This window comes from Pseudopipra pipra, chromosome 6 (genome assembly GCF_036250125.1).
Source record: "Pseudopipra pipra isolate bDixPip1 chromosome 6, bDixPip1.hap1, whole genome shotgun sequence".
In the NCBI taxonomy this organism is placed as follows: Eukaryota; Metazoa; Chordata; class Aves; order Passeriformes; family Pipridae; genus Pseudopipra; species Pseudopipra pipra.
Window position 1 is genome coordinate 48807725 of NC_087554.1, and position 60948 is coordinate 48868672.

Consider the following 60948-nt stretch of genomic DNA (forward strand, 5'->3'; position numbering starts at 1 on the left):
GCTCTCAGCCCTTGTCTTCTCTGTGTCCATCCCAGGCTGCCATTGCAACCACTCATCCTCACTAGTTCCTGGTGCTCTGCAGCTCCTCATGCTCCTCATGCAGCCTCCATGCAGGGCACCCCTGATACTAAGACCAAGCTAATAAACTGGACTGGTTTTGGCTGGCTCTGCCAAACCACAGTGCTCTCAGCTCCAGAAATCCAGGGCTGAGATACTTGAGCAGACCCTTGCAGGGCCAATAGAAGAGAATTTATTAGTCTGGGCTACGCTTCACCTCTCATATTCCCCAGCGAGGCCTGTCTCATCTGTTTTGAACCGCTGCACAGCAAACTTTTTCACTTGTTGCTGAGGCTGTTTATGCTATTGGATTACAACGTGCCAGTGTTTTTCTTGGTGAAACAGGAGTAGCCAGAAGTAGCTACAAGCAAGAGTGCATTTTATCATCTCTGGGCCTCAAATCTTTAGGAACTAGACCTGAAACAATAAAACCCCTATGATAAATACTGACACAATGTTCTTGAGTAATTACTTAAATCTGCAAATGCTTTCAAATAATTTAAGACCCTTTTTCTTCACTTTGTGCAAATATTCCAGTGAACCAAGTTTTCAGGAGGTATGCTGATGGAGGCTGCAGCTTTGCATGACTCCAACCCGAATTCTCCCTCTGATCCTTTGCATCAGAAACCTGATCCCACCACTTGTGCACACTTACTGAATCATGCCAACTTCCATGTTAAAAATCAAGAGGTTCAGAGGCTGAATCAATGTTTGCACATTGATTCAGAGGACACTGAAAGCTTTCAAACGCAAAAGTGGAAAACATAATTGCATAGTAGTTCTTGCCTAGTTTATGAAGGCTTACATGAAATTAAGCAGTTGGTGATTGCAAACGCCCAGCTCTTCTGAGAATCCTTCAGAGCAAGCAAGCATCTAACACTACTGCTTATGAAATATTTTAGTTTCAGAAACTAATATCAAGTGATATACTTATGATGAGAGTTAAAATCCAGTATATATTGCAATAGCCAAGTGATTAGGTCAGCTGTCAGGACCCAAAAGCCAGGGTGTTATCAAGATAAGTCTTTGCCTATGTCTCATAGCCAAACTCCATGTGTAGCCGCTCAATTAAGTTTTCTACAGCAGAGGCTTTGTGAGAAAAAAAAGGATTTTTCCACTTAGATTTCAGTGAAATAGCAGAGTACTTTTCAGCTGAAGTCTTTAAGCGGTTAATACACCTTCATTACAAACAACTTCTGCAGCCAAAGGATTTTACTACTATTAAAGTTTTTGCAGCAGAAATCTTTATCCCTTGAGGTTTTGCTGGGAGAAACATGAAACTGTTTCCTCATCCTCCCTGTCCTACTCTCAGCTGGAGCCTGTTTTTTTCCATTCCCTTCATAACCTTTGGGTTTAGCTGACACCTTCCCTCCTCTGCCACAGATGCTGGGTGGGGTTCACACACTTCATTATAGAAAGCTGCTATAATTCAGTTCATGACTATTTATTTTCTCCTTTTATCAAATGAATGTTTAACATCACACTTTCTTGACATAATCTGTTATAATTCTGTCCACCGTCTGAGACTGCAGCTAGTTGCCTCTTCCCACAGAACTGCAGGAGGAGAGCTTTATTGCACAATGTCCAGCACTGTTTGAAAATGTTGCTACAATGCCTAGAGGAGCAATTGTATGGAGATACTTTGCTGTTCAAATTAGACCTTCTCTTTATCTCATTCAGATTTGATGTAGTGTGAATTTGAAAACAGATTTGCTGGCTTGTTATGTCTTGCCATATGCTCTTAAGTAGATTTTCTCTGTACACACACGTTGTTAATACATTCTGATAATAAATCCAAGGAGGGCTCATCCTTCATTCACCAGAACACTTTGGTCCTGTCTCTCCACAACCAGCCCCACATCTGTTTGAGCTGCGCAGTTGCTTCTAAGCTACATAGTGGTTTTCAACCTCGTAAATGCCTGCCAGCCCAAAACTAACGGAAGACAAGGAGAGGGTCCAGGGTGGCACTGAGGCACAAGGGTGCTGTTCTGGGCAGGCCATCGGCTTCAGCCTGGAGTGACGAACAGGAGGGACTGTGGGTGCATATTCTGTTTCATCCTCAGGAGGCATTTCTTGCTGCTGCTAGTGTCTAGGAATCCAAGATGATGAATCCAATAAATTCAGGAGGAATTATAAACCTTTAGGTACTGTTGACAAAAGGATGAAACAGAGCCAAGGCATGCTGTCCAGTGTTTTCCAATTGCATCCTTTTCTCACCTGGCTTCATTAAGAGCCAGATGCTGTTAATCCAGCGCAGGTTTGGGAAGACATTGTCACATCTGCTGGAAAAAGGTAAGGTTAAATGTTATCAACATGTTGACACCTTCAGATATTTTCTAGAGCCCTTATACCTGCAAGATTGTGAGTACATGGTGCTACCTCAGCTTTAAAATGAGCTTACTCCATGCAAAAGTCAGTTGGCATATCAAATGTGTCATTTGGATCCAAACAATTCCAGTAGTTTCCTCTTTGTTCCGGTGCTGTAAGCAGTATGTATTTAGTGTTTGTCTGGATCCATACAGTCTGCAGTTTGAAAATTGCATTTTCAGGGTAAAGGATAAGAGAAAGGTAAAACTTTATCTGTTGCTGATTTCAAGAAAGATTCGAAAGATGAGTTTTCTTTAGAGTTCCTGTCTACCTTTCAGTGTAATAGTTGGACTCAGTTCAATAACAATGTTTCAAGTTGTTCCCAAACCTTCATTGTTAGGGGAAAAAAAACCACAACAAAACAGGAAAGACCTGTTTCAGGAAAGGCTGTTGCATCACTGAAAAAGGGCCCATGGAGCACCTGACTCTGAAATGTTCTTATTTATTATAAATAATTTCCATGGCGTCACATTAACAAACATAAAAGGTCACGAACTCCTGTATTTGAAGCAAATGTGTTTGACATCTGGGATCTGGCAAAAGTTCCTCCTGTGGGATAGATTGTTTGCGCAGAGCTTTATTGAAGAATAATATTAAGAAGGAATTACGAAATATTAGTGTAACCCAGTAAGAAATTATTATATTTTACAAGCTAGAGACATAATAGATCTCACAGAATTATTTCAGTTCATCTGATTCAAAAGCACATCAAGGAATGCTGTGACCAGCTAGCAATGAAAATCTGTGGGGTTTAAGCACTGCAGTTAGAAATGGGCTGGAAGGAGAGGTCCAAATACAGGCAATGGCTTAAACATAGGTCTGTATTTTCGCTACGCCCCCGCTCTATGAAGTGAGTGAGGAGGGAATTGGCAGGGAACATTGGTAGTTGGGAAAGCCGAGAGTTGAGTGGGAAGCCAGGCCACCCCTGTGCACCCCCAGCCAAGGAGCTGGGCCCCAGCTCCATCAGACACCTTCATGGGGCTGGGAATGGGCTGGGGCCAGGCAGGACACCAGGGCTGTGGGGAGCTGGAGACTGACACTCCTACGGTTCATCCTTTCTCCTCACTTACGCAAGTGAAAACCTCATAGGCGCAGCCATTTCCCTACCTGGGGGATTCTCTCTGAGTGGTTTGTGAAGTCCAGTCTCCCCAGGATATGCTCTTCCACCAGACTGGGATGGTGCCACCTCCTGGGGTGCCTGTGGGATGTCTCCTCAAACACCATTACAGTCTCACTTGCCTGTGACACTGCCCAGAAATGCCTCTTTCGGTGTGGAAGAGGGGATGAGAGGAAGCTCTCCATGTCCTCCCAGTCTCCTCAGGGCCTGGGTACTTGCCTGTGCAAGAAAAGGGCAGAGCAGGTAACCAACTCATGGACAGGACATGTTCAAACACCTGCCTGGCCCCTTTCCTCCCCTCTCTTTTTTGGGACCACAGGACCAGGTACTGCTGCCCTGCCCTGGGTTTTCACACCATCTTCTCTCTGGAGTCTGCTCAGGGCCTCAGAGCTGGCCTGTCTCCTGAAAGCAGACACAGGCCTGCTCGAGAATGAGCAGATGTTCCTCTCCCTGGGAAGCAGGGGCCAGCCAGGTGTCACCCGTCCACAGAGCAAGGTCAGCACACAAAAGGTCCTTCCTGAAAGGAACTGAGTCAAGAAACAGGGCCAACTTTTAAAGCAAAAATAATTTATTGTTTCCAGTTGTAAAAATTCTTTCTTCCTGTCTTCTATTTTCAGGTAAAGCAAACTTCATTTACCTTGCTGAAAGGGGGTGGTGGCAAAAAGCCATTCCAAAAATCACTGCACTTTAAAGCTGGCTGGACCAATGGAGGTGAAGGAGCTGGGAAGAAGATCCATGGAGGCCAGTGACTGATCGCCCAGAGAAGCTGGAATCCTGGGTTCAAAAGGAGAACACACACTGACCTCCAAGCCAGAGCTTTGAGCACATCCCTCAAGGAAAGGCAAGGTACTTAAAGCCATTTAAGAAATGACATAACTAGAAACAGAGGTTACTAGCCCACTCTACTCTAATTTTAACACTTTAACCCAGCTGCAGATTGTTTTGATGTTCCCAGACAAACATGCCAGTATACAGCACTCTTAAGATACATGAAATGAAATAAAGGAAAGCCAACCTGCTGCCCACCCTCCCGGCCTTCACTGTGCAGACCTGCCAGCAGCACTGGCTGCTCCTCATCCTTGCACCCAGAATCACTGGGAGGTAAATGTGCTGTAGCCACGACCCTTGCCGATATCACTAGGCATTTTAGGGCAGAAATAAAGATGCAGTCTCACCCCAAAGCAGAGGCTTATGCATATTTAACTCATGTTTGGTTATACACAAAAATATTCAGATGGGAGAGAACATAAAGCCCTTCAGACACTGCTCTGCCAAACAGACTGAAGTGGGTTACATCTTGGTACAACTCAATCGTACAACCAAGTTGATGGGTGCAGGTGTCACAAATCAGTGTTTTACCAGGAAGTTTAACAGCTGCAAACTGCAGGTTATTTATTCTCCACAGTATTTTCTTGAGAGATTATTTCCAAGAATCCTGAGTCAGCACTAATAACTGTAGGTACAAATATTTATTTGCAGGACGCAGTATCTTTGCTGTGTTATTTGCCTGTACTCCCCAAGCCAAGAAGTTTATGGATGTATGACTAAGGCTGGCCTTCCATGGTGAGCAAATACCCACTTGCCTCAAGTATTTTCAGTTGTCACTATTGCTTTACCTCTTAGCTCCATAAAAACTAGATCACATGGTAGTAAGGAATTCAAGAGTGAAGGGTTAATCATGTCACTGTCGCTCGGAAATTAACTTCACATTAAACCCACATGCATTTGTATCAAAGTGACATAATGAAAAATGTGGTGGGAGATGGATGATGCAGTCATTCAAGCAAGCAAGGATTTATTAAATTAGTTCTTCAAGATCTTAGAAAACCTAACTGAACATTTCTCAGTCAAAGCTGTGGCTCTTCTCTCTCTTAAACTGATGTGGTGATGCCATGATTTTCATTAGCAAGCGGATGGAGAATGTGTTCCAGTACTGGATTTTAGGTAGCCTTGATGATAATTTTGGAATGGTATGGTGACTGAACTGGGCAAGAGCCTAAGAAAGGAAAATAAAAGAGGCTAAAAAGAGAAAAGTTGGGAATGCAGAAGTGCTGTTAAAGATCAGTAATGGGCTGCCATTCAGGGCAGTCCTTACAAACAGTCGCACAGACTATGAACATTGTTGTGAAAGAGCTGAGGTCACATTTGTCGTCCTAATGAGTTACTGGTGTGTGAAAGTGTTCACCTGTATGAAACGGGGAACTGCTGTCTGGCTTCCTGGAACAAACACGTAGGGCTCATTTTTTCCATCCCTTATTTCTCTATGTGCAGGCTGACATCAAGGACAGTTTAACAACATTCAGCAGCACCCACAGGCCTGAGGAGGAAGCAGTGCCACCAAAAACAGAGAGGGAGGAGAAATCAGGAGTTCTGGTACACAGAATACAGCCCATGGAACTTCTCAAGGAAATATGATTCATAGCTTATCCTTAAGGAAGTGCCACAGGAGGTTAAATCGCTGCGAGGTATCAGTTTTACAGCCCAGCCAAACCCCATCTCTCCAGCAGTGCAGTGTCCTTTACCAGCTGGCTGGACAGAAGAGAAAGTACAATGTACTTCAGCTTTGTCCAGTCTTGTGAGTCTTCTTCAGAGACACCGTGGCCTTATCCACAGAGCTCTTGAGGAAGGGAGAGTCCCTTGGCTGGGAGGATGCTGTCAGAGCAGATTGGTCCTGCATTGTGAAAAGAGCAGTAAAAGTGGAGGGAGTCACACTATTCAGTCCCATGTGCAACCCCATCTAAGACAAACATGGCAGCATGAATAATAAACCTAAAAAGCAGACTGTTAGGAGATAAAGAAGGATAAAGTGGCTCAGGTCTGGAATCTCAGATTAGGCTACTTGAGCTGTATGCCAACAGCAAAGTCAGAGCAACTTTGTTTCCTAAAGTGTCCGTTCTCTACCACATTGAGTGAAAAGCCCAGCCCTTCAGTACCTTCACTGATCAGGTCACTTCTACCAGGGCTCCTCAGTCTGCACTGTAGAACCAGAAGTCTTTAATCATGGGTCACACACCTACTTTCTCATTTTCTTTGAGCAGTTCTAGAGAGTTGTTTTCTTCTCCTGAAATTTTGCAGCTCAGCATTCCTGCACTTGGCCTCTCCTCTTTCAGTTTGCATGTGTGCCCGTTTCAGTGTCATTTTTTTTGAGCATGTGATTCAGAATTAATGTGTTTGCAGTGTAGTGAAGGGAAATGACGTGTCCTCGTGATACTGTAAATGAGCAGCAGCAGTTTCTCTGAGTTCTTATCAGCTTTCTGAGTGGCTTTTAAATCATCACAAGGCCAGTCAATGGCATATTACCTCCCTCACTTCTGCAGAGAGTTGTTTGAGCCATAGGAATGTGAGAGAGCAACAGTGTGACTTAAGTTCATTCACTTTCTTCGATGCAAACCAGAACCAGTATTGGCTGTCCTTGCAATTTGATGAAATAAGAACATGCCATGTGCAAAACACAAACCCAACCAACAAATGCTCAAACCCCATTAAGCGTGGGTCATTAAGTATGGTGTGGGTGGAAAAGTCTTTCTTTTACTAAAGTCACAAGATGTGTAGTACAGGTGGGAGTGAGAACTAGCCACTAGTTAATAATTTATATATGAGGAAACCAGTTCAGTCTAAATTATCTTATATGGAGACAGATTTATTCTGCCAAATGTAAGCCAAATTCTGGCCATGGCCTCATGATCACCATACCAACTCCTGCTTTTACAGGCTCCAAAGACCCAGGACAACTGGAAAAAGAGAGTGGCACCATGTCAGGCTGGGAGGAGAGCTCATCTCCTGGGATCCTCCAGGAACACTTCCAAGGCTGCAGCATGTAGCCTTTACACCCTCCCATACACCCTCCAAATGTATGCTGGATAAAGCATAGCTGGTGGATGGGGGAACCTGGGCAAGGTAGCCATCCTCACCATCAGAAGCTGTGACCTGCTCCAACCTTCAGTGCATTGCAGGAGAAAGAATTGCCTCAGCTATGTCAAATTCCTGGTACAGATAAAGTAGTATCACACACAAAATGTTAATTTGAGCCTTATCACACATAAACCCACCAGGAAATGAAGGTAAAATACACACACGTACCTCCAAGTATGGGCAACTGTACAACATAAAAACTGTGAAAGAAAATTAGCTTCTTGAGAATTAATTGTATTTTGCTTTGAAATTTTCTCTTCTACAGTCTGTATCTTACTAGAATTTATGACCAATAGATGTACCAGTATCACTGATCCTCATTCAACTTGCTTTGCAAAGAGGTTACATAATTCTGGCATGAATATTTGCAATGATCCTATATGAACACCACTAAACCTGGCAATGATAAAAATAAGCTAGAATTCAATTATAAATTTTGTTAGCAACATATTTATTTTTAAAAAAGCTTTAAAATAATCCCTACTGGCATATTCAATGTTCACCAGCTGTAAAACAGTGCAACAATTAAAAGCTCATTTTCTGCTACAAATGAAGTAATGGTTATAGGTTAAAGGGGCAGATGAGGGACATTGAAACCATCCATTTTAAGTTACAGTAAAAACAGTACTCTTCCGAAAAAAAACCCCAGAGGATTACAAAATATAACATGTTTATTAATCCAGACAGCCTGCAAGTAAGAGTTAGGGAAATGACTGTTTAAGCAGAAACAGAAGTTCTGTGGAGCATCCTTTGAGCTGGGCAGTGAGTCCTCCTCCTTGCACCTGTACTGGCTGCAAGATAAAGTATTGGTATAACAACAATTATACCTGTGATACTAAATGTTCTATACCTAAAATTGTATTTATAGGTTTCTGGGTCCAGTGCATCTCATTAGGTAACGGACTGACCAGGGCATAATTTTTTTGAAAACTAATGCTGCATTCAAACACATGAATGCCCTCCTATTTTTATTGAAGTGACTGTTAGCATTTCTTAAGCAAAGCTGAACTACTTCATACAGCAAGAGAGATTTGTCTCAGAGATCCTGCACATGAGAGCATTCCTTAGTATTTTACATTATCTTGGTGTGTCCTCCCCTTGCCCCTGGCCGTGCCTGCCTCTTTCTTGGCTGGACCATCAAACAGCCATTGTGTCTGTATCATAATAAGGATCAACCCTTGATCCTGCTTTGGGAGACAGTGATGCTGGAGGTCAAGGAGTGAATTTTCCCTTTTCCAGATGTTGTGTGGAATGTCTTAATTTCAGAGCTATTAATAGGCTACATAGACACTTTTCTTTCTAAGGAGATTATCTCCTTTTTAATATTTTGTGTTTCTGGTTGATTATTTTTGCCCATGGCAATGATATCATAACCAAAGCATTGAAGGTTAACTAATCAGCAAGCTCTTTTTTATTACCTTTCTGGTTCAGTTGTGGTTTTATTGCTCTATAATTCTCTCTTTACATCCATGGGTATGACTTTACACTGCTGTGAACTGAATGCTGTCACACCATCGTCAACTCACACCAAATCAGACTGGGCAATTCTAAGTGAGCACAACCCTGGGGAATGGCAGAGGGATACACTAAAGCTTGCTGCAGGTATTACGTGTGTGGTAGGCAACAGCTTGGTCCTTTTAATTTTGGTTATTTTAAATGTTCCATAGATGTATAAACAGAGTGAGAAATGTCTCTATGGACTTTGTGCCTTCCTCACTGACCTGGGGTGCAGACTTGGGCTAATAGGTATTTCTGGTCACTGCAGGAGCTCAGAGATCTCTGTTGAGCAGCTGCTGTTGTTTTGGAAGAAGTCAATTTTTCTGTCCTTCTGCCTCTTTGCATTTCACGTAATCTACAAAATAAGTTTACTGACCAAAATGTTTCTTAAAACCAGGAATTTCTCATGAGTACTGGAGAACTCTGGTCCTGGATTTTCAAATTGTGTTTGCATTATATGTAGGCAGCCAAGAAACACCACATTTTGAGAATTTTTGGCAAACCTAACCTTTGTAGCTATGATTTCACATGTTGGTTGCAGAACATTTGCACCAAGTTGTGGATGAACCATCTCCAGACTAAGGTCTCAGTCTTGGCAAACACATGCATGTGCATTATGCAGAATACTGCAGAATTCCAAGGAAGCTGACATAATCCCCGATAGGTTACAGAGAGGAAAAATTTCTATGAATGATGCATGAGCTGTGACTACATGGGTGTAGCTTCATGTTTTAACAAAAAATGAAGTGAAGTGCCTGGGTTGGCCTTTGAAGAACGGGAGTGAGAAATCATTCATGAAAACACATCAGTGAATGTCTTGAAATACCGGAGGAAATGTTGAAGTGTAAAAGGTTATCTCAGGAAATCTCAAAGTACCCAAAGATAGTGCCCAAAGAGAAAGAGATACTGCAAGCATACTACTGTTTATTTACTGGAAACAATCTTTCAGCTCTACTGTAAAAATAATACATATCTGCTTACATTTATACCACTGACACTGAGATTTGACACTTAAAATAAAGCTGGCCTAAATCCAGACCTGATGTGAGGTGTTTAGCGATCACTGACTTCAGCATAGTGACGATCACATTGAATTCTCTCTAACTGGGGCCAAATACTGTTTTTGGAAATTGGAAAAGCCTCATCCAAGTTGTATAAAGCCTAAGGATGTATTGCATAAGCATGTCCTTATCAGACTTCTCTCTTAAAAAGCCTTGAGACTATCAAGCCAACATGATACAAATGCAATTTTGGGATAAAAGTGATTAATCAGGACCTAAAAGAACATCTCTCACTTTCAAAACTGAGGAGTTGTGGGGATTTTTAAATCCTATTCATGAAGCCAGGCTCTGCCAGCAGACTGGGCAATCCCTTCAACCATTCACACCCAATACTTTGCTGTAAGGATGCCTACCAATATGGCAGTGCCTGCATCTCCAGTGAAACACATGAAGAGCTTGTACAGGTGGTGAGTGCAGAAGAACCTGACTGGGAAATAATGGATCTGTCTTGGCTGTGAGAAAAGCAACTGGGGTCAGTCAGACCCTAGGAAAGACAGATAGCCTACAATTGATTTCCAAAAAGCAAACTGAAAAATGTTTAGCAGAAGTGGAGCCAGAGAAGTGGAGCTTACTCAGCATGTGGTTGCAGTGCATGACCATAATAAGCTCATTTGTCCAGGACAAACCCCAGAGGGAAAATGAGTGACTTCTGGGTACAGGGAAGGGAATTGAAAGAGGCTGAATATTTCAGGAGTTCTTGGTTGCTGAAGTGTTTTCTAAAGATCCCTTTATTACTCAGATACATTCCTGAATTCCTACATTGAGGTTATTGCATCATTATTTACTTACTGGTGTAAAAGTGTATCTGCCTTGTACCCAAACTCTCCCTCATGTGCTTCACCAGTATTAGTTGAATTACACAGGAGGATCAGTTTGGCCAATGCAAACCACTAGAGGGATCTCAGAAGACAGAGCTAAGAATGGGAATAGGTGAGATTTACACATCCAGTGTGCACACTTACAAACATCAGTTGTAGTCTGCACTGAAACAGGTGAGGAAAGAGGCTGGGGCAGTGTCACAGACATCCCCACACAAATAACTCTGGACCATTACACTCCATATGACACTGACCCTTCAGCACGTCACATTTCTGAAGCTTTCTGCAGAATCTCCAAAAGTCTAGTTATGACCATCAGCCTCAGGCCTCATGCATGGCACTTGCTTTGGGGTTGAGATATTCAAAATTGGTTCAAAGACTTAAACCAACAAAATGTGATGGGTGTAAATCACTTGTCTGCACTCATGTCAGCTAAGAAACAGAATTTGCTTGTGCCATATTGTCTTACAGCTTCCAAATGCAGAGCCACACTACCACTTCTGCAGCTTCTGTAAATTCTCCTTGTATACAGATACATGTGCAGTGCTTTACACAACACACATTGAAGAGTCTAAGGACCCTTGTTATCTTTGCACTGAAGAGTATCAGTCATGCAAATTAACACCAGCTGAGGGGTTTGTCCATCCAGAATGGAGATTTATTTTAACAACAATTCCTGTCAGGCTTGAATAACATTAAGGCATACTTTTATTCCTTCTCTCTCTTTTTTTTTTTAAATTAACATCTTTGTGCTACAATATTTCCATTATGTTCTACTACAGCTACATGCTACGGAAGATATTCAGTAGCATATTCTGTGAATAAGCCAGACTGGAGAACTTGCATGACCACAAACTGTACTGATTATATTGCTCTGCTGGCTCTAGACAGAGAAAAATTAATGTGTTAAGTTTTGCTAATGCTGACACCATGTTTATGAGACAAAAAAAGTTGACTCTTCTAAAAGCTAAGTCAAAAAAAGGTAAATATGAGTACAGGCCCCCAACTGAAAAGGAAAGAACTCTGTGTGAATGGCCCTGGACACTACACTCAGTGGGTGGTGGGTGACCAGTCCTCAAAGAAGCTTAGTTATTTTCAACAAAGGTGTTGTAGTCAGAGAATCACCAGTTGAAAAGCGATTCTGTGGGATCCAGCAATCTCTTAGGTGAAATAATGTTTTGTTGTCTGTGTCAAAAAAGTCAATCCCCTAAAAATATCTCAAAGCTAAATAAGCCAGATGATAGGATCCATTCAGCTCTATAACAATGGATCATTCATCTCTTGCCATTTTTCTCCCTCTGGCACCTAACCCAACTAGCATGAATCACTTGGTTCATTTGTCAGAATAGTTTCTCCTTCTGTGATCATGGTGATCTATATCAAAGATTACTGCAATGACTGCTTTATTTTGCCTTTATTTCCAGTATTGCACTGACATTAGGTGCTGTACAAACACACAGTGAGGGGCAGTCTTCCTCATGAGGACCTACATTTAAACAGACATGACAGCTGACAGGCCGGAGAGGCAAAGAGCTGTCCCTTCCCTGCTTGGCCAGGGAGAGCAGAGCCAGAGAGAAGCCACACATACCCAGACCAGGGTCTGTGACCTCATCTGTGCGGCCAGAATACTGTCTTTTAACCATATGGTAAAAATCCTTGTGCTGGAAGACCCTCTTTAGTGGGTTAGAATAAAGAATCATTTTCTGAGCAGACCTGGAATTTTGTCTGCTTTTAGGGAGTCCTGGCCTCAAAGGGCGATGGTCTATTGGAAACAGACCCCTGACTAGGAAATGGAGAGTTTAGATGTTGTAAACTGCTACTAATTTATTATTTTGAGATTGGCATATATTTTGGCAAAATTTAAGTTGGCTGGAGTGATAGTGAGTGATGAAAGATGTTATGTCAGTTGAGAAGTGGCTGAATTCCTTTGTTTCCAGACTTTCCACCTTTTTTTTTAAGGCACAGACTGTTTATATAGAAAGTATAATATTGTTTTATGGGTATTTGCTGGATCCTGCTAAAACCAAGGATTCAAGCTTTACTCTTTTAACAGTGTTTTGTTATGGAATTCCTCTGGGTTTTGATGTTTCTAAATTAGGGTTAAATCAGGTTGGTATGTGGGGGCCATGGGAGAACAGACCAGAAGTGAGAAACTGTCTGATGTCTAACAGGGTGTGCTTCCTCTCCAGGAGGTGATGTGATGATAGGAAGAAAAGGCCTTCTCAACTGGACATGAAGAAGCCATAACATAGAGGCACAAAGGGGGGCAAAAAGGGGCTTTTAAGCACTAGGAAAATGTAAGAGTTTGACATCTTCAATGCAAGGTCCTGCCTGCCCCTTGTCTGCTCTCTGGTCCACCAGAGCCTGCATGTTTCCCATGTTTTACTTCCATCACCTGGGACACATGAGCACTTTTAGACCAATGGTTATAAACTAGCATTCCTCCTTCCTGATCATCTCTATTTTTCCCGCCAAGACTGTGGTATTTGATGAGACATGATACACTCAGGAAACAAATTCTTGTTTGTACTATTTCTCTGCCCATTTCCTTTGCATTCATCTCCTCCAAGTCAGCTACTCACAAAACTCATTGGCTTCCTGCCCTCAGCTTGGCCCACTAAACCCTGGAGTCAGACTCCAGCCTTTTTGTTTTTACAATAAAGGACAGCCTTGTACAGAGCTCTGAGCTGCAGCATCCTGGGATGTCGTAGCAGCACAGAGAAAACCTTTAAACCATTAAGAATCAGAAGCTGCTCAACTCAGCATTTTCTTGCTGAGAGCATCAGGGCTTCCTTCAAGCTGAGTACAAGGAAAAAGATGGGACTCTACTACAGCTAGGGAAAAACAATTCCAGACTAACTCACAAAGCTTTCTAGGAACAAAAGGCCATTTTTTGATTATGTCATGCAGTCTGTGTTGTGATAACTTTCCAAGTCTGTATTCTCCCATTTAATACTCCACTTTAATGAAGACAACATAAAGCTGCTACTCTGCTCCTGCCTCCTTGCATTATAATCTTCATAAACTCCTCCCAAGTAGCACTGAGCACTTCCAGTCCTCAAAAAGACAAAGCAAATGTTATCTTTCCGGCCCTAGCAATGCTGGAGAGCAAATAAGCCAGTAAGAAAAAATGAAGCAAAAGAGCTGTGTTAGGCAAATTTAAGAACAAGGCATAGGGATCCTCATCCCGACTAAAATAAAAGACCAAAGTGCCAATGGCTTCAACAAGCATTATACCTTCAAACTATACAATTTTCAATTTTTTTTTCAAACTACTAAACATATATAGAGATTTGGCTTAGCACTGAGAGGCCTCAGCTGGAATACTTTTAACAGTTTTGGGCACTGTGCTTCAAGAAAGATGTGAACCAACTGGAGAGAATCCAAATGAGAGCAAAAAGAATGATCAAAGGTCCAGAAAATGTGATGTATGAGGAAAGACCAAAAGAATTGGGTTTGTTTAGACTAGAGAAGAACAATCTGAGGGGAGACATGACAACAGTCTTCAGACACGTTAAAGACTGCTGCAAAGGGGAAGATAAACTGTTCTCTATTTCTAATGGAAGTAGACTAAAAAGCAACAGATTACAGTACTGGAGATTCAGATTGGACTTTAGGAGAAATTTTATATTGGTTACAGCAGTTATACCTGAGAAAACAATGCCTATGCAAACTGTGGGATCCCATTGTTTGAGATGGGGGTATTGCTGCTTTGTGGTAGAAGCATGAATGATAAAGGTCCTAGTCCTTTTCAGCTTGTTTCCCCCAATGTTAGGAATGTAGGAGAGACAGTGCAGGTGAAAAGAACAATTCATTTTTTCTGAAGGAATTTGGACACCTCTGACCTGAGTACTCTTTGAACAGGAGATTAGTTGCAGCCGTAACTACAGAGATGGTATTACTACCTTGTAACCATTAGAAACTGTTTGCAACTGTCACACTTAGGGAAAAATAAAATTCTGATTATCTGCTCCAAAGTCCCTACTTATTCTGGAAATTATTCTGGCAGTGGAAGCCTGTGTCAAAGATCTTGAGTACAAATAAGTATACAATCCTAAATGTTGTGAAACACACCATCCAGTGATAGATTTCTCTAAGCTCTGTTATATAGAAAGATTTAATATAGGAAGGAACCCAAACATGTGACACTTTGTAAGAAAGTAAAAGATTACATAGTACAACATGTATTTTGGAATGAATTTACAATGAATTTTAACTATAAAATAGAATCAAAGAAAAAACAGGTGAAACTAAGACAAATGCAGGGTGAATTGAGACAAAGGGCCTGACTGATAATTCCAGAGATAATTGGGAATGCAAGTTAGGACTTCGGAGATCCCTTGTTTTGATAGGTGGGGATTTTGTTTCTGTTTCTGCTTGTTTGTCTGTTTTCCGTTTATAATGAAAAAAAATTAAAAAAAATGCAAGATTGCAAAAGCCAGCTTTTTCCTCAGTTTCTTTGGTGCTTTTTGCCAAGCAGCCTTGGAGCTACAAAGGTTCACAGTCTTTCACATAGACTTATGCCCTAGAAGTGTTTACAGCGAAAAGAAGAGTCCTTAAAATACATGACCACATAGAGAATCACATGGGATCTGCTGAAAATACATCTTCAGATGTCTGCATCCTGGTAGGGACTGTGCATGAAGAGGCCTCCCTGCTCAGACAGGCATAGGTCACCGGGTCTGTAGAGATAGTGATTTGGTTTGGAGCTGCTATATGTACTGGCTTTTGAGGAGAGAGTTCTGCAGAGGAGGAACTGTCTCTTTTGGTTTAATGTTTCCAGGGCACAAACTCAAGGTTTAGAAGGAGTACTGTGATACGAATATCCTCAGCCGGATGACAGAGCTTCCTCTGAAGTTGATGACAGTGTTAACAGTGATCATTTCCAAGTCCAACTCAACAGTACGGGGCCCCTTCACAGGGCGGGTCATCACCAGAGTAGCACTGATCGGTCCCGTTTGCTGTGCACAAAACAAGAGAAAGCAGGTGAGATTGCCAAAGCCAGCTCTTGAAAACTACTCTCTCACTATGGTCTTCAAGCAGCCAAAATAGATGTTTTCTGTTGCATTGTTTGCACTGCTGCAACTGATAGGACAGAGCTTTATTTCAGCATTTGGCTCCTTTTCAGGGTTTTATATGAACTATCACCTTCTACAGTTTGTAAAGCCTTTAAGAGCCCTGCACATAAAAAGAGCTATTGAACATAGACACTTGCTATTGCCCAAATGGAAAAAGATGAAAACGTGGATTTAGGGTATAAACAAGTAGTGTCACCTTTTTGTTTGTTTGTCTGTTTTTGTGAGATACTCTTTAGTTTGATGTAAAAGACAGTGTTACTGTGAAGCAGCGAACACTGAGAAGGGGTTATGTTAACAGAGCTTGGAGAACAGACATTCCCATGTGAACAGGGTCCAGGCTTGTGGGACATTGTGTATATTAATGGCACAAACCTCACACTCCAAAGAGAGCTTTGAATATGTGATGGCACTTCAGAAAACCAGTCCTTTATTAAATGGAAGCAGACCTTTGCAATGTCTGGCCAGAAAAGTGGATTACATGCATTTAAAAATCAGAACTGCTGACACTAAAATCAGAAACCTTGAAACTGGGTGTTTGTGTTACCTTTGATAAGAGCAGGCCAACATAGCCATCAGGAGGTGCTGGGTGGGCTGCCCAGTGCTGGGCCTGGGCCTGGTGCCTCAGTGTCCCTCCCACCCAGCTCTGCTTGCCCACCACCCAGGGAATGGCTGTGGGGTAACTCAGAACCAGCAAGCTTGGGCAATGGTGATGGGCTCTGGGGCCTCAGTGCCTGGTGGATTGGCCAGGATGAGGGGAAAATGTCAGTGGAACCAGTAATGACTTTACAACAGGAAAGCTCTTGTGAGATATAATGATTGTAACAGGACCATTTGTCAATTCGTGGGTTTGAAGCCTTTTCCTTTTCTGACAGTGGGAATCTGAGGCTCTTGTGAGAAATGTGTCCTGGAATCTATCCCACTACCGGTGTCCATGAGAGAGGGGAACTGTCAGTAGCCACTGAATGTGACTTTATGCGAATATCAGAGCCAGGTTTTGCCTACAGCTGAAAATTACCCTCCTCAGTGTCACCACCCCTCATGGAGGTGCCCCATTCTGTGCAGACACTCCCATCACCCCTGCATGTCAGTGGCATGGTAAGGATGACTGGAGAAAAGAGAGGTCTTCTGAGAAAAACTCAAATTAAAAAAACACAGGTAGTTATGTTTTCTCTAACAGGAAAATGTTCTCAGTGAAAAAAATGGATAGCAAATGAAAGCAAGGAACACAGAAAGTCAATTCCTGGCATAAAGGGGTGGGGTTTTTGCTTACTTTTGTGTTTTTCACAAGTTTCGATTTCCAATGAATAAAATAGACAAGAAACATTGAATCTTTTGGTGACAATTACTGATTGTCCATCAAATAAAAAACAGTTTGGCACAATAATTTCTCTTGAGCATGGGAGACCTGAGCTATTCTTAGGCATGGGTACAGCCCTGGGCTTTCCTAAACCTACTGTCTCATAGGATAAGTGTGTTTGCTTTGGGTAGGTTACTTTCCTGAGAGATCCAACAGTTCCTACAGATCAGCACACTGGTCTGCACGTCTGTATGTAAAAATGCCTCATAGTGAAGGTTTAAATGATATTGATTAAAAGATGACTTCTGCTATCAGGCCATTCAGCTAATGAGAAGATATTTCATATTTTCCCTCAATGAGTGCTAGACTTACCCGCATGTAGAATTCTCTGCCCTCATTCCCTGATTTGATTTGGAAGATGTAATAGGCTCCAGGATAGCGAGTTGTTGCTTGCATCTGAAAAATGTCCGAAGGCACAGACCTCCCAGACACCATGTCCATCACTCTGTACAGGATGGTGAACGGCTGATCTCTGCAACCAGGGTTTTCAGCTGGACACATGCAGCGGCTAATTGTCAGAGATAGAATTTTCATTAGGGGTTACAAATGTCTGTAATATTTGATTCTTTACATGCAAATACAGATGCATAAATAAATAAACAAAGAATATTGTTGACCAGCTAAAAGAATCAATGAAACTTGTAATAAACTTTCTCACTTTTAATATTCTCTTTGTTGCTATTCTGGCCTACTTATATCACTGCTTCCTTTTTCTTGTCTTCTAGGCCAAAATACCTTCACATTCTTTGTCTCCTTAGATCACTCAAAAATGTGTACTTTCTGTGGAGCAGCTCTGCAGGTATAGAATACTCGGTACATGTTTGTTCTGATAGTAATTTAAACTGAACTGTCCCCAAAATAATGTTAATTAATGGATCATTTTGCTGATAGTGCTACGTAAATGTAGTGCTATTTGTTTAGAAATATTTTATATACTACATGAGAACATACAGTGAGACATCTTGGATCCAAACAAAGCTATAACATCAAATGTAGAGCTCTAAGGAAGAAGAGGATAATGAGCCAAGTGTATGACACTTCCACCAACAGCCTAAAATTGGTTGTGACTCAGGGAATTCTTGAAGCAAAGATGTCTTCTTTGTATTCATCAGCTCTTAATACATTTCTTATCTATCAGCTTTTCGAGCTTTCCCTTACACACACATAAATGTCTGGCATCCAAAGCCCCCTGCAGTGAGGAGCTTCCACAGTCCCCTTCATCTTTCTCTGCATGGTGCCTTTTCTGGCTTTATCTTATACTCCCAGCTCTTCTGTTTGAAAGGAGTGCAGCCAGTCAATCCCTGCTCATCCTTTTCATACAATTCAGGACTTCATATTTGATCCTCTTCATAGCTGAAGTGTCCTAACTTAGTCATTTCTCAAAAAGAAGCTATTCCATACTTTTGATCATCCTCATTGCTCCTTATGAACCTTTGTCCAGTTATATTTCTATTGAGAGGAGGGGAAGGAACTGCACAAAGATGTGGTACATAATAGCATATGCCCCAAGGATATTCTCTACCTACCAACACCTCAAATTCAGGTTGCTTTTCTGACCTCTGGTGAGTACTGCAGATCATGGAACTAGAATAACCCTCAAATGTCCGTTTGGATGGATTATGATCAGATCAGTGCTCTTTATTGAATTTGTGAATTTGGGATTGTCTTTTTATTTTACATTCATCTACACTGAATTTCATCTGCCACTTTTATTGTAGTCATTGAGGCTTATTTTGCAATTTTTTTCTACTCACTCTTTTATCTACTGTCCTCAGATACCGTTGCTGACTTTGACCATCTCATGGTTTATTCTTTTTCCCAGGTTGCTTTTGATGGGCCATCTAGGTCCAGCTTAGACCTCTGAAGCAGAACTTCAATGTGCAATTTGACAATTTAATACTGTCCTCTATTTATTTTTTATCTTTCAGTCTCTTATTCTTCTGTTCCAGGGACTACTCTCTGTTACTTATGGCTGCTTAATTTCCATAATAACTATGTAAGAGTCTTTTCAGAAGCCTGTGGAAACCCAAACAGGCTGCATCAGTCCATGTGCCCTAGCCACATGCTGCTGATTTCTTCAGGGAACTTTAATAAAGTTGTGAGGCAGGATGTTTCTTTATAAAAGCTATGTTGGGGAATTTACTGGACAAGGGTCTTTTTGACTGTTTTTTCTATAAACCTCCACTACTGACACCAATTTCAGACAATTTATCTGGCATGGCCCCCATCAAGAGGCTTCTGGCATTGCAAACACCCAGTTCCTTCCACAGAAAACACAGATGCAAGGAATTCACTTGGCTTTTATCCTGACCACTTCTAGACATATGCCACAAATTAAATACAGTCCCATCTAGACACGAGCCAAAGCCACCAAACACAAAGCTCATAGATCAAGAGTTCTGCAAGCTGCTCTGAGAGGACTCTATAGTTGGGCTCTAGGGAATTTAGATACAGAGGCTTCAGATATTTCAAATTCCAGTCTAAGACTCTACCACCTCTGCGAGTGGGTAAACCTGGAACTGGACAAACACTATGTGTCCACTCTTCAGCAGGTCTAGTTCAGAAAGCAATATTTATGAATAAATTATAATGGAAAGAAGCTAATTCTTCCTCTCTCACCTTTCTGTGAAATACATTTGACTACCAAGCGATCCCAGGTAACTGGGTTTAGTGCAAACACTATGGATGAAATAATAAGGACTGCAATATAGAGAGATCCATCTGGGACTGAAATATTTTGAACCCCAGGCAAATACTTTCAAAAATGTAGAAGAAACAGGCAATTTTTCAAAATGAGGGATTTATTTTTTACTTGCTCAAATAATTCCCAGTTGAGACAGTAACAGTGCTAACAGCCCCATCCAGACATATCCAATTTCTAGACAAGGGAGATCAGTCTGTGAACTATTTGGAACTTTTGACCTTTAGCAATAGGAAACTACTTGTATCCTGCTATAATGATCATCTACTGTTTTAAAGTACTTCCCAAGCATAAGCTAGTTACCATTTACAGGAAATACTCATACTGATAAACAGACTGCATTTGAGCATATGTGAAGTTGGTTAGTAATGTAAGTAAATGTCTCTTATTACATCACAAACCTTGCTGTTTTCTCTACTAACCCATAACTTTTTTTCCAGTTAACTTCCCACACATCTGAGCGTGATATCATATCGTATCCCACCTGGTGACTTGGTAAGGAATTGCAATTTATTATTTTTATAAAGCTTACCGGTGGTGAATGCAGCAACAGCATGTATGTACAGCTCTCTAGACAGACTTCACGGCTGTGTCGTAATATTACATCTCATTTGGTTTATTCTAGATATGATTCTCACAGAGAGAAGTTGCTTTTGTGGCTGTGGGTATGTTACTCACTTCTCACTAATCTGGAGATAAGGCTCCTCACATCGTACTGGGTCTAAACATTTATATTCTCCTGGGATATTGAAACACGTTTGCTGCGCAGTGCAGGTGAAGTTTCTGTTTTCACATTCATTGATATCTAAAACACAAGGAGCAAGAGAAAGGCTAAAGCAGGGAAATATGTACAAGACATCACTCCAACAAACCCGTTTCCATCTTAAGGAATTGCCCCAAAATTAATAAAACCCTTGCACCATGAGAAGTGGCCTTTTTATAATTGTCTCCTCTTTAAAGATCAGTTTTTACCCCATTCATTTCTGCTTATTGGAGTGTTTCCATATGCCAAGTGCTGCAAAAAAAATGGAAAGAAGTTGGCTGCTCAAGCTTTCTGACCTTAGAGAATGGGAAAAAGAGACGTGCAGCAAAGGAGAGAGCATTTGAGGTCTTTCCTGTGTAGCTGTTTCCTAGTCAATAAAGTCTTACTTAAAACAACACACCAGTTCACCTCATTCACGTGATGACATTCTTGCCAGATTTACATAATTGGCCCTTAGGAGTATTTGTCTGCACAATGCCAAGACCAAGCATCTCAGTTCTTGAAAATCTCTTTCTAGACATGGGATCTATTTTCTAGTCCCCTCAGGTTTCAAACAGTACAGGAATGTTCTTACCTTGGCAGCTTCTACTATCGTCAAGCAAGTTATAGCCCGAAGGACAGATACAGTAGTAAGAACCAGGTCCGTTCACACATTCATGCTGGCAGAGGAACTCTGAGAAGCTGCATTCGTCCATGTCTGCAGTGGTAAAACAAAATTTAGTGTCTTTGGCTTTACTGTCAAAAGAGAGTCCCACAGGCAGGTGGCCATCTAGGCTACCCGCCCATCACCCCAGCTGGCACCCTCCAGCTCCCTAGAGCTCTGAAATAACCTGACAAAATGCTGTACAACAAGTTTTTGCTTAAACAGTTTTTCCTAGGAAAACCAAAGCTGCTGCTGAACACAATGCATGGCTTTTATTTATTTATTTTTCTTTTCTAATACCTGTCACCAGCTGGCCATGTTTTCAGTTCTGTTTTACGTCAGAGATAGAGATACTCCAACAACAAAGCTGCAACTGCAATTTGAAAGGAAAGACTTGGCAGTAGTTTTCTTCTCTTTTTTTTCCCCTTTTATTGGAGAGCAAGCTTCCCTTTCCCAGGGCCACATGGGTCCCAGCAGAACTCCTGCAGCCAGCCCCGTCTGTTTTATGTTTCTTAGCCTCTAGTCAGTTGCTTCCAAGTCATTCCAGCAAGACTTCAGAGCTCCTCCCAGCCTGGGTCAGACCTACTGGAAGGCCCAGCCATCTCCCCGAGACCCAGGAAACTAAGCAGTCTTTCAAAACTGATTGAAAGCAGAAACTGTGCTCTTTTCCCCTTGCAGTCGTGAATTGACCAGTCATTGTGTTCTGCAGAACTGTGCTCAGGTGAGAAAGACAAACTTCAGAGCCACACGTGGAGGCACGGCTGACTGAGGAGAAAACACATGCGAAGGTGCTAGACTGAGGGAGGCTGCCATTAATCATTTCCTTATTTCCCTGTTCAGGGGAAGAAAGAAACAAAGGCCAGAGCCCCAGCCAGGAACTCCCAAGTTCTTATTCCCAGCTCTGACATGTGGACTCTTCAAGGCGAATCACTTTTACTCTTCAGACTGAATTTCCCTTTCTTCTAAATTGGGCTCAGTCCATTTATCCACTTCTGGTGGGTTGTGCAGAGGGATTGGAAAGTATTTGAAGTTCAAATATGTTAAAGTAGCTTTATGGCTGAAATCACATTATCAAAAGGGAGATAAAAGGAACCCTACACATACATAGTCCTTTTATTGTGCAGGTTTCCCCAGTGAGTTTATTGAAATAAATACCTTCCTGACAAAATATGGACTGAAGGCTGACTTCATAAAGTGACTGAGATATCACTCACCCCCTGAAGGCATCCTAGCCCAGACCTCAAGCACATTGGATTTGTATGACCAGTGCCCAGCTGCTGTCAAGTGCTGAGGGGCTTAGAGCCCCAAGGGTCCTGCATTTCTGCTGCTGAGCCCACAGTGTTCCTAAACAATTTTGGCATTCTGCTGACTACATGGAAACAAAAAGATAGTAGGCATTTCAGAGCACATCTAATGTACTTGGAAGACCTCTGTGATTAGAAAATAATGATGTCAGGAAACCAGGTTGAAATCTCTGCCTCTCTCCTTGAACTGGAGCAGGGATGACTCCCATCTTCAAGGTAAGTTGGCTGCTAGGCCATGGACTAATCCAGCTCCTGTTGAAGTACATCTGAGTCCAGTCTCATGAGTGTTCTCCTAACCAGGCATTCCCTTTGCAAGCCTCAGAGGTGTCTAGCGATTATTTGTGAAGTGAAGGAAGCTCATCCAGAGAAATTTGACCTGCTTTGACAAACATTTTCTTGCATAGGATTGTCAGAAAAAGATTTTCTGCTCTAAATCTGGGTGGTGGAGAGTCCCTTTTGCTGGCTTAACTCTCAGACATAGATGAGGCTCAAGCACCACTTTACACGGCGTTGGAATAAACTTATCTGGTTTAGGCCCCCAAGTAGCTCAGGAGATGAGCACATAAAAAGGTGCAGGAGACCAACTTAGAAGAAGAAATTCCTTTAGAAAGCAGAAAACTTAGGTTAGGTCTTGCAGTCTAAATGTTAAATGCATAAGACCCTTTAAAGATTTAACCTTTGCTCTTTCCCTTATAATAGTTTTGCAAGGGAAAACATCTTGGGAAACTAATCTATACATACACTGCATCTCACACATCTTCTGTCTCTGAAACATCATGTTACACCTGTTCACTGTAACTTAAAATATAAGTATTTTCCAGTGCATTTTTCTTTCCAAGAAATATTTTATCAGGTTGTGGGAACATTAGGCAAAGAAATAAGTTTTACCTTCAATTAAAATAATAAAATAAAAACAAAACAAGAGAGGAAAACGTACAGTGATGTAAGCACAATTCTGCTATGTGCTGAACAGATCAGCAATAGCTGTACTAAGAAACCATATATTGTTTCTGAAGTGTAGCCAGAGCCATACAGGGGAAACTGGGAAAGGTTTCAGGCAGAAGTGAGCAGCCGTAGGAGTGAGAGGAATACATACATTCAACAGACAAATGGAAAAATGCTTTATATAACGTATTTCATTAATCATGGAAGAATGTTCTAGGACTATATCTACTTTCTCTAATAAAGCTTCCTGTTTAGCATTACAAAGTGCTTTCTTATGTTTTGCTGTTACCTTGGAGCTTTTGAATGTTTAGCTTATTTCTTTAAAACCATTTGCAGCCCTCCTCCACTGAGCTTTTCTGGGTATTTGCTGTGTGCTTTAGCTGGAAAGAAGATCATATGAGTTGTAGCTACCCTGCTGCTAACAATGGATGAAGGCAAAAAACTTCTTAAAAAGTATGTACAAAGTAATACCTTGGAAAAAGTAAACTTAATACAATTAAAGAAACCAAAATGATGAATAAAGACAGTTACCACTGCAGTTAACTCCGTCAGCTTCCAGTTCATAGCCAGGTTCACAGCGGCAGAGGAAAGAGCCATAGGTATTGACACAGGTCTGAGTGCAAGGGTTTTCAGTCGTACATTCGTTCACATCTGTGGGAAACCAATGCCAAATGCATCACTGATTCTCCCCAGACTCTATTTTCAATTTTTTACTGTAAAGCATCTCAAAGAGATTAGCTGTGCAGTCAGAATGCTTTGTTCTGAGAAAACATAACCAAGTCCGTGTTGTTTATTGGGATTCAGGCTGATGCTTGGGAATAGCATGTTGGAAACACAATGAAGCATTTTGGGAATGTCTTCAACCAAAAAAATAACACAGAAGATGGAGATGAAATATTTATTACAATTGTTTCTGGTTTTATCCTACAATTTTAAAACCATTGAACCCATACTGTCATAACAGACCTGAGAAGAAATGCTCAGTGTTTCCTGAGGAAGATAATGCAATGAGGAAGCACCCTCACGGAAACCTTGGGCTAAGGCAAAAGCAATTTTTTTTCCTTTTAGGACAGTAGCAGCTTCTGGCCATCATTAGGACAGACCTTTTCCTGCAGCATATGGGAAGATGCTCCGTCCTTCACTAAGAAGTGGCTCTGTGAAGAGTTTGAGTTGACTTTGATTGAGGTAGCACATCACAGCAAAAGGTGGTCTAATTGCTCAGGACCCCAGTCTGGAACCTGGGAGACTCTAACCTAATTTACTCATCTGACAAAGTTTTCCTGTCTCAGGTGGGTCACACAGGCTCAGATTTTAATAGTAAATTCAGTGCCTAAACTCTTGGCAATTTCAGTGATTTGAGTGAATTGAGGCTTGGGCCTCTGTGCATATTTCTCAAGATACACCCATCATGTTGCACCTGTACCCCTTCAAGGTACAGTGAAATTACAGAATATCTGTCTGACAAACCTATGAACATTTTCAAAAGCAACACTGGGAACATTACTTGTGTTCTTAAAACGAAGCAAATTTTAAGGATGTTGCTGGGCTGGGACCAAAGCCTTCAGTCATGGTTTACCATACACATACCTTGGCACGATCTTCCGTCATCATTAAGGGTGAAGCCTGGGTTGCAGGTGCAGGAGTAGGAGCCGGGCACGTTGGCACACAGCTGCTGGCAGTAGCCGTAGCGACATTCATCTATATCTATAGAGGGGAAGAATGAGAAGTAGAGTGGTCTGCATTTTCACATGCAGATACAAAGCAGTAAAAACACTGAGTTACCAGTACCAATAACACAGAAACAACCCAGTATACTGGTTATGGATGTAAGAGTCAAACTTCCAGGCGTTCAGATACAGAGCTATATTAAGATACATTTCCAGCCAGTAGAATATATAATATATTTTTATCCACATCTGACATCTATCAGTATGCCTGATGAATTGATAGTCATTGCTGTAATCTTCAGCTTAATGTGAATCAGGAAGCCCAGTCCATTCCTTTAAGCAGCTACCTCAAAGTATACCTGATACACAGCCCACCAGCACAAGCACAGCCAACATTGCTGAGAAATTTTGCCAGAATCAAGATAAAAACCTTTTTTGCTCCACATATACCAAAGCTACTCACTAGAAAAGCAGTGCCTCACTAGAAAAGCAGTGCTTGTTACTAAAGGCTTTTTTTTTAGTGAGGATATTCTTTTTCCCCCCAATAGTCACATTCACATTTTATATGAATTTTTAACTGACAAATTATAGACTGTGTAAACAGTTAATTTAATGCCAAAATAGCAGCTTGGGCTGAATTGCAGCATTAGCAATGCATGCAACTCACTGTTACAAGCACAGGAAAATGCTGTAAGACATGTTAGATGGTAAGTGTTAGAATTTTGCCCCGTGACTAAGAACTAAAATGAAACACCTGGAGTAGTTGTCCTTTCCAAGGTTTACATTTTCTTTAGTATCAACTGGTGTTTGACTTATGGAGATTTTTTTTTTTAATGGCTACTCTCAAAGCTTTGAAGCCAAGTTTGTGCAGTAGAAACCCCAGTGCATTATCTCCAGTCAGTTAGCAACATAACCTAAAGGCCAGGTGAGTGATGGTGAGTACACCAGCAGTAGGCTTGGCCCAAATCCTGCAAAAAGGGACATGTCTTTTAAATAAATTAATACCTCATTTCACTGACACAATGCATTACTTTAGGTACATGCTTTGTCTTTTGCAGGACTGTTATCTCAAGAGTGCTACATTTTGGAGATAATGACTTTTACTGGGCTTCATCTTGTGGATGTATCATGTGGATATGGTTGTACTGGCTCATCTTTGTAAACTTTACAGGGATAATTGCAACAGATAGAAGTGTAGGGTTCTGTAATTGTGGTTTACTAACAGTGCACCAAAAAAACCTGTCTCTAAAACCCAACTCAGACCTCTGATTGCAGTATATTTTCTTTTACTGCTTTATGCTAGCAAAGCAAAAATCACTTCTCCAAAGCCAGTGGAAAGTATTGAAAACTGAGATTTTTTACACTTAGAGAAAAATATAGCAACTCTAAACACAATTTGCTTTTCACTGTTTGCATTGCCTTGTAATAATCCACCCCATGATTGCTCAATTGGGCAATACTGGGATGTTATTGCCTATTTTAAATAGCATAACAGATACTCAAATCAATTCAGCAATGCAATCATTTCAGTTCTCTGGTATATCCATCAAGCAGTAGCATGTCTTAGATCCATGCCCAAATCCTGAATGCCACACAAAACCTTGTCATTTGGCCTGTAACTGGGAGAAGTAACTGGGTAACAGAACAGGTGATGCAGAGCAGAATCCCCCTCTCTGCTCTCCTTCATCCTCTCCCATCACATATGGCTGTACAACCTCCAGCACAAGCTTTTTTTTTTCCCCAAGAGAAGTTGATTTATCAGAGATTAAGGAGCAGGGGCCTTGGAGACTTCATACTCCAGGGGAACTACAAGACAGCACTCCCCTGAAATAGCTATGGCTGCACAGATCCCAGCTTGGACAGGGCTCAGCTCTGTCCCTGCCAGGTGAATTACATAGCAGCTGTTTGCAGTAGTTAGGAAAGCAGTCATGACTGAGTCCTTCACCGAATTGGTACTTAGGAGGAGAAAGCCAGAAAATAACTGGAGATGGCCCAGGTATGCATGGGCAGGAAAAGCCCATTCTCCTTCCAGTGGAGGTGGTGTGATGGGACAGTTCAGCTCTGCAGAGCTGGCAGCAAACAGCCTGCCAGCTGAAAAACTAATAATGAGGGGAAAACTAATAATAAGTAAACTTTTCTTAGAAAAAGTTGTATCCTAATTCCCAGGTCTTATCCGTTTACCTAAAATTAACATCTACGTCATCATCCCCCAGGCATTTCAAGTGAGGGGAATGGGCTGGCAGAGAGGGGAGATGGAAGGTTTTCTCGTGCTGTTTGTTGAGCATTGTTTTTTTCAATAGGACTGAGATAAAAGAATGAACAAGACATTGCTGCAAGGAAAATAATAAAACTGAAATAAAACTTCTTGGAAGCTACTGAAACAGCAGCCAGTTCAGAGGTAATTTTTTTCAGACCCCCAAGCAAAAGAATTGGTTGACTCTAGGGATTTACTCTCAGTTCTATTTCTTGGTATCAAATACAAATCCCTTCGGGTCCCCACTGCCACAGTGAGGAAAGGACAGGTCTGTTTAGGAAAAATATTTTTGTAAACGTGCTTGTGATTGATCTTACATGAAAGGGAATCCTTCAGACTGGGAATATGAAAATCCCACCTATTACATGGATGCTAATCATATGGCATTTACATCTACATTTTTGTTCTGAGAGGTAGTCTCTCTGCCAAGCATACCATTGGCACTTACAAAGACAGAAGACAGTTTCCACATGCTGAAGGTTTAACTGTGTACTTGACAAAAATGCTTAGTGACATTATTTCAGAGATTCACAGGTACATATGCACAGGTGTTAAAATACCACATCACATAAGGATTTACCTAAACACTGGCCTTCTAACAGCCAGTAGCCTTCAGTGCAGGAACAGGTATAGCCCCCCTCAGTATTTATGCAGATCTGGGTGGGGTTACACTGGTGAGAATCTGAAGCGCATTCATCCACATCTGCAACACAGAAATACAGCAAGAAAATATTAAAAATGGCAACAACAACAGATAATTCACAATGTACAGTGTGTACACTGGCTCCATGCAACGAACCAAAGTGTGAAGGAGTAGAGAGAATGACCATTACCTGAAGGAAAATTCACAATAATAGATGTCTGAGGGCAGTGAGAACTGAGGGTGCCCATCAAATCTCTCCCTTTTGCAGGTGACTCAGTGTTTCTCAGAGTTCATCAAGGAAGATCTTGCATTATCTCAAGCTTTTTGTTACTTCCACTTTTGCTTTGTTACTGAACTGGGATTTCCATGCTGCAGGGCAGTGTTCAGCCCTAGGGAGAGGCTCCTGAAAGGGCTGTACAACCCCACTGAAGACTAAAAGATGAACGGCAGTTCAAAAAATCTACAAACACAACTCAGACATATAAAAAAAATTACTGCCACCAATGCAGACTATCTCACTAACTTTTCAGACAGAAGGTTCAACCAAAATCAACCTTTACCTGACCAAAAAAATGTATGCATCCCTGGAATCAATTTCCTGACAATAAAATTATTTTCTTTTAATTTTTCCCCCAATCTTTATTGGTTTTAATGTATCTGGGTTTTTATTACAACCCCTTAGGGTGTTTTTGTTGTGGGCCTCTTTTTTTTCCAAAGTTTTTTCTTTTTTTTTTTCCCCCACAAAGGAGGTGAATAGCATTCCTACATTTATATAAGCTAGGACCCTGGAACCTAACTGATTAAAAATGCCTTTCAGAGTCAGGAGTTCAGTTTAAATCCCTCTCCTGATGTTTCAGGCGTCAGGTTTGCCTATAGATATCAGAAATAGAAATATCAAAAGATAAATTGTGTCAGTTTTTCAGCCAATTCGGATTTCTATGTTTTATTTATTGATACTTAAACTATTTTTTATTCCAGCATACTGTTCACTGGCCTTGGTGAAGTACTATGTCATCCAAGCAATGCTACTCCCTTGTTCCCCCCATGATTCTTATTAACCCAGACTTTGTTGGGTCATGACTGAAAGTATCTCACCAATGCCCTGGGCTGGAGCAGGCAGCAGAGGGTAGGAATTACATCTCTGTCTCTGCCCCCAAGGCAGCTAGCACAGCCAGTTGGCTGTACAATCCTAGCAGTGATGAAATAACGGATCCAGTCTACTACAGCAGCATATCTAACATGTTCAGATATATAAATAAATACATACATATTATATATATGGAGAGAGTCTAGAGTTCTTATCTGGCCAACATCTGTACCGGTTATGGTGAGTCAAAGCTGGTAAGATAACGAGAGGGGTACAATTAGAGGCAATTAACTCTGTCAGTTCCCATGTATTTATTGGCTGGATGAAAGCTGGCAAAACGGTGGGGGAAGTGGGAAAGCGGTAAGATAACCAGTCTAGACTACATAGGTCCATAAATATGTTGTTCAGTTCAGCTATTACTTCTGCTATTGGGCTAAAAAATCTGGATCCTCCCTTCATAGCGTATCACATATAATTGGTTGTATCTGAACAGAGATTTTATCTAACCATAAATTTAATAACAATGACATTAATGTTTTCTAAATGAAAAAGTTTTCTATTTGTCATGCTTGCTTATTGTTTTAGGAGTGGGACCTTGGGATCTTGCCAATTCTGCTGTTTCTGGCCTGCACCAGGCTTAAAAAGGAGATTTTAATTTTCCATGTTCCCTGCTTCCAGTAATATTAATAGATGAAGCAAAGTGAAAACAAAATGAGGGTCACAGTCTCACTGCATATGAGAGCAATGCTGTTTGAAAACTATAGATCCTCCACTCTTTTGTGGTGCATCTCTCTTGCAGGGGTACGATGTGTGTCTTTCACCTAAAGCAATGGGTGGCTACAGGATCAGTTTTGTTCCCGAGTCATCTTCGCAGCAGTTGCATGAGCTCCACTCCAGAGAAGTAAGACATCGATCCTCTTTCCTTTGCTATATACCAAGCAGACTTATTTGCTTACTCCCAGTCTTGACCTTTTGTGGTAGTATTGGAAACATATTTCCATTTGAATGAAAAATTTTTTACAATGGAGGCTTCCTGTGGAGTTTCTGCTAGAAAACCTGAAATTGTCTATGCAGAACACCTGGACTCCCCACATCTTGCCCTGAATAATACTTCACTGACTTCATTAATGAAGTTTTATGCAATCAACAGATATTGCTTGGGCCTGATAGCACACACCCAGTTCTGTTTTACAGGTCTCTGGCTTTCTCTAAGACTGCCCCTTACCACAATGCGCCATTAAACTTTGACAGACCCAGTGAATACAATCAAATCAATTATTTTTGACAAGCAGCCTTCACAGTTGAAACTGGTAGTGTAATCCCAGCCTGTCTGCCACGGGTTATCTACGTTACATGGACTCACTAGGTGAGAGCAGATGTTTGCAGACTGGGAATAGCATCAGTGCAACAATTAAGTATCCTCTTGAAGAATATCAGAGCTGGGAGACAGAGGGTGCCTTGCCCAGCTTATTTGCACAGTGCAGCATACAGTGAGGGCAGGTGTGGTTGACAAAACTAGACATTTGACAGGGAAAGGAAAAAACTAAACCAACCCCAAATTGTTTCCACTGGGGAGAAAACTAGCCATACAGGTTCAAGAGATTGCCTATAATGGATGAGCGCAGAAACTGTATCAAAACACTCCGAGGGCATTTTCGTTAGGCTGGAAATTTGCAAGTGGAATTGCAAGTGGAACCTGACAGCTCTCAATAATGCGTCAACAATTTCTTATTCTGGTTGCACAGCTTATTTCTGTCCCATTCAAACATAAATCTTAGGTGTGTTTATGCCCTGGGACTTCAAAGCCATTTTGTACCACCTCTGCTTTTGTGATGGGTCATACACAATACTAGAGCAAAACCCTGATGCTAATTGTACACGATACTAGATTGCCAATGGTTTTGTAGGTTCAAAGCAGATGTGACAAATTCAGAGAATAAAAAACTACTGTAAGGCCTATTCAATACAGCCATGGCACATGTGGCTAAGAAGTCCCTGAGATGCATTTTTCTGAAGCCTGGAAGAGTGTGTCTGACCCAGTATAACTTGTGTCACAGTCTTCACAAATAAAAAAGAAAGAAATGGAAAGAAACACTGCAACGAGTTGTTGTCTGAGCCTCAGAGTAAAGTCTAATCAGCCATAGAGCAGAAGAGTTACTAAAGCGGAGCATGCTAGCACCTAGAAACTCTACTGCCCTCCATTCAAGATGTTAACAAATTGTGATATTTTGATGATCTCAGCATTAGTGCCAGGAAAGCCTCAGATGCTGTCGCCCATCACTGGTGATCCAAGGATGGTTTTCATTATACTGAACCTGCTTTTAGTAACTTTCATCAGCAAGATCCTTAGAAAACATTACCTGCATCCAAAGAGCAAGTCTACTTTACTAATAGCTACCATTTCTTGATACCTCTGGCTAGATCGCTCAGTATGTGACAACAAAGAAGAATTGCCATGAGGTGGACTAGGAAGGAAATACAAATTAGATCTATCCTCAATGAAAACAGATTATAGTACCTAGTAGCTAGTACCAAGTACCTGCTGTGCAGGACAAGGAGCCAGCACAGCAACAATGACCACACTGTAACTCATGCGCTGAGAACTTACCCTGTGGGAGCTCATCCTTGCTTTTCATCTTCCAACCCCCTGCTTCCTATTTGAAAAATAGGGATTACAAAATCTCTGTCATACTCCAGCATCCCTCACTCTTTAGCACCTAAAACTCTTCAGGACAGGACCTGCCCTCTTATATACAAAACCTGTTCACAGTTAGTCCATTTTTATTTGAAGCCTTCCAATCCTAACACAAATCAAACTGGACTACAAAACCCTGCAATGTCCCACTTGATGATAAATATCAGTGCACCTGGATTTTAACAAGGAAATTGAAGATTAAGGAATTAAAGGACTATCCTGTGACCACTTAACAAAACAGAAGCAAGAAGAGGTCACAGGTGTTTCTGACTTGTAGTCCTTCATGTAGCCCAATACAACCTGCCCTTATTATATGAACACTTAAAGATACAACTTTTTCAGAAATTTTGTGCAGACTCTATGTTGGCTAATGAAATCTAAAATAAAAGATTAACCATCATTCTGAAAGCATTATGTTCTTCTAGGCGATCTCAGAGGCATCAAAGGCTCTTTCAGCTAAATTCTATGGTACTCACAATGTTGCTTTTCTTCCCTAATGGTGCATGGAACCTCAAAGCTTCCAGTAGAAGAAACAGAGAGAGAACTATTGACATGGCCAGTGGCAAATGAAAAGTTATCTAGCTAGTGCACCTCTTCTTATTCACAGGACTGGGAATGTTTCTGTGAAATTATATATGAAAAAAAATTTAGGATGTTAAAGATTGTCATACCTAATAATTTTGAACATATCCAAAATTTTCCAAGTGATTAGCAACTCTGGATGACTCCTTTGAGAGAGCAGTTGTTCAGCACTTTAAAACCACACTAGAGAACAAAGGCTAGTAAGATGGATCACTGTTCAAAACTTCTCTTGCCGAAGAGTCCTTGGCCAACACTGGCCCTGGTTGTTTCGGCTCTTGATTATCCTCCTGTGTGTATCAAATTAGTGGTCATCTATATTCTCTCACCCATCCTTCCAGTTGTTGTATTCACTTCTCTTATCCATCTTTTCATGTTGCTGTATTCACATTACTGCTCTCACAGCTAGTTCCAAAGGCAGAAGTTCAGGCAGAAGTCCAGACAAATTAAAATCTGACCTGAAGTGGGAATGATTCAGTTTGTTACTTCCCAGATGAATTCTGAGAGCAACCACATGGCCCATCCAAACCACTTCTCATAAGAAATACTAGCTAGAACGAACACAGAGCTTTAAAGATCTTTGGTTTACTGGCAGAATGGGGAATAGGTAGATGGTATGTCTGCACGTATTTTTCAGGAAACCCTTGCTGCAAGAGCCTAAGCTCCAAAATTAACCACATCCCTCTCTCCTAGCTCAGTATGCCTGCCTTAAAAAATTATGGCTGTGCTGGTTTAGTCTAGAAGCCCTGAGGTGCGATGTTCTGCTTACTTGACCTTTTGACAAGAGGTGAGGTGGCTGGGGCTATGGGATTTTATTTGGGTATTGTGAGAGTGGAGAAAGTGTTTTTTCATATTTCTGGCTGACTGGCTGCCTTTTGTGGGATGTGATGTACTGATGCTTTGTTTTTATTGGTACAGATTGTAATTTTAAGGATGGGAGGATGCCTGGCAACTGGATAGATAATGTTTACAATGGCAAAATAAATAAATGAACTAATTGAGTTTAGCATGCAAATTATTGGCTTTGTGTTTTATTATCTGTAAAAGCTAGCAGCAATATTAATGGATTCTTTAGAATTTAGCCACATCATAGAACAATGAATGGAATTTTTAATTCATTGCCCATAAATTAAAGAATTAAGAAATAATTTAAAAGCCATGCATACACACAAAAAAAATGGGGCAGCTTATTGATACAGTCAGAAAGGAAACCTAGATGTCATACTGCAGCACAACACTGCAGTACAACTCACAACACATCTCATGAGGGAGGCTAATTCTTATCAGGAGATCTTTTATACTGACTCATGTCCATAAAGAATGCAGGACTGAGACCACACTCATTTGTATCAATAATATTGCAAGAAATTACAGTATAAAAAGAAAAACAATAGTCTAATCCATTGAATTAAGACCCAATATATTCAATATTGGTCAAACAAAAAGGCTAAATCTAGGAGTTGAAAAATCTCAAGAGAGAATCATAAACACGGAATTCTGAGGATCTGGTTTTGGCCCAATGTTTTCTGTATTTCTGATAAAATGCAGAGGATCACAAGCTGGTAGAGTTAAGAACTAAAATTTCAACAGAAGTCTTATATAAAAGTATTTTGCTAAGTATGGTGGGCACATTTGAAAGTGCTTTTCGAGGTAGACAAATGCAAGGTCATGTATCAAGAGTGAAAAAAGTTGGTCAAGAAAATAACTCTGGGGTTGTTACAGATAATCACTTGAACATGAACTTTTCCTGACATCATGTTGCTGAAAAGATAAGCATAAACATGAGAACACTGAGTAGACACAGGAAATTGTTCTTAGCACTGTATATTGCATTAGTACAATAATTACTGAAATAAATTTCTGGTGTCAACACTTCAAAAGATGATATTGCAAAGAGATCATAAAATCTCCAAAGAGTTGTTCCAAGCCACAAAAATTTGTCTTAGAGCAAGATAATGCTCCATTTAACAATCTATTGAAGAAAAGTTTCAAGATATATTTGCCTCTGATCTGTAAACATCTTCATGGAAACTTAAGTTTTTACCTGAAGATGGTCACTAAAGCTAAAGCAAAAAACAGTGGGATGAAATTCAGTGTTTAGAAGACAAATTCAAAATAAAAATAAGACACAAACTTTAGTAGTACTACTGATTAACCATCTGAAAAACATAATAAAGCACATGGTAGATGTTCCCTTACATTAGGGGCTTATATCTCCACAGTATTTATTCTTTGAAATATACTGTATTAAAAAACTCTTTGAAACACTAGTTGCTGGGTAAGGTTATGTGGCCTGTGGTACAAAAAATACAGATTATGTGGTCGAAGTGGTGTCATAAAGTCTTCATTGAATGATTAAACACCATTCAATGTTTAGTTATTTTTATCTATATCCATAACCATCACATTTGGGATTTCCTGCTTACCTTACATCTTTTTCCATTTCCTAGGCCATCAGTAGATCTACCTGGGCCAGTGAAAATACTGAAAATGAGGATAGGAATTTATAAAATTGTTCCAAACCATTTCTCCATTGCAAAGATTTAAATGTACACGTATGCTTTTTTTTTGTACTTTTATTAATAAAATTGATGATTTGCACCTGCCACTCCAAGAGCGATTTGCCTTGTTCAGTCCATCCACTGGTGTTGGAAGTGGTGGGAGCTGTGACTGTGCTTACCCCTCCAGAGATATGGTCAGATTGCTGTGACCATTCCACTCCCTCCAGGACAGCTCCTTTCCCATCTGGATGGCAAGGTGATAATGGCACTAGTGGAGAGCTGTCATGGAAGGATATGGACTTGTCATCTCTGAGCTAGAACCACATTCTTGGAGACATCGACGACTAGAAGTGAAACTTTGCTTGGCCTCTTATATCAAGAGGAAAGCCAATGTGGACAGCAGATTTCCAAGACAATATGCTTTTGGCAATGTGTGCTGTTTCACAGATGGACTGTTACATTTTGTTCTCTTTGGAACACATTTAGCATGCATGACTTCCTTTCTTAAGTAATGAATTCTGATAATCATGCCACAAATTTCTGTGGGTCACAGTAGTAGCTATGGCTGTGTTTCCTTCTTTTCATCAGCCATTGAAAAAAATGGGTATGTTTTTGCCATCAAGACTGTTTGAGAACCATTAGCACCATGGGGTTCAATGCAGTAAGGCTGAAGATTAATTCGACAGTGGTGAGAGTGCAGGTCTTGCAGATTGTAAAAGGATTGCCACGGAAAATCTTCTTCCCCCTTTTACAAGGAGGTGTGGGTGATTCTGGGGCCCTACTTCTATATTTTATTCTGTCTGTGCTTTAGTCCCACTGTTTTACTGCCACAACCCCAGGAGCTAACCCTGCTCCAGAGATGCAACGTTCTTGCAGAGAGGCTCAAAGCTGAGAGCTCGTTCCAGAATCTCTGTCTGGTCAAACACTGAAGCTCGTTCAGTCATTTATAACCCCCAGGGCTCCATTTTAAAATAATACAAATATTGGATGTCTGTTTTTAATAGGAATAATTGCAGGCCAGAACTAAACATCCGAGCTCAGTAACATGGGTATGAGTTCCAAGATTACTTGGAGCAGAGCACTTTCCCCAAACTTCTCCCCCACTCCTTATTTGGACACTGAGAAATAATTTCCTCAGTAGTAGATTTTTACTCAGTGAAATCACATGTTTTCTCAAAACTTTTTTTTTCCTCAAGATAATTACATTTGATAAGAAAAGGGAAGAAATAACAATGCCACATTCCTAAAGTGCAGACTGAAGCCAAATTCAAGCTGCTGCTGTGTGGGGTCAGTGTTTTTTCCAAGGATGACTGACCCTGCTGAGCTTGGACACAATCCAAGATCAACTCCCTAAACACCTGTTTAATTGCATATTTCAATGTCTGAGGACTGGCTGTTGATTGCTGAATTAATTTTCTATCTGCATCCCATATGGATTAGGTTATTGATATTTAGGTATTGCCTAAATAAGGATTAAAGGTTTTTTTCACATTGATGGTCACACTGGTAGTGGAGGCTAAATGGTGTGTGAGACATGAATTTGTAATTCTGCTCCCTCTGCCTGGTATGAAAATTGCTCAACATGTGTCACAGGTTCTAGTTTTCCTGCCAGCTATCTGAGCCTTTCCTTAGCCAGCACACTTTTCACATTACTCAAAGATGATAAACAACAGCTAAACTGTGAAGGACTTTGCACTTTGGGCACTGTTCTAGTCCTGCTTTTCTGATTGATATTTACAGGACAGCCATGCAGATAAGTGCATAGCAAGGGGAGTAAAGGGGCAGCCTCTCCCCTCTCTGCTCAGAACAGACCTGTGCATGGCTCATACACTTGGCATCACCTGCATGACCACAGCTCCTCACCCCTACCAATTCCCAGAGCTCCCTGTTGGTACAAGATCACACGCGGCTCTGTGGACTATTCCTGTTATCCCATGAAAGCTTTTGCACAAATTCATAGTCTTCATGTTAATTCTGGGATCAGAAATGAGACAAACTACTGATTTCAATTAAGGGATTTGCTTAAACATGGAAACTCTATGGACTGGAACATAACTCTATTCTCTGGATTCATGATTTCCTGTTGCAGGTTCAGTACAACTCATGAAATCCATGGTCAGTGCATGTGATTTAGGAATCTCAGTTATTTCCCTGCTGCACTTATTCTATTCCAAGTAATTGTGGTACAGCAGAAAAAGAGTGACCCAAGTACCCTGCTGGAGTGGGGTAGGCACATGTCAGTATCCCACTGATGACAATGAACCTGCTGAATTAGGAGGTACAAAGCAGCTTTTGCTCAACATGGTTTTATCTTCATCATCAGGAAACATATTTTTGAGCTGAATAAACAAAGTGTTATTGTGATCTCTCAAAATTATCTATTTTGTATGACCATATGCTACACTGAGATCTGCTGAGAAGGTGGCGAGAGGAGCCAGTGAACTTTTATTGAGAATAGTCCCAGCTGCTGGGAGGTTATCTAAGTGACACTTTCTATTGCAATGGAAACAAAAAATATGCACTCAGAGCCAGGAATTGCACACTGAAATCGAAACATACTTCTAACAAAAGATCCTTACAATCATCCCTTTGCTGCAGGATATGAAACAGTCTCATGAAAAAACCTCTCGAGAAGGCTTATAAAATTTTATAAAGAGGTATAGAACCATTAACACTGAAGAAGTGAATTTTCTATGGCTGAATTGTCTATTTTCCCTGCAATTCTATGGGTTAGTTAAAAATACCCTATAAGATGGAATATGTCAAAAATATAGGAGTTTAAAGCATTACTTATCAAGCATTTAAACATGTCTGTGAAATCCTATTGTCTTCCCCTCCAACAGATTCTTTCAAAGACTTTTCAGTTACGGTACATAACATGAGAGAACTAAAAGCAGAGAACTGCCATTCCCACTTTTGCTCCCCGGAGAGCTTTGAGAAATCTCAAGCACAAATAGTCCAGCCAGCTGGTTTAGCCAATCGGTGGTCAGTTTACATTTCCTCTAATAAGTGAACTTCTTGACCGTACATTTTAACTGAGTCATTAAGAGTTCCTTTTCCAAGTGTTTTGGCAGGCTAGGGAGGTCTGGTACTGTGAATAGACTGCAATAACTAGTAAAGAGGAACAGTCTGACTTTTATACGGCAGAAGAAATCGATCCAAATGGATCCAGAAGTTAAAGCCACAGTGAAAACAAAGGGATTCAAATATCCACCTGCAGGTTATAACAGAAACTTTTATTGGAAAGGCTGCTTCTTCCATTAAAATGCAGCCACTTTGGACATGTGACAGGACAAAATCTTAAACAATTGCTCAAGCATGTTGTGCAAACAACCGTGAGAGGAGTATTGAAGACCTGAAAATCCAAGAGAGATTCTAGGTGTGCAATGTGTACATACCCATAGAGATAATTCAGTATGAATGCTCTAGTCACTCTCACAGGATAACTTGAAATCTTCAATATACATTAGAAAAGAGGACAAGGGTTTTCCATTATGGGAAACTGGAATAGTAATATGAGATTTGTCACTAACTAATATCTCTCAAAGCTTCAGCAATAATCACCAGCATCTCATTCAGGAAAGGACTGGTTTTAAATCTGCTTGGGTTGAGCATGCAAGAAGGCACCAGCTGGAGGTGGTGTGGTTGTAGATTGTCTCATGTCACTTGAAACTGCATGAATCAAACACACATGCAATGGGGACTATGGTACTTTGACTTTTTCCAGGAATCTAATACCTTATTCCCTCAAACCTAGGCGTTAAAACCAGGGAAAAGAGTCTGACTGCACCAAGAGTGCTTGCAGAACATGTGTCTGGAAGCTGATATAGTGAAGTAGAAACAATAATCAGAAATGGAGGATTTCATTTTCAGTTTTTCAGTGAAGTGAATCTTCAGTTTCACAGAGTAAAAATTCAGTCAAGACCACTCATATCAACACTTCTGTTTTATGCCAGGATCAATACAGGGGAAGAAGATCTGCCCTTGTCTCAACTGATTTATTGATTGACAGGTAGAGGCCAGGACTCCTGCAAATGTTACGTAACTTTTATTAGAAATTTTGTTTTGCTGTAGTTTCAGCCTTACATCTGCCTCACTCCTGTCTCAGAGTTTCACAGCCATCCAGGACTTGTCATGGTTCTGCTCAAAACTGGCAGTTCTTGGGGCTAAACAAAACACAACTTTCTGCCTCTAAAAGCTTAGAACCTTGAGGTCTTGCTATATCAGAATTTCACAAGTGTTGAAATTTTCTGTCCTAATTTATACATTAAAGGTAAACGAATGGGGTTTAACAGAGAGGAGAGAGAGAGAGAGGGAAAAAGTCCTTTGAGATGAAACACCTCTTTTTGCAGGGAGCCATGAACTGAGAGTAAGGAGAGCAGGAGAACTGCCAGTAGACATCCACATCACACACTAATTGGAACAAAGTAAACCTCCCATATCCACACAGTTTTCATTTATCCAGGAAGGTTTTCAACCCAGTTGGCTGGCAGCAATTTTTGGAACACTGTAAGAAAATATGGCTCAAGCATTATAAAACAGTGAATGCCAAATCTGAGTTAAAGCCAGTTATTTGAGCAGGGGTTATAGGCATTTTCCAATGATCACCACCACAGAAATAAATAAATAGATGGCTTGCTATGTATACACTCAAAGGGGAATGTTGCCCAACATTCATAGCTCTTTGCTATTAACAGTAATGAGGACACAGCTGTCTGAGCCTGGAAGCCAGTATTTGAAGAGATTTTTCTTCTCCACTGGCTTTCATACACTACCCATTCTTGCTTATAAAAGAGCCCAAAAGTTCCTAACATTTCTACAAAAATTACCTTGGCTTTGCAGTGCTTTTGAGATTGTTATAAAGCATGCTGACACATGGACAGATTTGAAACTCAGATGAAATATGAAAAACAATCTTCTCCCCTGATAAGCTCCCCAATGCCCTTAGTGCCAAGCATAACACTGCCTTTGTAGTCAATCATGACAGCTCCTAGAGCAGTCGGCAATGGTTGCTGCCACGGGCAGAGATCTGAAGGTCTCTCTTCCTAAGAAGGACTTCTAACTCGCTGCCTGCAGAACTTTGGGCTGTGATGTGAGCTTTGAGTCACGTATAACTGGTCAGCTCTACAGAGCCTCTAAAGCAAATATGAAACCACCCCACTCCATTCAAAGATCTTACAGCACTTGAAAATCAGTGCTAAAACTCGTAATCTATGTGACAAAATTTCATTTTATGGAAGTCTTAGATATATGAAAGGCTAGAACCAGTATCAGACGCAGGCTAGTGCACTTCAGGCACTGCAGTTTCAGAACCATTGCACAAGGCATGTTGAAGTTGACTTCTGCAAGTCATCTGGTCCCAGGCTCCACTCGAAGCAGGGACAATTCTCTCAGGCTGCTCAGGAGCTTTTCCAGTTGAGGTTTGAATTTCTCCGAAGATACAGCCTTTGGCCACAAACTTTATGAACCTCTGTTCAAGTGTTTTACCACCTTCATTGTGATAACATTTCTCCTTATAGCTAATAAGAATTTCCCACGTTACAATTTTTGCCCATTCCTGTCCACATGCACCTCTGTGATGAATCTGGCTTCATCTTCTCTACACACCCACATTATACAGTCGAACTCAGTAAACAGTACAATTCCCTCATCAACCTCATGTTTTTAAGACAGGGTAAGTCCACTTCTCTCAACTGCACCTTGTATGATGTGTGCTGCCACCCTCCAACCACCACAGTGGCCCTTTGCTGGATATCCTTCAATATGCCCATGTTTTTTTATGCCAGGAAATCAGAATGACTGGGAGAACCGAGTGCTTGTGAAGACAAAAGAAATCAACAGCACTCTAAATTCTCCCCTGCAGATAGTTAAGAGAAAATACTTACAATGTGAATCTCTGCTTAATTTAGTAGAAACTGTTGAGCTGGGACAACTATTTCATTGGATGCTGTACAAACACAGAACCAGGACTGCACTACTCACATATACAGACCTGTACACTTTTGTCCCCAAAGCTTCAAGGTAAGTCTGCCTTTCTTGTACCAAAATTCAGAAATTGCTAACTAGTGCTAAAAGCTGAACACCGGGCCGATCCCATGACCAATGTCACAGGCAGTCCCACCAGCTCTCACAGTATCCATGAAAGCTCAGAGAGACACATGTTCACATTCCCAAACCAAATGGTTCATTTCCAAGTAGCCTGGCCCAAAAAAAACCAAACAAAAACAAAACCAAACCAAATCATAAAAACCCCATGTTCTTTTTAGGTAATTAAAAACCCAAAAAGTAAATAAATAAACAGATGAGACAATGTTCCCAACCAGCAGGAACATTTAATCTCTGTGGTTATTCCTGGAGCAAACTCCTGCTTTTACTCTCCAGAATGCACATCCCAGTGAATTTTCCGTCATGTGGGCCTGCTGTAGTGGAAAGTTAATTTACATTTTTTCCTTTATCATAGTACTTTCCTTTATTAGTCCCTTATTGCCACAGGGTCCCTGGTCATACTCAGTCATGCAAGGGAGCAGGTCCACTTTAGAAGGCACAATCTCCAGCACAGAAGCATGCCTAGCAAATTCTTAGTATGATTAACATTCTACCATTTGTAGTCTTTCTAATCATCTCCAATCAGGTACTCCAGACAGTGCTTAATTCAGCATTTCAGGTCTCTGCCCAGGTCAGAGGGAATGAATCATGGATGGATCATGTACTCCTGAAATGGTTTCGTATACCAAGCTTCTAGATGTCAGCTTGAGATTTGGTGGAGCAGAGTGTGATGGTATTTTGCATTTTGGGATTATATACTTCACTTATCAGCTTCAGAATGAATGTGACCTCCTGGGCCATTAATGGATATACTGCAAATTGTCAGCTGCTGATTACCTTGAGAGGTATTCTCCAGTCTGTGTAGGATACATCTATGCCATAGTTCTCTGGGCTCAAAGCTATATTTGGGGTTATGGCCTGGGGAACATGGAGATAAAATTTTCACTTTTTTTAATTAAATTCATGGGCAGTGTTGGAAGTCTTATGTGTAATGCTGAAAAATGTCTCATTCTCTTATACCATTTTCATCTATGACTACTTAGACCCCTTGAAAATGTCAATGAGAAAAAATTTTGTCCCAAAACGCAATGTACTACCTGAAAAACATAATACAGATTTTACAGAGCTGTATCTTTAAGTAGCACTGATTTAGTGGGGAAGAACATCTCCTTCCTAAAGCTGCCATGCTACAGTCTTGTGGGCATGAAATCAACCAACAGCTGTCAATGCACAGCTCTGGGCTATTCCATCACAAAGTCAGTTCTGCTTTCAATTAAAATAATTTCAATCTGCTTCTGAAATAAAGCTCCAGATGCAGTGCTTAGTGATTTGGCAATGAGTGTTGTATATATTACTGCAGTATACCTTTAAAAAACATGAGTATGATCCAAGGCTGCTCCAGCCATGCAGGGTTTGGGATTCCCCACAGGGGTTGCAATGGCAGGAAATTAGCAGCATGCTATAGTTTTCGGATCACATCTCCTCTCCTTGGCCTGGTTCTTGCTCCAGGATTAAGGAGTGGCAGTCTGGCAAATGGACTCTGCACTGCTCCAAGATTCCTCCCTCAGAAAGGGGATGTCAGGCTACCCATTTAAGCTATCTCAGCTTTGCGTTGCTCAGCCATAGTGACAATAACTGTTATTTAATGGGTGGAGGCTTTTACCCATGCTATGAACTTTCCTCTGCAGTGTTAGATAAAGCAAGCAGTTTTCTTCTGTGCCTCTGTGCACACTGGAAGCTGGAAATACATCAAAGGACTCAAAAGTACAGCAACCTACACCTGACAACATCTATTCCACCCCCAGCTTGTCTGAGACTCTTGCAAAAAATCGTACTGCTAGTACATTTTGTTCTATTCCTCTGCTACCTAGTGTATTCCTGTATAACTTGATACACTGTGCTGTCATAAAGGGCTTTACTATGTTCAGTCTAAAAGTAATTTTCCTTCATTTCAGCAAATTATACCCTATTCAGCAATAATCATTCTTTTGTACCACCCACCATATGAACTGCTTCTCTGTCATTTACAGTTCCAATTGCTGACATTTTACCCTAAGCTTTATAATATACTTCACTCTTTTAATCGAAGTCAGCCTCAATAATGCTCCCAATTTACTGCTGCTCTATACTGAGATTTCCATAAACTTATCTACATTTATCTGGTAGTAAAGAACTTTCACAATGTCAGTAGGTTGGATCCATCCTCAGTGGAACACTTACAAATACTATTCTCACTCTGTTCTGGGAAGAGAAGCCTTAGTAACACTGCCAGAAACTCCCTTACACTACACTGCTCTTGACATCACTGTCTTCTACTGATCATCCTCCACCAGCTGGCCACGTGTCAGATTATCTTTTCATCTACTGCTGGGTTCCAGTCCCTTGATTTCCTGACCGCAGCTGTAGCTTTCCTACACCTCTGTGTATTACTGTTCATAAAAACTTCCCATTTAGTGTTACCTACAGATATACTGGGGTTGTACCACAAAAGCAGTTAATGCCTTTGATCCAACCAGCAATTTACCGGCTCACAAGCTAATGCTTCATTTACTCAAGGGGCTGGATGGAAAACAAGAATTTTACTTTACAAGAAAAAAAAATTAGAAAATAGAAACAAGCTCAAAATATTATAACAAAGAAGACATTAAAATTATTTTTGTGGGGAAAAAAAAAAAAAGCAAACCCAAAACAAACAGCACAGTCTCAGACCAAGCAGTAGATTGTGGATTCTTTCAGGCCCTGCAAGTTTATGATGCACTCCTCTCCCCCTTCTCCTAGGGTTTCCCTGTTTAGCTGAAGCACTCCTTTTATTCTCAGTATCTGAATGCTTCATGAACACAAACAGATTTATTCTCACTATAGTGGCATGTTATTGATGTAGAGCTGATCCATAGAAAAAACAAGAAATTTTTCCAGGACTTACGAGTTTGTATGTTCAAACTTGCAGATGTCCAAACGAGGACACCATTCACACCATGACTTTCAGTACATAATGAAGTCCTCTGTCTGAAAACCCAGATCCCTCAAGGGTTTCCAGTTGATTGCTGGGATACTGAGATTCCTTAAAGAAGTAGTCAATTCTGAAAACCATACAGAGCAAAGAGGTCTGAGGCTGTATTGTCATCCTGTGGCAAAGACTGCAGACCAAATAAATGGGCATTTACCCATGAAACTCCCACTGAGAATGTAGGTCAGTGTGTGCAAGGGACTTAACCAACCTATGGAGACCTGGGCCTTAATTTCAGCTGTCCTGACACCTATACTACTGCCCTGTCATTAGGATCATCCTTCTCCTCACATTGCAGTGCAGCCTATACCACAGGGCACTATGGTGGTATAACCAACTTATGGTTGGAAAGAACTAAAGGCAGAGAGGGTTTTGCTGGTGTTAAAACTGATGATGGGACTTCAGCAGATCTTGTTGCCCCCAACGGGCCTCACGTCCCAGCCAAGAGGCAGAATGCTGAAACGACTCCCCTGAAGTGGGCTGGTGATGTGTAACTCCCATTCATCTTCTGGTAGCTTTATTTTCTTTGAAAAATTCTCTCATTTCATTGAAGTAGGAAAATGAGAAGGCAGTCGATCAGCAGATGAAGGGGTCAGAGCATGTTAAACTTCACACAACATCAGGCAGCTCTTCTATTTCTGAGTGGCAGCTCTGTCATGGGTCTGGTGTTTTAGGGACAAGACAAAGGAGCAGTGCCAGCACATTACCACTGCCTATAGAGTCTGGCAAAACATACGGTCCATTTGGCTGATTTATCCTGGCAAATGAGAGAATTCATATTTTCTATATATTTTGGCTTAACATCTTGATTGTGACATATAACCACGGCCAATTTCAGGCTGGAACCAAGCAAAAAGAAATAGACTGACCCAAAAAATATAAGGGAGAGGCCAAGAAAAACAGTGACTTTTAAGTCATTGAGAATACTGCCATCCCTAGGCACTGTGGGTGCTGCAAATATATGCAAAAATTAACATAGACCTGAGCAGAGTGGCTATGGAAAGCACTGAAAATAAATAAGCCTTCCAGGTAAGGAGAGACACTTTATCATGTACTGAACTCTGCACGTCATGCCACAGGGAGGTAGAGAAGGCATCAATCATGCAACCAAAGAGTCCCCAAGGGTCCCCCCAAGCAGAAAGCTGGACATGGACTGTCACTCACAGCCAAAACAGACACCCATAGGAAAATGAGAGAAGGACAAGCCACAGAACTGATGGATTGAAGAAGCGTACTCATAAAGCCTGTCAATCTTCCAGCACTGTTAAGTGACTTAATTTTGTTTTAAGCCCTGGAATTTTCTAGTTGGCGGGACTGTCTTGCATGACAGCTATTCCATAAAGGAAAGCTCACGAAATCTGCTCCAGAGCACACAGAGCTAATGAGTACATAGTGGCTTTAACTGATCTGGCACTGTTGAAATCCCTGGAAGTAAGACATAATAAAGGCAAGGCAGCAACAAAGCCCCATGTATCAAACCACTGTTAGCAGTGAGTCTAAGGAATCATTCAGAGATTACTGGCGGGGGTACAAGCCCTGACCTGGCCAGCACATGCTGGAGGATATGGCAGGCTGGGCACGATTACTGCTCCTCTGAATTGAGTCAGATAGAACCTGCCAACTAACTCTTGGTGACAGTTGAAGTCTATGTATTACCTGGCTCAGAGCCCAGTGACCAATAACCCCCAATTCAGAGACCAAGCATAACAGAGGCCATTAAACCAGAGTATCAGTTAAACCTCTTTTCCTTGCATGCCCTTTCCCCCTGTAGTCTACAAAGCTCAAGGGAGATGGGATTCCTGGGTTCTTGCCACCTGGTATTCCAAAGTATCATACAATTCCAAGAAAGAGGGAAAACTGAAACACGTCATGAAATAGAGAGGTCACAGTCTAGAGAGATTTTAACCTTCCTGTGTCTGGACTGTAGTCTGCACATCTAACAAGACATGGGCACTGTCCCTTCTGTGCTTATGCCCCTTCTCTGCATTCAAACCCATTATGTTTTGTAACATGACCCATTCTCACTCAGCTGTCCCCCTCCATATGGCACTGTGCTTCCCTTGTGGATCACAACTCAGTACAGAATAAAGTAGAAAAATTTTAATCATCCCTAAACAGCAGATGCATACTTCCTCAGACAGAATCAGTTTAGCTCAACCTAAGGCTGAAAGCAAATTCAAACACTCCTAGTGGCCATAGTTTTTAGTCATAAGATGATGATCTGACCACCTTTCTATTCTGACCTCTCAATGCCAAGGAATCTCACAAAACCTAGGAAATCCTTATCGTGGTGTCAGTTTTCTGGCAGGAGGAGAATATGGTACCAGACTCCCTGACCATAAGATACTTATGATCAGTGGCTTAGGTTCAAGACAGATTAACTTAAACCTAAAAAATTCACTCCAAAAACTTCTGTTCCAAGATCCTCCAAAATCTTCACCAAAGTCAGTGGGGACTGTAATCACAGGTCTAAGCATTCTGGTCTCCAGTTGACTACCCAGCTATTTACACAGAATGACTGTAGTTCATTCAAGTTCAGTTGTGGCTATACTGTAGTTGTATTTATTTTATTTTCGCTTCTCACATCATCACACATACATACAGTCAGTCAGTGGTGCTTGAAAGGCACTGACATGCAGAATGATGGATTTGCACTTTCTGTTACACTTTGCCATCCTCAGAACCCTGCTGTTTTTCATTCCAGTGCACAGAGATGCCCGTTTTCTTAATAACACACCAGCCTTCCTGGCTTGCATATTGTATTTGTTGGTTCAGTTTTACTAATTTCTTTGTTAGTAGTAGAAGCTTCACAAGTAAATGAAGCATTCACCTGTGCTTTAACCACCAGACTGTGTTCCTCCCACACTGCACTTCGGGGAAGAATGAAAGCAGGAACAAGCCAAGCCACAGAAGGCTCAGTTTACTCTGCTACAGACTAATGCATACAGCAACTTCTTCTATCAAGCCAACTCCTACACCACAAATGGATTAACTTCAGTGAAAAACAGCATTTCTGCCCTCATTCTCTGTGGTTAAGTGGGAGAGGATACCTTTACTGATGGTCAAATTTCTGTAATGACTATACTGATGAACCCTACTGTAGCAGCTAGATGAATCTTGCCTTTCCTCAGCCCCAGCCCATCCTCTGTACTGATGCAATGATTTCCCTGAGGGATGAAGGTGCTCTGAGTGTTTCCAGATGTACCTTTTTACCCATGATTATTTTATAGTCAATTTGTGATTACCTTTATGAAGATTGTTGGGACTGTGAATAGATCAGGCCATCAGATCAGAAGCACTGAGGCTGGATCTAGAAAAACTATGTTTGCCTGGAGCTGTGCAACGTGGGGTTATCCAATGGGACAGGGCTATGTTAAGTATGTCTGTATTCCAGGATTTTAATGATCCTTCTTCCATTAGTCCCCTGGCGTATGGTCTTCTGCCTTAATGTACATAGTTTGTATTTTCCACATGTTTATTTTACCTAGCTTGTCTAGTTTCATTACATTAGATAATAAAGGTTCAACCATCATGAATTGTGCTAAAACATGAAATGAGTAGATGATGATTGAAAAGCTCCAGGATAAAATAGCTGCTGAAAGCTTTTGTAGCATGGATATTCCAGAAGTAAATGGAGATACTGGTAAAAGTCTTAGACTTCCCCTCTCCTCTAATCTATGCAGAAACATAGGCAAAAACAGCCACGGATTTCCAACCAGTTTAGTGAACTGGGGAAGTAACTAAGTTCCACGTATCTCACCTTGAGCTTCATTATTGTAGGATTATTAAACTGGACTTTTTCTCCTGTTTACATATCTTTACATGACACTTGTCAGGAAGTTACCTCAGCACCTATCGTCTCCATGTGAAATCATCCTTGGTACAATCCTGAAAAAGAATTATTATTTCAGTTTAGCCCCAAAATACCCACCACGAAATCACAGAATCATTTGGGTTGTGAAGGACCTCTGAAATCATTGAGTCCAACCTTTGTCTGACCACCACCTTGTCACCTAGACTATGGCACTAAGTGCCAGGTGTTTCTTAAATGCCTCCAGTGATGGTGACTCCAGAAATGAACACCTCCAGGGATGGCAGGCTTATCTATGGCAAAGTCAGGAACTGAAAATAAAGTCCTCCAACCCCAAGCCTTAGCCGCCAACTATAACTTCTTCTTGAGAAGCTTTAGAGGCAACTTTTCTGTTGCTATGACTGCACGAGATCTGCATTTATATTTCTTTATACAAAAGCCATCAGGAAAAACACAGTACGAGTAAAGACTACACATCATGGCCCTTAATTTAATCAGAAGCTGTCAACAATTAAATATCTTTTCAGAAGTCTGAGCTCAATCTCTTGCAGAACCTGTTCTCATGCAATCTTTCCCACTTTTCTGGTTAATTTGGACATGACGGCAGTTCTTCCATAACAGGGATCATGCATAGCCTTCGGAAACTGGCCCTCTGGAACAGCAAAGAGATTGTCTCACAGACCAAGAGGAAAAGGAAAGACACAAAGCTGAACAAAATAGGGTTCAAAAAGGCAATGGCAAGAGTAAATTACATTTGTTTTTCCTTTACACAACCCCTTCCAGGGTATAATCTCCTTGCTGCATTTCCCTCCTTTTCTTGCTCTGTTTCTATATGCCCAGAGAGGTCACTAGAAAAGTCACTATGAGGAGGCAGCCTGGCTTGGTGGCTAAGGCATTGGATGAGGAACTCTGGGCTTTATCCCCAGCATAGCCATGAGCCTGCTGCAGGACCTGGGCACTTTCTTTCAGTTCTCTGTCTCTTCATTTCCCTCCCCTCTCCCCCACACATGCACATCTGGTTCCTTCATTTTGCTTGGAAACTCATCTAGGTATAGGCTGTTCCTGAGGTTGCGCACAAGGCAGGGCGGTTCAATTGCAGGCTTGGATGTGGCTTTTAGGTATGTTTGTAATATAAATGATAATGATCTAAAACCCATCTGTGCAAAAGTAACGTTTTGAAGGAAGGAGTTTCACTCCACGAATGTAGGACTGGGGACCCATAGGTGGGTTTGAGAAATGAGGAAAGATGAAGCAAGGAGTACTGCACAGATGGGCATGAAGAACAATTCTGTCTTATGCTAGGAGACAGCATCTTTACATTTTTCCATTCCCCTCTTAATTTAGCTTTTGTTTTAAAAATAACAATTAGGCTTTTTTTTTTTTAATTTATGTTTTTTATTACCTCCTCTGCCCTCCTCCCTTCTCTGTCTCTAGGTCATACTCATCTTGCCTTATACTTATACTTTTCCTAACATCTACTTCTGTCTTTGCAGTTTGCTTTCTCTGATCCCTCTGTTTAACCCTCTTTAGATGCCTCTCCACCCCCATCATCTCCTCATATTGTGAGTTTGCATTAATCAGAGAGAAAGCAAAAATAAGAGCCCACCCACTACAGTTCTTTCCACAATGCCCAGAAGGATCTGTGTTTGAGGCATATTTTGAAGATCATTGTAAATCAGGAAACAGCAAGGTGGAGTGAAGGGAAACTGGAAAGAGCTCTCAGCTTACAAATGTATAATGCAAGAACATGGGCCCTCGCTCCAGTAAACTGGAGCCAACAGTTACTAGACCAAGTTCCTTGAGCAAAAAGTCATTATTATGACTAAACCATTCTGTATTTATAGAGAAGTAGTGTTAGAATACAAACAGTTCAAGCAGCACTCTTGCACTCAATGTTCTTTGCTTTTTCCTGCATGTGGTCTTTTATTCCAGCATTAATTGTGATTATAAATCATTCCCAACCTGCTTTGGAATGAGTTTACACAGACTTCATGCTGTTGAAAACACAGAACACTTATACATACAAAATATAAAGCACTCATCAACTCCAGGGGTAAAAATACCATGTATCAGGAATTGAACCACAGAAGATTTAAGAAGTAAATATCACTAAAACATTTCTCTATCTGCTGCCACAAATGCCTACAGCTACTTCTGCAGCACACAGAGAACACCGGAGTGGGCAAAGTCACTGACAGGTGTCTTTGAGAGGCATCTGAGCCAGAAAAGGATGAGACCTAATGAAAGAGTTTTGGTAAAACTGAGTGGTGACCAGGATAGGGAAGGATCATGGACACCTAACCCCTGCCTATGACCATCCAAGCCAGAAAAGATGAGGCCAAAAAAAGCTTGAAAGGGAGAATAATGGATTATATTTCTTTTTTTTCTGAGTTGAAACATATCATCCCCACAAGGAGAACGTTATGTGAACAACCAGGAGCGCACATTCCCCTGAGAGCCATGGAATGTGAGGCCTTGGCAGGCAGGCCAGGTGCCAGACTGGGACAAAGCAATCCTGTCACAGCTTCCCTACATTTCGTGGGGAGGTAGGAAAAAAAAAAAAGGCACTTGTTAAATCTCACACGGCTTTCAGATCAAATTTTTGTCCTGTTTCACTTTGGAAGTCTCTTGAACAAGCTCAGTGCTGCAAATCTCCTCATCTCCCAGAGAAGTTTCCTGTGTTTAATAAGCTGTTTTTACTGAAGTTTAAAGGGAAAGTCAAGATTTCTGTTGGCCTAGCAATAGAAAATGTGGCCCAGACCTGTAATCCCATATCTGACCAGACAGAAATGTGTACTCTGTTAAAAACTGGAGATTGCTCAGAAACACTGGCATGAGAATAACTTTGGTTCCCCTGCAGTCAGTAGCAGGAAGTCTAATAATCTCTAATGGAAATACCTACGACTAATTTTGTTTGGAAAGAAGGTGCTGGAAGGTGGTGCCTGAACACAACACAACAAACCTGTAAGCTACATAGTGGATCAGATACGAGGCAAAATAACTTAGAGTTCTCTCTTTTCAACCATTCCCCCACAAAATTAGCCCTTGAAGTGCTTTGTGCCCTAAGAGCATGCCGAATGCTGACAAGCAGGTAAGCACAGAGCAACTGAAATACCATTAACATGAGCAACGCTTGTAATGAGCTTATAATAGAATGGAGCCATGATTCCCTTGATTCAGACTTTCTTGAATGACCCGGATAAAATTCTGGTTGCTCCTGAGGACCCTGTCAAGGTTCCCTGGTGTCTTGTCTCCAAGGCCTTCAAGCATGAAACTGCACATGACCCTGTTAACTGCACCAGGAGTCCTGGAAACAGAGGATAAGGCCTTTCTATCACGATCACCAGAGTGAGACATGGACTTGAATCAATTTTTTGGTGACCACACTTTCCATCCCAAGGCACACAGATAAAAAAGGCACACAGATACAAAAATAAATACTGCATCAAGACAGTGAATGTCTCCAGAGAATTTCACTAAATGAAGAATGAAATCTAACCCCAGAAGAGACCCCTGACAGGTCTTGTTTTCTTTATGTTTTGTTTTTCTTCCTTCAACACAAACATGATACATCATCTGCTGAAATTCAAAACTGATGTAGACTTTCAAACTCTTCTCCCAGCTTGCTGTGGTACTCAAATGGCAGCCTGTCCTTTCCCATCCATTCTTGTTAATGTTTCTCATCACCAAGCTTTTCTCACAATTAAATCCCAAATATTTGAAAGTTAAAGGGACAGAAGTGAACAGCCCTGACTGAAGAAAGTAATTAGTCCTCGCATTTCTGCCAGCATGGATAGGAACATGTGTGCCCTTTTCAGGCTGGGATGCTCACTGAAAAATTTTCTAAATCCACCTGTCTTGATTAGTATAGTTTGCATGGAGCAGGTCAGACACAGTATAATTCAGGGGTTTTATTTCCACTTTCATTTCAGCACTTCTTTTCCACTACCAGCCCCATTTTCTGATTGATCTACAGCAAAGTGAGCAAAACACTTTGAAAACACTCCTGGAAATCCACAAATGAGTGGATAAAATAAATGAGGTTGATCAATTTGCTAAGATGAAAAGGACTAGAGACAATTTTCAAAGGACCAGATGGTAAAAATGCTTATTTTTACAGCAAAGTCTTCAGTTATCCCAGGATTTAAAAATTCCTCATTAAAAAAACAGGGGGTTGTTTGTTTGTTTGTTTTTGGTTTTATTTTTTAATTTTTCAGCCAGTATTACTATGAATGCTGGTTAGAAAATACGGTTTTCCCACCTGGGAACATAATGAGGACAATGATTCAAATAGAGAAAAATGTGTCCCAAAGCAGCTGAATTTACATCTAGATTCTCTAAGCTCCTGTGAAGCTCTTGTGGTCTCCTCATTAAGGAAACAAAGAAAGTATAGAATCTGCAACCAAGTCCTGCCAGAAAATTCAGACAATAGGGCAGAATAAGCCCAAAAGACAAGTCAGTTTTAGCTTTTGTGTTTTTCTGCAGCAGTTCTGAATTAAATGCAGTTCCTTAGTCTAAAGACAGGAAAAATCCTTTATTGAAAGCTCATAACTTCTGTATTTTGGGCTTTTTTCTTGTCAAAGACAGGCTCACATCAAGAGCTGAATCAATATTTCCTCAGGTTTCGTCTAACCCTTCAAATGGAGAGCCATCTTCTCTCTCATGGACAGACTGCAAGAATGATCAACTTCCAGTTGACCCTGAAATTGTGCAGGATCTGCTGCTCAAGATGGATCCCTACAGATCTATGGGGCCTGATGGGATTCATCCAAGAATTCTCAAAGAGCTGGCTGATGTCATCACAAACCCTCTCTCGAATTCAGAGAGGTCCCAGCTGACTGGAAGCTGGCAAATGTTGTCCTGATTTTCAAGAAGGGTAAGAAGGTTGGACCCTGGAAACTACAGGCTTGTCAGTCTCACTTCAGTGCCTGGTAAAGTTATGGAGAAGATTATTACGGGAGGCATTGAAAAACACCTGAAAGACAGTGCTGTCATTGGTTACAGCCAGCAGGGCTTCATGAGGGGAAAGTCCTGCTTATCAAAACTGATTTCCTTCTATGACAAGGTAATCTACCTAGTTGATCAGGGGAAGCCAGCTGATGTAATATTTTTGGATTTCAGTAAACATTTTGATACGTATCTCACAGGTGACAGGACTGAGGGAATGGCCTGAAGGTGTGTCAGGGGAGATTTAGGTTGGATATTAGTTCTTCGCATAGAGGGTGGTTGAGCACTGGAACAGCCTTCCCAGGGAAGTGGTCACAGCACCAAGGCTGACAGAGTTCAAGAAGCATTTGGATGATACTCTCAGGCACATGGTGTGACTCTTGGGGATGGTCCTGTGCAGGGCTAAGGGCTGGACTCAATGATCCTTGTGGGTCCTTTCCAACTCAGCATATTCTGTGATGCCTTTGATGCCCTGACAAATCACCTGCCACTGGATGGTTGTTTATCTCATGAAAACATCACTTCTCTCATGAAAGTGGCTTTCCTGATTAAATAATGGGACTAAATAATATTTTAACTTACATTGAATGATGACCATATGAAACATCCAGCTCATATCCTTTAAAAAAAATTTAGCTGTACTTCAAAATACTGGGCTTGACTGCTGCAATAACTAAAGGATAACTGCAGGACAATTGCTTCTGCAATGTCAGACAAGTTTTAATATAAATGAAAATACGGAATAAAGATTTCTACTGCTTACCAGCACACTGATTGTTTTCATCCAACTGGAAGCCAAATCGACAAATCAGAGGTCTTGTGACAGTGGGGTAGTTAGGAACAGGGCCTGGTGCTGGGGGCGGTGGATAAATATTTGAATAAGGATTCAGATATGGTGATCGATACACTGGGTTTGTTCGGGGTACGCATAAATAGCCACCGTTCTGGTTGACACACACCATATCTCCTCTGCAGGCCTCGGGAATAGTCCGACATTCATCAACATCTGGAATTAAATTGCAAAAGTTAAAAGAGTGATTGCTCTCTAATGGAACCTATAAAAAAAGTTAACATATTTTCCTCAAAACCTCGCGAAAAAAAATTTATATTCTCTATCAAAAAAGCTAATCCTTCCTTGTGGAGTCTCACTTTGAAGTTACATTATACTAAAACAGGAAACATCCCATATATTCAATATATCCTGTGATCTACTGATTTTACTTCACTATTAGAGGATAGAGGAAGAGGAGAAAGCCTGCTTTGTTATTCCATAGAAGTTTGGTTTAAATATTGATTTACATGTGGCTGCAGCATGCTACTGCTTGTTCCTGCTAGAGGGTCTGTCCAAACCACAACATGCAGATCAGGATTTCAAACACTGGTGGTTTGGTTTGCCCAGCTGTGAAACTTGGATCCTGATTTGGAACTTTAAAGCTCCTTCCCACAGAAAAAGTTAGGGATGTTCAGATCTGGGGATGCAGTTCAGGTCTCTTTCTTGCTTTGATTGAGATTGTTGCTGAATCAAATTTAGAAAGATACAACTGGTTTAGCCAAACTGAGCATCCACCTGGTTCTCTGGGCACAGAAGCAATAGGCTATGACAGGGTAAGCAGTATGCTGTGGGATTTCCCCTTTGTGTTTGAGTGACTTTAGTGCATGTAGAAGAAGCTGCCCTAGAGACTGAATGCCATTGATAAAAAGATGCTATTGGACAATGTGTGGGTTTGGTTTCCCTATGCTGCCTCAACTCAATTTACTTGGAATGTCAATGCTAAGCAGTGGAAGACTTTATCCAAGCCTGAAGGTGGAAACTGCCAACAAAGACAGTAAGTCCTGAGTTTGAAAGAGAAAGAGAAGGAGGGTGAACAATCCTTGTCCTTTGGCAACTAGACTGAGCTCCTATCAAAATGCATCATTGCTATTTGAGTAGCACTGACAGCCTGTTAGTATCTCAACAATGTCAAAGGTCAGTATATACTTGTGCTATGTAAAGACACTCACATATTTATATATACACATATTTTTTATATATACATATATACAAACACACAGAGCAAGAACTTTTTAACAAAACATACTAAGAGCACCACAATTTTAACTCAATAAATTCAGGACTTCTGAACCCAGATTTAAATGTATTGATTTAATTAAAGTCCTACCTATGCATTGCCCAGAGGCACGGTCCAGGTCAAACCCATTAGTGCATTGTTGCTAAAATGAGAGAAAGAAGGACACTCAGTGACTGTGAAATGAGAGGGTTGCAGAGTCAAATGCTCATCTGGATTATTATGATTAGTACAATTGTTCAGCACTATACAGTACATCAAAAGTCACTTCCCCAAAGGACAGTCAGCAAGGCATGAACCTGAGGCCCCAGCACGTGTGCCAGCCCCTTAGCTCAGGAGGGGGTTCCCTCAGGTGGTGACAGTGTCAGGCTGTTCCTCTTCCCAAGGGTCCCCAATGTGCAAGGTGTTATGGGTTCCATACCAGTTGTTAACATAGAAGTTACAGTCTTCTAGTTTGGGTTCTTGTTTCTGCCAGAACAGGGGGTTTCAGCTAAAAGGTACTTGCTACCTCTCTAACAGGCTCTAAAACTCCCCAGACAGCCCATTCAGCACACAGCACATTAGCCATTGACTGATCTGGAACCACAGTTAAAACATAACAAGCTTAATAAAAATAAGTCTTTTCCTTTACACCAAACCTTGTAATTTTTAGAGTATAAATCTTTAGACGACACATGTTCCAGGTATGCAAGGTTACTGAAGGCCTTGTTCCTTTCTATTCTGTGGTGCTGGTCTTTATCAGGGCTGCAGCCTTGAGCCTTCAGCATCTCCTCTGTGACCCTCAGCATTTCTAAATCAATGAGAGTCCTGGTGATGATTGTCTCAAACCCCATTAAAATGATTCCCTGCTCTCCCTAAATTTTGAATGGGCCTCCAGCTATTTAGCAAGAGGCCAAGCACAGGATCCTGCCAGTAAATAGGTTGCACTAAGGAATGTAAGCAAGAGATATCCAAAAAACAGGAACCACTGAAGTAACTAGATGGCAGAGGGATGGAGTGTGTTCAAGATTCTTTTGTTTCTTAATGATAAAGGCACTAAGTTTTGGACTTTATGGAAGAAATCAGTGGAAGAGTAAAGTACCCAGTTCATGAAAGGAAAAGTAGTAAGTTCTAGATGGGAGACAAGGGGTTAGAGCTGTGAGTCAGTGGAAGTGAATCATGAGGGACAGGACATGATGTGAAACACAGGGCACTCTTTGGACTGCACCTACCACTTGCATATATGAATACACAAAGCCACTGCTATAAGTGTCAAGTATGGAGGAATTCTGCCTTCATCTATTTTGGCATTCCAAGATGTTTTGGCATCATGTTGTGGAAAGTCAAGATACTCTCATGGGAGAATTTATAATCATCCATTTTAAAGAACGTACCTACTCTTTTGTTCTCCTTTTTGCGCTGTGGCACATACACTACATTTAGGTTAGCTGGAAAAGTTGAGACAGTTTTTAACAAAATTATTTTCTTTTGGATAATAAATGATGATTCAGAAGCACCAAAACTACTGTAGAACTGGTTTCAACAGATTTGTAGAACTTTATTCTAGAAGAGATTCCAATATTGTTGAAATTACCAGTTTCAATATCTTCAGAAAGAATGCATTGCTGTCATTTCAGTTTCAAGTTGCTTTTTGCTTGGACTTCAAAAATCAATTTACATTACAAGATGTTTTTATAAAAATTGCAATGAAAACAATATTTTTTAAATTATAAAAACAAACCCTTAAAGACATCTCAAAAATTCCCCAGGGGTATGAAAAGCATTTCCCATACAGATTCAATGTTCACAAAAATATCAATAAGCATGCCATGTGCAGGAAATTTTCAATGTAATAGAACAAAAACAACTACATTTCAGAGACTTTTGGCAAAGGTATTTAGAAACACAGCTCTGGACACTGAGTATATCTGGATTATCAACTAGAAATCCAAACTTAATGTGCCTTTGGGAACTGTTTTTCCTAATTTAAAGTCCACACAGAGCCCAAGCCCACAAAGAACTAATGCTTCTGTTATTTCAAGAACTGGACTGCTTTACTTCCATCCACCCTCAAAAGTCCTGCCTCTTGAACAGAAATGGTTTAAGGCATAAAGGAAAACAAAAAATAGGATACAGTCATTCAGGACCACAGCCTAAAATTAAACAGTATTAAGATAAGATCCCACTATACACAGAAATTCCTATTTATATGAATGAATTTTCCAAGAGTGGATGTTTCCCACAACAGAACTGAGTGGTCCCTGCTCTCATGGGATAGCTTTTCTTATTTCCTGTTGCTGTTCTGTCTAGAGGCAAAATCAGGTTTTCAGTGAGGTCCAGGTTTCTACAGGGATATTTTGCTGAGCTGGCAAGGATGAGTCAATAAGCTCAATCCATGTTCAACTCCAGAATCCCGCTGGCTCCAAGTTCTCCCCTCTAAACCCTCAGACCACACAACTTCCTTTTCATGTAAACCCCAGACCACAGAGCTTTCTATCCACCTGCTAGCCAGTGAAGTTTCATGCCATATAGTGCTTCAGTACAAAACAGTACATACATCTCTGCATGCACCTCTCACCTGTGCTTTTCCAGGGCTTGAAAGGCAGACAGCCAGTGTGAAAGCAGTCAGTATCCTGTAATGTGCATAGAAAATAAGCTGAAAACCTTCTGATATCCAGGCTTATTACATAGAATTAAATACACATGGACAAATTCATTTCCAGTGATACTTCAGTATTCCACAGCCTGCTAACATGAATTTGGCCTCTGGAGAAGGAGTAATACAACTATGGGCCAGATTCAGATCTCAGAGTTACTAATTTTACTATAGTTTTATGCAATTGGGATTGGAATCTGACTATATATGTGTATGGACTAATCTAATTTTTATGACACCCCATGCAACAGCTGTTAAATGGATGAAGTGTGCAATATTGAATAAAGCATTTTTGCCCCTCTCTGACACCTTCCTTTTGGGAATATGGAAGTTTTTCCTGCACATTGTGCACATTTTACAGATGGGTAAGCCAGAGCCCAGGCCCTGCCTAAGCTCCCAGCGCGGTGCGTTGGCAGGGCTGCAGACATGTCATGCAGGAGGTCCTGAATCCAAGCCAGTTGCTGTAACCGCTAAACCGCATCTCGTCCCAGGAGGCTGCATCTGAGATTAACCCATTTTCGTGGGGCCAGATCCTGTCCCTTTACTCTGTCTTGAGAATACATTGCTCTGGAAGTAGACACACTGTGCCAGGTCACCAGCTACTAGAAGCTGTTCTCTTCAATGGACCCTTCCCCAGCTATATCATCTGCGCATCCAGTGGGACCTACTGGGTCTCTCCACCACAACTAAAAGAAGAGGATCCCTTGCCAAAAGAGCTCTACAGTTATTTTTGGAGCTCCTTACCTGGAGTTCCTTACCTGGAGCATAAAAATTCTGGTCAAGTAACCTTCCACATCCAAGTATTTATTAACAGATAGAAAAACATGAAGTGACAGTCAGAAGTTATTTTTTTCCAAGTACTATGGATTTCAGTGTTTTCCTGCTGCCTTATATAAAACTTCTCAATAATATTAGACCCACACCTTGCTTATCTTGGATTGTAGTTCTGAATGGCAATTGTATACAATATATTCCCACAAAGCCAGTACAGGAAGCAGGAGATATTTTAGGTGGCTTTAGTTCTACTACCTAAGTAAGCTGCCAACTTTCTCTCTTAGAGCTGTCTCTGATTTCCAATGCAAACTGAGCTGTTGAGCAAGACCTACAAATGCATCAGAAACCACACACAAACAATGACTGACACATTAGAACAAATTTGTTTTAAATGAGAAGACAGGGACAAGCTCTGAAAAGTAAACATAAACCCTAAAATGGTTTTTCATAGTGCTGTGAAGACAAATTGTGCTTGTTGGCAGCTTTGAGTGACAAGGAAAGGCAAATTCTGCAGAGTTTCCCTTAGAGTCCGATGCAAAGCATTCAAACTACAATGTCATCCATTCAGGCTTGCACTTAATTTATTGATTCCTCAAATTTTTTGAAGAGATCTTACAGTGTGCAGTGCTATAAGGAATGTATACTCACTTTACATATAGCAAGAGCAGCACTGGGTGGGAGTACAACAGGTTACAGCTGAAGGCTGACACACCTAGCAACTGAGCTATGCTGCACATTGCTGCAGGACAGTGCACACTAAAAAAATCCCCTTTAAAACTCGGCAGACAAAACTCAAATGTTTTTAGATAGTCTTTAGTTTCTGTTATTACAAGGTGACACATAGTTTCCTCTTGGTGTGGGGGGGATGACCTTACTGCCTCTTGTTCTGTCTGCAATCATCATCTCAATTTGCTTGTTACTTTAGATCTCAAATCCCCTCAAGAATTATTAGTAGACATGCAGCACAACCTCTCAACACTATATGCAGCTGGTCACAGTAGCTTGCCCAGCAGGCAAAATATTTTAAACTATTTTAAACTTCTGCAATAGTAACTAATTAGCTTCAATCAATCACTGTAGCCAGTGGGATCGTTTGCTGTCGCAGTTCAGCGCTCCCGCAGATGCGCAGAGTGTAAGCACAGATTAAGAAGGAACTCATCAGAGACAGCACAGCTTTAGTAACAGGCAGATTGTCTTTCCCCACCTCTGACCACTGAGCTCCCTTCTCCTTGCAAATGGCTTTAGCAAGTGGATTGGCATACCGAATCCCTGCCACAGCTATTTTCCACAAGTAGGTTTCCCGTCAGTAAGCAAAGAAGTTTCATGCATACCACTTACCTTCTTAATCCTTGCATGTCCAAAACCGTTGGGGAAAGGTGGAAAAAAACCAGAGTCTGTGCTGATGAACAACTAGAAAGTTTTTCCAAACATTACCCTCTGCTAGCACTTCAGTTCCTCTGTCATTTATAGTCCAAAGAATGAAATGGCAAGTAATGGAGAGGATCGGGAGCCGTCTGTACCTCCTCAGACACTGGAGAGAATACAGAGAAAGCACCTGGTTTTGCTTAGTTCTCTTCTGTAATTCAGCATTAAACCAATTGGAGGAGGAATGTTAAAAATGAACACTTCATTTTCTAAGTATGTTAAACAATGCAAATGGGGGCCTCAGCCTGGGACAGCTGGTTTAGATTACAAAGCTCACCAACTGGCTAGACTCCTCACAACAACCTCGAGGAGCCTGCCAGGATAAAACACTAACAGCTTGAAGGAAAGCCTCTCCCACTGCAAACTTCACAGTTAAATGTGCCTCAGAGCAGAGAGCACCGTTATTGGACAGAAACCCTTATCAAGGGACTGGAGAAGGGAAGGGATTGTTTTCCTTGCTCTGAGAACAAAAAAAAAAGTCAGGCTTTTTGGAGGCCCTCTAGCCGGTGTCCTGGACAATGAATATGCAACACTCACTGCTCTGTGCCAATGGCATACTGATGAAAGGTCTGACCCTCTGGGAGGTGAATAACTCGAATTCATGATGATCGCAGCTACAGGAACTATATTGCTTGGGGATTATTTGAAAACAGGAATAAACAAATTAAATGTTCAAAGGAAAACAAATGGCTTGTCTGCAAACACTGGCCCTTTTTAAACTGACCCCATGCTTAAGGGAGCAGTTTATGATACGAAATATTTCTCAGGAAAAGCATAACTTGCAGATCTCCAGTTATGATTGAAGAGGAAGGAAATAAAGTACTTTTTCAGGTGTTTTGCAACTTTGCCACAGGCAGAGCTTTAGTAGGTCAAGCAGAACATTTATGGGATGTGAGAGGTAAGCAATCAGATGCTGCAAAGATTATGCTAGATCCAAAGATGAACACTGAAATTAAATACAGACATGGAAATTAAACAACTACTTTGACTTTCTGTTGAGTCTGCCATTTGAGAAAACCCCTTATTTCTAAGAAACTTGAAACTATTATCATACATCTCTCTGTAACAGATTAAGAAACAGAGAAGTATAGTTGATATAACAGATATTAATAAAACTAGCCTCCAAGCATGGACATCCAGCTTGAGATATAAAAACTGAGCTGCTTCAGGGTTGATGAGGTCCCACAAGTTG

The 60948-nt window shown here is 41.0% G+C and overlaps 1 protein-coding gene across 2 annotated transcripts; it reads right to left on the minus strand.

The window, feature by feature from the left end:
* Positions 1 to 14932: 14932 nt before the first annotated feature.
* FBLN5 (fibulin 5) lies at positions 14933 to 60116 on the minus strand. 2 transcript variants are annotated; one of them, XM_064658989.1, is made up of 11 exons: positions 59670 to 60116; positions 57480 to 57534; positions 55016 to 55067; positions 53620 to 53862; positions 28122 to 28244; positions 25208 to 25324; positions 24152 to 24271; positions 21303 to 21425; positions 20644 to 20770; positions 17577 to 17772; positions 14933 to 15790 (listed from the first exon to the last, which is right to left on the minus strand). In XM_064658989.1, the coding sequence occupies exons 1-11, from the start codon at positions 59684 to 59686 to the stop codon at positions 15629 to 15631; spliced, it is 1335 nt and encodes a 444-aa protein (XP_064515059.1). In that variant the 5' UTR covers positions 59687 to 60116; the 3' UTR covers positions 14933 to 15628. The 2 variants fall into 2 exon arrangements, with proteins under 2 accessions (XP_064515059.1, XP_064515060.1); XM_064658990.1 differs by lacking the exon at positions 59670 to 60116 and having other exon boundaries at positions 53620 to 53709; positions 53816 to 53862.
* Between the last annotated feature and the right edge of the window lie 832 nt (positions 60117 to 60948).

Bases quoted from the DNA above. Each gene is read 5' to 3' on its own strand.
- FBLN5 (XM_064658989.1), bottom strand. The intron at 21,426-24,151 runs GTAACTGTCTTT...TTACCACTGCAG, and splicing joins TGACGGAGTTAACTGCAGTG to ACATGGACGAATGCAGCTTC. The intron at 20,771-21,302 runs GTAAGAACATTC...CTTGTGTTTTAG, and splicing joins CGATAGTAGAAGCTGCCAAG to ATATCAATGAATGTGAAAAC.